At 39.5% G+C, this 72,089-nt stretch overlaps 11 non-coding genes across 11 annotated transcripts in view; all 11 read left to right on the forward strand.

Annotated features, from left to right (window-relative positions):
• Positions 1-2,867: 2,867 nt before the first annotated feature.
• Positions 2,868-2,939, forward strand: trnal-caa (transfer RNA leucine (anticodon CAA)). Its single transcript has one exon. It is a non-coding gene; the product is annotated as a tRNA-Leu (tRNA).
• A 4,291-nt stretch (positions 2,940-7,230) lies between these two features.
• Positions 7,231-7,303, forward strand: trnar-ccu (transfer RNA arginine (anticodon CCU)). The gene has a single exon. It is a non-coding gene; the product is annotated as a tRNA-Arg (tRNA).
• Positions 7,304-19,178: 11,875 nt separating this feature from the next.
• trnar-ccu (transfer RNA arginine (anticodon CCU)) lies at positions 19,179-19,251 on the forward strand. Its single transcript has one exon. It is a non-coding gene; the product is annotated as a tRNA-Arg (tRNA).
• Positions 19,252-21,969: 2,718 nt separating this feature from the next.
• trnal-caa (transfer RNA leucine (anticodon CAA)) lies at positions 21,970-22,041 on the forward strand. The gene has a single exon. It is a non-coding gene; the product is annotated as a tRNA-Leu (tRNA).
• Positions 22,042-32,058: 10,017 nt separating this feature from the next.
• On the forward strand, positions 32,059-32,131 carry trnar-ccu (transfer RNA arginine (anticodon CCU)). The gene has a single exon. It is a non-coding gene; the product is annotated as a tRNA-Arg (tRNA).
• A 4,793-nt stretch (positions 32,132-36,924) lies between these two features.
• On the forward strand, positions 36,925-36,996 carry trnal-caa (transfer RNA leucine (anticodon CAA)). The gene has a single exon. It is a non-coding gene; the product is annotated as a tRNA-Leu (tRNA).
• A 4,291-nt stretch (positions 36,997-41,287) lies between these two features.
• trnar-ccu (transfer RNA arginine (anticodon CCU)) lies at positions 41,288-41,360 on the forward strand. The gene has a single exon. It is a non-coding gene; the product is annotated as a tRNA-Arg (tRNA).
• A 4,793-nt stretch (positions 41,361-46,153) lies between these two features.
• On the forward strand, positions 46,154-46,225 carry trnal-caa (transfer RNA leucine (anticodon CAA)). The gene has a single exon. It is a non-coding gene; the product is annotated as a tRNA-Leu (tRNA).
• A 15,099-nt stretch (positions 46,226-61,324) lies between these two features.
• trnal-caa (transfer RNA leucine (anticodon CAA)) lies at positions 61,325-61,396 on the forward strand. The gene has a single exon. It is a non-coding gene; the product is annotated as a tRNA-Leu (tRNA).
• A 9,444-nt stretch (positions 61,397-70,840) lies between these two features.
• On the forward strand, positions 70,841-70,913 carry trnar-ccu (transfer RNA arginine (anticodon CCU)). Its single transcript has one exon. It is a non-coding gene; the product is annotated as a tRNA-Arg (tRNA).
• A 1,161-nt stretch (positions 70,914-72,074) lies between these two features.
• Positions 72,075-72,089, forward strand: part of trnar-ccu (transfer RNA arginine (anticodon CCU)) — a 73-nt gene continuing 58 nt past the window's right edge. Inside the window, exon 1 of the tRNA in view lies at positions 72,075-72,089. This exon is cut by the window's right edge and continues 58 nt beyond it. This is a non-coding gene — a tRNA (tRNA-Arg).

The raw sequence follows: 72,089 nt of genomic DNA on the forward strand, positions 1-72,089 counted from the left end.
ATTTAGAAGTAGGAAATTGTAGGACATCCAGTTCTTTATGTCTTTTAGACATGCTTCAAATTTGACTAATTGGTTAGTATCTTCTGGTTTCACAGATAAATAGAGCTGGGTATCATCTGCATATCAGTGGAAGTTTATGGAATGTTTCCTAATGATTTTGCCTAAAGGTGACATGTAGAGATTAAAAAGTATTGGTCCTAACACAGAGCCCTGTGGAACTCCATAGCTGACTTTGGTGCATAAAGAAGAGTCATCATTAACATGAACAAGTTGGAATCTGTCTGACAGATAAGATTTAAACCAATGTAATGTGGTTCCTTTAATCCCAAATCCATGTTCTAGTCTCTGTAATAAAATGTTGTGGTCAATGATGTCAAATGCGGCACTAAGGTCTAGTAAGACGAGTACAGACACAAGTCCATTATCTGAAGCCAGGAGAAGATCATTGGAGACTTTTACCAGTGCTGTTTCTGTACTGTGATGAGCTCTAAATCCTGACTGAAAGTCTTCATACAAATTATTCCTGTAAAGGTGATCACATAATTGTTTTGCAACTACTTTTTCAAGGATTTTAGAAATAAACGGGAGATTTGATATTGGTCTATAGTTGGCTAAATCCCCTGGATCAAGACAAGGTTTTTTAAGTAATGGTTTGATTACAGCAACTTTATAGGCCTTTGGTACATAGCCAGTTTCTAAAGATAGGTTAATCAAATCTAATATGAAAGTGTCTATTAAAGGTAGAACATCTTTAAGCAATTTGGTTGGAACAGGGTCTAAAAGACATGTTGTTAGTTTTGAGGAGGCGGTAGTTGAACTTAGCTCAGTGAGATCTATGGGTGAAAAGCAGTCTAAGATGGATTGGGGCCTTATTGAGGATTCTATAGCTGTTGTACATGAAGATCTAGCCGTAATATTTGTAGGGAGGATCTGGTGAATCTTTTCCCTAATGGCTACAATTTTACTAGTAAAGAAAGTCATAAAGTCATTGCTGCTCAAAGTTAAGGGAATACTAGGCTCAACAGAACTATGGCTCTTAGTCAGCCTGGCTACAGTGCTGAACAGAAACCGGGGGTTGTTCTTGTTTTCCTCTATTAATGCGGAATAATATGCTGTTCTGGCATCACGGAGAGCTTTTTTGTATGTTTTTAAACTGTTTTTCCAGGCTAACCGGGATTCTTCTAAATTAGTGGAACGCCACTTCCTCTCTAACTTTCGTGTTGCCTGCTTTAAGCTGTGCATTTGTGAATTGTACCATGGAGGTCGGCTCCTCTGATTCACTGCCTTCTATTTCAAAGGGGCAACTGTATCTAGTATCCTACGCAGTGAGGCGGCAGAATCGTCAACTAAATAATCAATTTGCACAGGAGTAAGATGGCTACTCACCATAGTATTGACACATGGTGGTGAAAAAGATGAAGAAATAATTTCTTTAAATGTATTCACAGCATTTTCAGATAAACATCTGCTGTAGTGGAATTTTTTCCTAACTGCTGTATAGTCCGTTATTGTAAATTCAAATGTTATTAGAAAATGGTCAGACAGAAGAGAATTATGAGGAAATACTATTAAATTATCAGTTTCAATGCCATATGTAAGGACAAGGTCTAACGTGTGACTAAAACAATGAGTGGGTTTATTTACATTTTGGGAAAAACCAATTGAATCTAATAATGAATTAAACGCAGTGCTCAGACAGTTACTGTCAGCATCTACATGAATGTTAAAGTCACCCACTATAATGACTTTATCTGTACTAAGCACTAAATCAGATAGAAAATCAGAAAATTCAATCAAAAACTCTGAATAAGGGACTGGAGGACGGTACACGATAACCAATAATAGTGGTTTTTGAGTTTTCCAGTTTGGGTGTGAAAGGCTAAGAGTAAGACTCTCAAATGAGGTATAACTATGTTTAGGTCTAGGAATTATTGATAAGCTAGAGTGAAATATTGCTGCTACTCCTCCACCTCGGCCTGTGCATCTAGGAACATGATAATTAATATGACTTTGGGGGGTTGACTCATTTAAACTGACATATTCTTCCTGCTGCAACCATGTTTCAGTGAGACAAAATAAACCAATTTGATGATCATTTATCAAGTCATTTACTAACAAAGATTTAGAAGAGAGAGATCTGATGTTTAATAATCCACATTTAAAAGTTTTGGGTTTTGGTTCAGTATGAGCAGTTGTATTACCCAAAGGGTTCGAGTCCCATCTGGGGTGGTTGACAGCAGAGTGGCGCAGCTGAAGCGTGCTGGGCCCATAACCCAGAGGTCAATAGATTGAAACCATCCTTTGCTAACTGTGTTTTGTAAGCTGACTTAGGGCCTTTACAACCTTTAAGTAAAGTGATCCAGATACAGAAAGTACATATTCACCTACTGTAATATTCCAGATGCATATCAGCTTGGGAATGCAATTTTTGTATATTTCACATTCTTTTCTCTGCTCTTTCAAATGCTTTCCTCCATCTTACTATACTAACTGCTTTTATTGTCATTATTGTGTTACCCAAAGGGTTCGAGTCCAATCTGGCGTGGTTGAAAGCAGAGTGGCGCAGCGGAAGCGTGCTGGGCCCATAACCCAGAGGTCGATGGATCGAAACCATCCTCTGCTAACTGTGTTTTGTAAGCTGACTTAGGGCCTTTACAACCTTTTAGTAAAGTGAACCAGATACAGAAAATACATATTCGCCTACTGTACAATTCCAGATGCATATCAGCTTGGGAATGCAATTTTTGTATATTTCACATTCTTTTCTCTGCTCTTTCAAATGCTTTCCTCCATCTTACTATACTAACTGCTTTTATTGTCATTATTGTGTTACCCAAAGGGTTCGACTCCAATCTGGTGTGGTTGAAAGCAGAGTGGCGCAGCGGAAGCGTGCTGGGCCCAAAACCCAGAGGTCGATGGATCGAAACCATCCTCTGCTAACTGTGTTTTGTAAGCTGACTTAGGGCCTTTACAACCTCTTAGTAAAGTGAACCAGATACAGAAAGTACATATTCACCTACTGTACAATTCCAGATGCATATCCGCTTGGGAATGCAATTATTGTATATTTCACATTCTTTTCTCTGCTCTTTCAAATGCTTTCCTCCATCTTACTATACTAACTGCTTTTATTGTCATTATTGTGCTACCCAAAGGGTTCGAGTCCAATCTGGGGTACAATGCCAGTTTCATATCAGCATGGCAATCTAGTTTCTACGTGTTTCACATCTTTTTCTTTGCACTTTTAAAAATTTCCCTTCTACTCACTATATCTACTGCATTTGGGGCCATTATTGTGTTACCCAAAGCCAACATGGCATGTCTCACATTATGCTCTGTCTAGGAAGCAACTGTTTGGTGGAAGAACTGATGAGTAAAGGTGTTTGAGATGCCCCAGTGGCCTAATGGATAAGGCACTGGCGTTGAGTGAGGATTTTTAACTATAAGCTTTATCAAAAAGGAAAGTTTTAAGCCTAGTCTTAAAAGTAGAGAGGGTGTCTGCTCCCCGAATTTGGATTGGAAGCTGGTTCCACAGGAGAGGAGCTTGATAGCTAAAGGCTCTGCCTCCCATTCTACTTTTGCAAACTCTGGGAACCACAAGTAGGCCAGTATTTTGGGATCGAAGTGGTCTAATTGGGCGATACAGGACTATGAGATCTATTAAATATGATGGAGCTTGACCATTAAGAGCTTTGTATGTAAGGAGGAGGGTTTTGAACTCTATTCTAGATTTTATGGGAAGCCAATGAAGAGAAGCTAGTGAAGGTGAAATATGATCTCTCTTTCCTAATCCAGTCAGCACTCTTGCTGCAGCATTTTGGATTAATTGAAGGCTTTTTAGAGAGTTATTAGGACACCCCAGAAGTAGGGAATTACAGTAGTCCAACCTAGAAGTAACAAATGCATGGACAAGTTTTTCGGCATCACTTTGAGACAGGATGCTTCTAATTTTAGCAATGTTCCGTAGGTGGAAGAAGGCTGTTCTAGACATTTGTCTTTTATGTGACGTAAACGCCAAATCTTGGTCAAAGATAACTCCTAGGTTCCTCACCGTAGTACTAGAGGCCAAAGTTATGTCATCTAGAGTAACTATATTGTTAGACAGCATATTTCTCATGTTTTTAGGCCCAAAGAGGATGATTTCAGTTTTGTCTGAATTTAGAAGTAGGAAATTGTAGGACATCCAGTTCTTTATGTCTTTTAGACATGCTTCAAATTTGACTAATTGGTTAGTATCTTCTGGTTTCACAGATAAATAGAGCTGGGTATCATCTGCATATCAGTGGAAGTTTATGGAATGTTTCCTAATGATTTTGCCTAAAGGTGACATGTAGAGATTAAAAAGTATTGGTCCTAACACAGAGCCCTGTGGAACTCCATAGCTGACTTTGGTGCATAAAGAAGAGTCATCATTAACATGAACAAGTTGGAATCTGTCTGACAGATAAGATTTAAACCAATGTAATGTGGTTCCTTTAATCCCAAATCCATGTTCTAGTCTCTGTAATAAAATGTTGTGGTCAATGGTGTCAAATGCGGCACTAAGGTCTAGTAAGACGAGTACAGACACAAGTCCATTATCTGAAGCCAGGAGAAGATCATTGGAGACTTTTACCAGTGCTGTTTCTGTACTGTGATGAGCTCTAAATCCTGACTGAAAGTCTTCATACAAATTATTCCTGTAAAGGTGATCACATAATTGTTTTGCAACTACTTTTTCAAGGATTTTAGAAATAAACGGGAGATTTGATATTGGTCTATAGTTGGCTAAATCCCCTGGATCAAGACAAGGTTTTTTAAGTAATGGTTTGATTACAGCAACTTTATAGGCCTTTGGTACATAGCCAGTTTCTAAAGATAGGTTAATCAAATCTAATATGAAAGTGTCTATTAAAGGTAGAACATCTTTAAGCAATTTGGTTGGAACAGGGTCTAAAAGACATGTTGTTAGTTTTGAGGAGGCGGTAGTTGAACTTAGCTCAGTGAGATCTATGGGTGAAAAGCAGTCTAAGATGGATTGGGGCCTTATTGAGGATTCTATAGCTGTTGTACATGAAGATCTAGCCGTAATATTTGTAGGGAGGATCTGGTGAATCTTTTCCCTAATGGCTACAATTTTACTAGTAAAGAAAGTCATAAAGTCATTGCTGCTCAAAGTTAAGGGAATACTAGGCTCAACAGAACTATGGCTCTTAGTCAGCCTGGCTACAGTGCTGAACAGAAACCGGGGGTTGTTCTTGTTTTCCTCTATTAATGCGGAATAATATGCTGTTCTGGCATCACGGAGAGCTTTTTTGTATGTTTTTAAACTGTTTTTCCAGGCTAACCGGGATTCTTCTAAATTAGTGGAACGCCACTTCCTCTCTAACTTTCGTGTTGCCTGCTTTAAGCTGTGCATTTGTGAATTGTACCATGGAGGTCGGCTCCTCTGATTCACTGCCTTCTATTTCAAAGGGGCAACTGTATCTAGTATCCTACGCAGTGAGGCGGCAGAATCGTCAACTAAATAATCAATTTGCACAGGAGTAAGATGGCTACTCACCATAGTATTGACACATGGTGGTGAAAAAGATGAAGAAATAATTTCTTTAAATGTATTCACAGCATTTTCAGATAAACAACTGCTGTAGTGGAATTTTTTCCTAACTGCTGTATAGTCCGTTATTGTAAATTCAAATGTTATTAGAAAATGGTCAGACAGAAGAGAATTATGAGGAAATACTATTAAATTATCAGTTTCAATGCCATATGTAAGGACAAGGTCTAACGTGTGACTAAAACAATGAGTGGGTTTATTTACATTTTGGGAAAAACCAATTGAATCTAATAATGAATTAAACGCAGTGCTCAGACAGTTACTGTCAGCATCTACATGAATGTTAAAGTCACCCACTATAATGACTTTATCTGTACTAAGCACTAAATCAGATAGAAAATCAGAAAATTCAATCAAAAACTCTGAATAAGGGACTGGAGGACGGTACACGATATCCAATAATAGTGGTTTTTGAGTTTTCCAGTTTGGGTGTGAAAGGCTAAGAGTAAGACTCTCAAATGAGGTATAACTATGTTTAGGTCTAGGAATTATTGATAAGCTAGAGTGAAATATTGCTGCTACTCCTCCACCTCGGCCTGTGCATCTAGGAACATGATAATTAATATGACTTTGGGGGGTTGACTCATTTAAACTGACATATTCTTCCTGCTGCAACCACGTTTCAGTGAGACAAAATAAACCAATTTGATGATCATTTATCAAGTCATTTACTAACAAAGATTTAGAAGAGAGAGATCTGATATTTAATAATCCACATTTGAAAGTTTTGGGTTTTGGTTCAGTATGAGCAGTTGTATTACCCAAAGGGTTCGAGTCCAATCTGGTTTGGTTCAAAGCAGAGTGGCGCAGCGGAAGCGTGCTGGGCCCATAACCCAGAGGTCGATGGATCGAAACCATCCTCTGCTAACTGTGTTTTGTAAGCTGACTTAGGGCCTTTACAACCTTTTAGTAAAGTGAACCAGATACAGAAAGTACATATTCACCTACTGTACAATTCCAGATGCATATGAGCTTGGGAATGCAATTTTTGTATATTTCACATTCTTTTCTCTGCTCTTTCAAATGCTTTCCTCCATCTTACTATACTAACTGCTTTTATTGTCATTATTGTGTTACCCAAAGGGTTCGAGTCCCATCTGGAGTGGTTGACAGCAGAGTGGCGCAGCGGAAGCGTGCTGGGCCCATAACCCAAAGGTCGACGGTTCGAAACTATCCTCTGCTAACTGTGTTTTGTAAGCTGACTTAGGGCTTTTACAACATTTTAGTAAAGTGAACCAGATACAGAAAGTACATATTCACCTACTGTACAATTCCAGATGCATATCAGCTTGGGAATGCAATTATTGTATATTTCACATTCTTTTCTCTGCTCTTTCAAATGCTTTCCTCCATCTTACTATACTAACTGCTTTTATTGTCATTATTGTGTTACCCAAAGGGTTCGAGTCCAATCTGGGGTACAATGCCAGTTTCATATCAGCATTGGAAACTAGTTTCTATGTGTTTCACATCTTTTTCTTTGCACTTTTAAAAATTTCCCTTCTACTCACAATATCTACTGCATTTGGGGCCATTATTGTGTTACCCAAAGCCAACATGGCATGTCTCACATTATGCTCTGTATAGGAAGCAACTGTTTGGTGGAAGAACTGATGAGTAAAGGTGTTTGAGATGCCCCAGTGGCCTAATGGATAAGGCACTGGCCTCCTAAGCCAGTGATTGTGGGTTCAAATCCCATCTGGGGTGGTTGACAGCAGAGTGGCGCAGCGGAAGCGTGCTGGGCCCATAACCCAGAGGTCGATGGATCGAAACCATCCTCTGCTACCTGTGTTTTGTAAGCTGACTTAGGGCCTTTACAACTTTTTAGTAAAGTGAACCAGATACAGAAAGTACATATTCACCTACTGTACAATTCCAGATGCATATCAGCTTGGGAATGCAATTTTTGTATATTTCACATTCTTTTCTTTGCTCTTTCAAATGCTTTCCTCCATCTTACTATACTAACTGCTTTTATTGTCATTATTGTATTACCCAAAGGGTTCGAGTGAAATCTGGTGTGGTTCAAAGCAGAGTGGCGCAGCGTAAGCGTGCTGGGCCCATAACCCAGAGGGCGATGAATCGAAACCATCCTCTGCTAACTGTGTTTTGTAAGGGTATTTAAGGCCTTTACAATGTCTTAGTAAAATGAACCAGATACAGACAGTACATATTCATCTACTGTACAATTCCAGATGCATATCAGCTTGGGAATGCAATTTTTGTATATTTCACATTCTTTTCTCTGCTCTTTCAAATGCTTTCCTCCATCTTACTATACTAACTGCTTTTATTGTCATTATTGTGTTACCCAAAGGGTTCGAGTACCATCTGGGGTGGTTGACAGCAGAGTGGCGCAGCGGAAGCGTGCTGGGCCCATAACCCAGAGGTCGATGGATCGAAACCATCCTCTGCTAACTGTGTTTTGTAAGCTGACTTAGGGCCTTTACAACCTCTTAGTAAAGTGAACCAGATACAGAAAGTACATATTCACCTACTATACAATTCCAGATGCATATCAGCTTGGGAATGCAATTATTGTATATTTCACATTCTTTTCTCTGCTCTTTCAAATGCTTTCCTCCATCTTACTATACTAACTGCTTTTATTGTCATTATTGTGCTACCCAAAGGGTTCGAGTCCAATCTGGGGTACAATGCCAGTTTCATATCAGCATGGCAATCTAGTTTCTACGTGTTTCACATCTTTTTCTTTGCACTTTTAAAAATTTCCCTTCTACTCACTATATCTACTGCATTTGGGGCCATTATTGTGTTACCCAAAGCCAACATGGCATGTCTCACATTATGCTCTGTCTAGGAAGCAACTGTTTGGTGGAAGAACTGATGAGTAAAGGTGTTTGAGATGCCCCAGTGGCCTAATGGATAAGGCACTGGCGTTGAGTGAGGATTTTTAACTATAAGCTTTATCAAAAAGGAAAGTTTTAAGCCTAGTCTTAAAAGTAGAGAGGGTGTCTGCTCCACGAATTTGGATTGGAAGCTGGTTCCACAGGAGAGGAGCTTGATAGCTAAAGGCTCTGCCTCCCATTCTACTTTTGCAAACTCTGGGAACCACAAGTAGGCCAGTATTTTGGGATCGAAGTGGTCTAATTGGGCGATACAGGACTATGAGATCTTTTAAATATGATGGAGCTTGACCATTAAGAGCTTTGTATGTAAGGAGGAGGGTTTTGAACTCTATTCTAGATTTTATGGGAAGCCAATGAAGAGAAGCTAGTGAAGGTGAAATATGATCTCTCTTTCCTAATCCAGTCAGCACTCTTGCTGCAGCATTTTGGATTAATTGAAGGCTTTTTAGAGAGTTATTAGGACACCCCAGAAGTAGGGAATTACAGTAGTCCAACCTAGAAGTAACAAATGCATGGACCAGTTTTTCGGCATCACTTTGAGACAGGATGCTTCTAATTTTAGCAATGTTCCGTAGGTGGAAGAAGGCTGTTCTAGACATTTGTCTTTTATGTGACGTAAACGCCAAATCTTGGTCAAAGATAACTCCAAGGTTCCTCACCGTAGTACTAGAGGCCAAAGTTATGTCATCTAGAGTAACTATATTGTTAGACAGCATATTTCTCATGTTTTTAGGCCCAAAGAGGATGATTTCAGTTTTGTCTGAATTTAGAAGTAGGAAATTGTAGGACATCCAGTTCTTTATGTCTTTTAGACATGCTTCAAATTTGACTAATTGGTTAGTATCTTCTGGTTTCACAGATAAATAGAGCTGGGTATCATCTGCATATCAGTGGAAGTTTATGGAATGTTTCCTAATGATTTTGCCTAAAGGTGACATGTAGAGATTAAAAAGTATTGGTCCTAACACAGAGCCCTGTGGAACTCCATAGCTGACTTTGGTGCATAAAGAAGAGTCATCATTAACATGAACAAGTTGGAATCTGTCTGACAGATAAGATTTAAACCAATGTAATGTGGTTCCTTTAATCCCAAATCCATGTTCTAGTCTCTGTAATAAAATGTTGTGGTCAATGATGTCAAATGCGGCACTAAGGTCTAGTAAGACGAGTACAGACACAAGTCCATTATCTGAAGCCAGGAGAAGATCATTGGAGACTTTTACCAGTGCTGTTTCTGTACTGTGATGAGCTCTAAATCCTGACTGAAAGTCTTCATACAAATTATTCCTGTAAAGGTGATCACATAATTGTTTTGCAACTACTTTTTCAAGGATTTTAGAAATAAACGGGAGATTTGATATTGGTCTATAGTTGGCTAAATCCCCTGGATCAAGACAAGGTTTTTTAAGTAATGGTTTGATTACAGCAACTTTATAGGCCTTTGGTACATAGCCAGTTTCTAAAGATAGGTTAATCAAATCTAATATGAAAGTGTCTATTAAAGGTAGAACATCTTTAAGCAATTTGGTTGGAACAGGGTCTAAAAGACATGTTGTTAGTTTTGAGGAGGCGGTAGTTGAACTTAGCTCAGTGAGATCTATGGGTGAAAAGCAGTCTAAGATGGATTGGGGCCTTATTGAGGATTCTATAGCTGTTGTACATGAAGATCTAGCCGTAATATTTGTAGGGAGGATCTGGTGAATCTTTTCCCTAATGGCTACAATTTTACTAGTAAAGAAAGTCATAAAGTCATTGCTGCTCAAAGTTAAGGGAATACTAGGCTCAACAGAACTATGGCTCTTAGTCAGCCTGGCTACAGTGCTGAACAGAAACCGGGGGTTGTTCTTGTTTTCCTCTATTAATGCGGAATAATATGCTGTTCTGGCATCACGGAGAGCTTTTTTGTATGTTTTTAAACTGTTTTTCCAGGCTAACCGGGATTCTTCTAAATTAGTGGAACGCCACTTCCTCTCTAACTTTCGTGTTGCCTGCTTTAAGCTGTGCATTTGTGAATTGTACCATGGAGGTCGGCTCCTCTGATTCACTGCCTTCTATTTCAAAGGGGCAACTGTATCTAGTATCCTACGCAGTGAGGCGGCAGAATCGTCAACTAAATAATCAATTTGCACAGGAGTAAGATGGCTACTCACCATAGTATTGACACATGGTGGTGAAAAAGATGAAGAAATAATTTCTTTAAATGTATTCACAGCATTTTCAGATAAACATCTGCTGTAGTGGAATTTTTTCCTAACTGCTGTATAGTCCGTTATTGTAAATTCAAATGTTATTAGAAAATGGTCAGACAGAAGAGAATTATGAGGAAATACTATTAAATTATCAGTTTCAATGCCATATGTAAGGACAAGGTCTAACGTGTGACTAAAACAATGAGTGGGTTTATTTACATTTTGGGAAAAACCAATTGAATCTAATAATGAATTAAACGCAGTGCTCAGACAGTTACTGTCAGCATCTACATGAATGTTAAAGTCACCCACTATAATGACTTTATCTGTACTAAGCACTAAATCAGATAGAAAATCAGAAAATTCAATCAAAAACTCTGAATAAGGGACTGGAGGACGGTACACGATAACCAATAATAGTGGTTTTTGAGTTTTCCAGTTTGGGTGTGAAAGGCTAAGAGTAAGACTCTCAAATGAGGTATAACTATGTTTAGGTCTAGGAATTATTGATAAGCTAGAGTGAAATATTGCTGCTACTCCTCCACCTCGGCCTGTGCATCTAGGAACATGATAATTAATATGACTTTGGGGGGTTGACTCATTTAAACTGACATATTCTTCCTGCTGCAACCATGTTTCAGTGAGACAAAATAAACCAATTTGATGATCATTTATCAAGTCATTTACTAACAAAGATTTAGAAGAGAGACATCTGATGTTTAATAATCCACATTTAAAAGTTTTGGGTTTTGGTTCAGTATGAGCAGTTGTATTACCCAAAGGGTTCGAGTCCCATCTGGGGTGGTTGACAGCAGAGTGGCGCAGCTGAAGCGTGCTGGGCCCATAACCCAGAGGTCAATAGATTGAAACCATCCTTTGCTAACTGTGTTTTGTAAGCTGACTTAGGGCCTTTACAACCTTTAAGTAAAGTGATCCAGATACAGAAAGTACATATTCACCTACTGTAATATTCCAGATGCATATCAGCTTGGGAATGCAATTTTTGTATATTTCACATTCTTTTCTCTGCTCTTTCAAATGCTTTCCTCCATCTTACTATACTAACTGCTTTTATTGTCATTATTGTGTTACCCAAAGGGTTCGAGTCCAATCTGGCGTGGTTGAAAGCAGAGTGGCGCAGCGGAAGCGTGCTGGGCCCATAACCCAGAGGTCGATGGATCGAAACCATCCTCTGCTAACTGTGTTTTGTAAGCTGACTTAGGGCCTTTACAACCTTTTAGTAAAGTGAACCAGATACAGAAAATACATATTCGCCTACTGTACAATTCCAGATGCATATCAGCTTGGGAATGCAATTTTTGTATATTTCACATTCTTTTCTCTGCTCTTTCAAATGCTTTCCTCCATCTTACTATACTAACTGCTTTTATTGTCATTATTGTGTTACCCAAAGGGTTCGACTCCAATCTGGTGTGGTTGAAAGCAGAGTGGCGCAGCGGAAGCGTGCTGGGCCCAAAACCCAGAGGTCGATGGGTCGAAACCATCCTCTGCTAACTGTGTTTTGTAAGCTGACTTAGGGCCTTTACAACCTCTTAGTAAAGTGAACCAGATACAGAAAGTACATATTCACCTACTGTACAATTCCAGATGCATATCCGCTTGGGAATGCAATTATTGTATATTTCACATTCTTTTCTCTGCTCTTTCAAATGCTTTCCTCCATCTTACTATACTAACTGCTTTTATTGTCATTATTGTGCTACCCAAAGGGTTCGAGTCCAATCTGGGGTACAATGCCAGTTTCATATCAGCATGGCAATCTAGTTTCTACGTGTTTCACATCTTTTTCTTTGCACTTTTAAAAATTTCCCTTCTACTCACTATATCTACTGCATTTGGGGCCATTATTGTGTTACCCAAAGCCAACATGGCATGTCTCACATTATGCTCTGTCTAGGAAGCAACTGTTTGGTGGAAGAACTGATGAGTAAAGGTGTTTGAGATGCCCCAGTGGCCTAATGGATAAGGCACTGGCGTTGAGTGAGGATTTTTAACTATAAGCTTTATCAAAAAGGAAAGTTTTAAGCCTAGTCTTAAAAGTAGAGAGGGTGTCTGCTCCCCGAATTTGGATTGGAAGCTGGTTCAACAGGAGAGGAGCTTGATAGCTAAAGGCTCTGCCTCCCATTCTACTTTTGCAAACTCTGGGAACCACAAGTAGGCCAGTATTTTGGGATCGAAGTGGTCTAATTGGGCGATACAGGACTATGAGATCTATTAAATATGATGGAGCTTGACCATTAAGAGCTTTGTATGTAAGGAGGAGGGTTTTGAACTCTATTCTAGATTTTATGGGAAGCCAATGAAGAGAAGCTAGTGAAGGTGAAATATGATCTCTCTTTCCTAATCCAGTCAGCACTCTTGCTGCAGCATTTTGGATTAATTGAAGGCTTTTTAGAGAGTTATTAGGACACCCCAGAAGTAGGGAATTACAGTAGTCCAACCTAGAAGTAACAAATGCATGGACAAGTTTTTCGGCATCACTTTGAGACAGGATGCTTCTAATTTTAGCAATGTTCCGTAGGTGGAAGAAGGCTGTTCTAGACATTTGTCTTTTATGTGACGTAAACGCCAAATCTTGGTCAAAGATAACTCCAAGGTTCCTCACCGTAGTACTAGAGGCCAAAGTTATGTCATCTAGAGTAACTATATTGTTAGACAGCATATTTCTCATGTTTTTAGGCCCAAAGAGGATGATTTCAGTTTTGTCTGAATTTAGAAGTAGGAAATTGTAGGACATCCAGTTCTTTATGTCTTTTAGACATGCTTCAAATTTGACTAATTGGTTAGTATCTTCTGGTTTCACAGATAAATAGAGCTGGGTATCATCTGCATATCAGTGGAAGTTTATGGAATGTTTCCTAATGATTTTGCCTAAAGGTGACATGTAGAGATTAAAAAGTATTGGTCCTAACACAGAGCCCTGTGGAACTCCATAGCTGACTTTGGTGCATAAAGAAGAGTCATCATTAACATGAACAAGTTGGAATCTGTCTGACAGATAAGATTTAAACCAATGTAATGTGGTTCCTTTAATCCCAAATCCATGTTCTAGTCTCTGTAATAAAATGTTGTGGTCAATGGTGTCAAATGCGGCACTAAGGTCTAGTAAGACGAGTACAGACACAAGTCCATTATCTGAAGCCAGGAGAAGATCATTGGAGACTTTTACCAGTGCTGTTTCTGTACTGTGATGAGCTCTAAATCCTGACTGAAAGTCTTCATACAAATTATTCCTGTAAAGGTGATCACATAATTGTTTTGCAACTACTTTTTCAAGGATTTTAGAAATAAACGGGAGATTTGATATTGGTCTATAGTTGGCTAAATCCCCTGGATCAAGACAAGGTTTTTTAAGTAATGGTTTGATTACAGCAACTTTATAGGCCTTTGGTACATAGCCAGTTTCTAAAGATAGGTTAATCAAATCTAATATGAAAGTGTCTATTAAAGGTAGAACATCTTTTGGTTGGAACAGGGTCTAAAAGACATGTTGTTAGTTTTGAGGAGGCGGTAGTTGAACTTAGCTCAGTGAGATCTATGGGTGAAAAGCAGTCTAAGATGGATTGGGGCCTTATTGAGGATTCTATAGCTGTTGTACATGAAGAGCTAGCCGTAATATTTGTAGGGAGGATCTGGTGAATCTTTTCCCTAATGGCTACAATTTTACTAGTAAAGAAAGTCATAAAGTCATTGCTGCTCAAAGTTAAGGGAATACTAGGCTCAACAGAACTATGGCTCTTAGTCAGCCTGGCTACAGTGCTGAACAGAAACCGGGGGTTGTTCTTGTTTTCCTCTATTAATGCGGAATAATATGCTGTTCTGGCATCACGGAGAGCTTTTTTGTATGTTTTTAAACTGTTTTTCCAGGCTAACCGGGATTCTTCTAAATTAGTGGAACACCACTTCCTCTCTAGCTTTCGTGTTGCCTGCTTTAAGCTGTGCATTTGTGAATTGTACCATGGAGGTCGGCTCCTCTGATTCACTGCCTTCTATTTCAAAGGGGCAACTGTATCTAGTATCCTACGCAGTGAGGCGGCAGAATCGTCAACTAAATAATCAATTTGCACAGGAGTAAGATGGCTACTCACCATAGTATTGACACATGGTGGTGAAAAAGATGAAGAAATAATTTCTTTAAATGTATTCACAGCATTTTCAGATAAACATCTGCTGTAGTGGAATTTTTTCCTAACTGCTGTATAGTCCGTTATTGTAAATTCAAATGTTATTAGAAAATGGTCAGACAGAAGAGAATTATGAGGAAATACTATTAAATTATCAGTTTCAATGCCATATGTAAGGACAAGGTCTAACGTGTGACTAAAACAATGAGTGGGTTTATTTACATTTTGGGAAAAACCAATTGAATCTAATAATGAATTAAACGCAGTGCTCAGACAGTTACTGTCAGCATCTACATGAATGTTAAAGTCACCCACTATAATGACTTTATCTGTACTAAGCACTAAATCAGATAGAAAATCAGAAAATTCAATCAAAAACTCTGAATAAGGGACTGGAGGACGGTACACGATAACAAATAATAGTGGTTTTTGAGTTTTCCAGTTTGGGTGTGAAAGGCTAAGAGTAAGACTCTCAAATGAGGTATAACTATGTTTAGGTCTAGGAATTATTGATAAGCTAGAGTGAAATATTGCTGCTACTCCTCCACCTCGGCCTGTGCATCTAGGAACATGATAATTAATATGACTTTGGGGGGTTGACTCATTTAAACTGACATATTCTTCCTGCTGCAACCACGTTTCAGTGAGACAAAATAAACCAATTTGATGATCATTTATCAAGTCATTTACTAACAAAGATTTAGAAGAGAGAGATCTGATGTTTAATAATCCACATTTAAAAGTTTTGGGTTTTGGTACAGTATGAGCAGTTGTATTACCCAAAGGGTTCGAGTCCAATCTGGTGTGGTTCAAAGCAGAGTGGCGCAGCGGAAGCGTGCTGGGCCCATAACCCAGAGGTCGATGGATCGAAACCATCCTCTGCTAACTGTGTTTTGTAAGCTGACTTAGGGCCTTTACAACCTTTTAGTAAAGTGAACCAGATACAGAAAGTACATATTCACCTACTGTACAATTCCAGATGCATATGAGCTTGGGAATGCAATTTATGTATATTTCACATTCTTTTCTCTGCTCTTTCAAATGCTTTCCTCCATCTTACTATACTAACTGCTTTTATTGTCATTATTGTGTTACCCAAAGGGTTCGAGTCCAATCTGGGGTACAATGCCAGTTTCATATCAGCATGGCATTCTAGTTTCTACGTGTTTCACATCTTTTTCTTTGCACTTTTAAAAATTTCCCTTCTACTCACTATATCTACTGCATTTGGGGCCATTATTGTGTTACCCAAAGCCAACATGGCATGGCTCACATTATGCTCTGTATAGGAAGCAACTGTTTGGTGGAAGAACTGATGAGTAAAGGTGTTTGAGATGCCCCAGTGGCCTATTGGATAAGGCACTGGCCTCCTAAGCCAGGGATTGTGGGTTCAAGTCCTATCTGGGGTGGTTGACAGCAGAGTGGTACAGCGGAAGCGTGCTGGACCCATAACCCAGAGGTCGATGGATCGAAACCATCCTCTGCTAACTGTGTTTTGTAAGCTGACTTAGGGCCTTTACAACCTTTTAGTAAACTGAACCAGATACAGAAAGTAAATATTCACCTCCTGTACAATTCCAGATGCATATCAGCTTGGGAATGCAATTTTTGTATATTTCAAATTCCTTTCTCTGCTCTTTTAAATGGTTTCCTCCATCTTACTATACTAACTGCTTTTATTGTCATTATTGTGTTACCCAAAGGGTTCGAGTCCAATCTGGGGTACAATGCCAGTTTCATATCAGCATTGGAAACTAGTTTCTATGTGTTTCACATCTTTTTCTTTGCACTTTTAAAAATTTCCCTTCTACTCACTATATCTACTACATTTGGGGCCATTATTGTGTTACCCAAAGGGTTCGAGTCCAATCTGGTGTACAATGCCAGTTTCATCTCAGCATGGCAATCTAGTTTCTACGTATTTCACATCTTTTCCCTTCTACTCACTATATCTACTGCATTTGGGGCCATTACTGTGTTACCCAAAGCCAACATGGCATGTCTCACATTATGCTCTGTATAGGAAGCAACTGTTAGTTGGAAGAACTGAGGAGTAAAGGTGTTTGTGATGCCCCAGTGGCCTAATGGATAATGCACTGGCCTCCTAAGCCAGGGATTGTGGGTTCGAGTCCCATCTGGGGTGGTTGACAGCAGAGTGGCGCAGCAAAAGCGTGCTGGGCCCATAACCCAGAGGTCAATAGATTGAAACCATCCTTTGCTAACTGTGTTTTGTAAGCTGACTTAGGGCCTTTACAACCTTTAAGTAAAGTGATCCAGATACAGAAAGTACATATTCACCTACTGTAATATTCCAGATGCATATCAGCTTGGGAATGCAATTTTTGTATATTTCACATTCTTTTCTCTGCTCTTTCAAATGCTTTCCTCCATCTTACTATACTAACTGCTTTTATTGTCATTATTGTGTTACCCAAAGGGTTCGAGTCCAATCTGGCGTGGTTGAAAGCAGAGTGGCGCAGCGGAAGCGTGCTGGGCCCATAACCCAGAGGTCAATAGATTGAAACTATCCTTTGCTAACTGTGTTTTGTAAGCTGACTTAGGGCCTTTACAACCTTTAAGTAAAGTGATCCAGATACAGAAAGTACATATTCACCTACTGTAATATTCCAGATGCATATCAGCTTGGGAATGCAATTTTTGTATATTTCACATTCTTTTCTCTGCTCTTTCAAATGCTTTCCTCCATCTTACTATACTAACTGCTTTTATTGTCATTATTGTGTTACCCAAAGGGTTCGAGTCCAATCTGGGGTACAATGCCAGTTTCATATCAGCATGGCAATCTAGTTTCTACGTGTTTCACATCTTTTTCTTTGCACTTTTAAAAATATCCCTTCCACTGTTATGCTGATGATACCCAGCTATATTTATATATGGAACCAGATGAAAATAATCAGTTAATAAAGCTTCAAGCATGCCTACAAGACATAAAGGCCTGGATGTCCCACAATTTTTTACTTTTAAACTCAGACAAAACTGAATTCATAGTATTTGGGCCCAAAAATCTCAGAGATATGATGTCCAACCATATTGTTACACTAGATGGCATAAGCCTGGCCTCCAGTACTACTGCAAGGAACCTTGGAGTTATGTTTGATCAGGATCTGTCCTTTAACTCACATATAAAACAAATCTCTAGAACAGCCTTCTTCCACCTACGGAACATTGCCAAAATTAGGAGCATCCTGTCTCAAAGTGATGCCGAAAAACTGGTCCATGCATTTGTTACCTCTAGGTTTGACTACTGTAATTCCCTACTTTCAGGATGCCCCAGTAACTCCCTAAAGAGCCTGCAATTAATCCAAAATGCTGCAGCAAGAGTGCTGACTGGAACTAGCAAGAGAGATCATATTTCACCTTCACTAGCTTCTCTCCATTGGCTTCCAATTAAATGTAGAATAGAATTTGAAACCCTGCTTCTTACATATAAAGCTCTGAATGGTCAGGCTCCATCATATTTAGAAGACCTCATAGCACCATATCATCCCAGTAGACCACTTTGCTCTCAGAATGCAGGCCTACTTGTGGTTCCCAGAATTTCCAAAAGTAGAATGGGAGGTAGAGCCTTTAGCTATCAAGCTCCTCTCTTGTGAAACCAGCTCCCAGTTCAGATTCGGGAAGCAGACAGCCTCTCTACTTTTAAGTCTAGGCTTAAAACCTTCCTTTTTAATAAAGCATATAGTTATTTATAGTTATGCTGCCATAGGCTTAGACTGCTGGGGGACCCACCCCCCAATGCACTGAGCTCCTTTCCTCCTCTTGACCATCTCTCCTCTCCTCTCATCCCGCAATTGTCACCACTGTATGTCATTAACTCTGTGTGTTCTCTCCCGTAGTTGTCTTTGTCATCCTCTGTCCCCTTCTCTCTGTCCCTTTCTGCAGGTGTCCCCCGGCTTTGAAGCTGTGTGTCTTCCAGCGTGAAGCTACTGGTCCTACCAATCTGCCCAATGTTTTGTTGTTGCTTTTTGTTGCTCTGTTCTTTTCCCTCTCCCCTTTCCACTCACCCCAACCGGTCGAGGCAAATGGCCGTCCACCCTGAGCCTGGTTCTGCTGGAGGTTTCTTCCGTTAAAGGGAGTTTTTCCTCTCCACTGTTGCCTATGGCTTGCTCCAGGGGGAATTGTTGGGTTCTCTTTATATATCTTTATAATCTTGACTTTATTCTGTAAAGTGCCCTGAGATGACTTTGTTGTGAATTGGCACTATATAAATAAAGTTGAATTGAATTGAACTCACTATATCTACTGCATATGGGGCCATTATTGTGTTACCCAAAGCCAACATGGCATGTCTCACATTATGCTCTGTATAGGAAGCAACTGTTTGGTGGAAGAACTGATGAGTAAAGGTGATTGAGATGCCCCAGTGGCCTAATGGATAAGGCACTGGCCTCCTAAGCCAGGGATTGTGGGTTCAAGTCCCATCTGGGGTGGTTGACAGCAGAGTGGCGCAGCGGAAGCGTGCTGGGCCCATAACCCAGAGGTCGATGGATCGAAACCATCCTCTGCTAACTGTGTTTTGTAAGCTGACTTAGGGCCTTTACAACCTCTTAGTAAAGTGAACCAGATACAGAAAGTACATATTCACCTACTATACAATTCCAGATGCATATCAGCTTGGGAATGCAATTATTGTATATTTCACATTCTTTTCTCTGCTCTTTCAAATGCTTTCCTCCATCTTACTATACTAACTGCTTTTATTGTCATTATTGTGCTACCCAAAGGGTTCGAGTCCAATCTGGGGTACAATGCCAGTTTCATATCAGCATGGCAATCTAGTTTCTACGTGTTTCACATCTTTTTCTTTGCACTTTTAAAAATTTCCCTTCTACTCACTATATCTACTGCATTTGGGGGCATTATTGTGTTACCCAAAGCCAACATGGCATGTCTCACATTATGCTCTGTCTAGGAAGCAACTGTTTGGTGGAAGAACTGATGAGTAAAGGTGTTTGAGAGGCCCCAGTGGCCTAATGGATAAGGCACTGGCCTCTTAAGCCAGGGATTGTCGGTTCAAGTCCCATCTGGGGTGGTTGACAGCAGAGTGGCGCAGCGGAAGCGTGCTGGGCCCATAACCCAGAGGTCGATGGATCGAAACCATCCTCTGCTAACTGTGTTTTGTAAGCTGACTTAGGGCCTTTACAACCTCTTAGTAAAGTGAACCAGATACAGAAAGTACATATTCACCTACTATACAATTCCAGATGCATATCAGCTTGGGAATGCAATTATTGTATATTTCACATTCTTTTCTCTGCTCTTTCAAATGCTTTCCTCCATCTTACTATACTAACTGCTTTTATTGTCATTATTGTGCTACCCAAAGGGTTCGAGTCCAATCTGGGGTACAATGCCAGTTTCATATCAGCATGGCAATCTAGTTTCTACGTATTTCACATCTTTTCCCTTCTACTCACTATATCTACTGCATTTGGGGCCATTACTGTGTTACCCAAAGCCAACATGGCATGTCTCACATTATGCTCTGTCTAGGAAGCAACTGTTTGGTGGAAGAACTGATGAGTAAAGGTGTTTGAGAGGCCCCAGTGGCCTAATGGATAAGGCACTGGCCTCTTAAGCCAGGGATTGTCGGTTCAAGTCCCATCTGGGGTGGTTGACAGCAGAGTGGCGCAGCGGAAGCGTGCTGGGCCCATAACCCAGAGGTCGATGGATCGAAACCATCCTCTGCTAACTGTGTTTTGTAAGCTGACTTAGGGCCTTTGCAACTTTTTAGTAAAGTGAACCAGATACAGAATGTACATATTCACCTACTGTACAATTCCAGATGCATATCAGCTTGGGAATGCAATTTTTGTATATTTCACATTCTTTTCTCTGCTCTTTCAAATGCTTTCCTCAATCTTACTATACTAACTGCTTTTATTGTCATTATTGTGTTACCCAAAGGGTTCGAGTCCAATCTGGTTTGGTTGAAAGCAGAGTGGCGCAGCAGAAGTGTGCTGGGCCCATAACCCAGAGGTCGATGGATCGAATCCATCCTCTGCTAACTGTGTTTTGTAAAGTGATTTAGAGCCTTTACAATGTCTTAGTAAAATGAACCAGATACAGACAGTACATATTCATCTACTGTACAATTCCAGATGCATATCAGCTTGGGAATGCAATTTTTGTATATTTCAAATTCCTTTCTCTGCTCTTTCAAATGCTTTCGTCCATCTTACTATACTAACTGCTTTTATTGTCATTATTGTGTTACCCAAAGGGTTCGAGTCCAATCTGGTGTACAATGCCAGTTTCATCTCAGCATGGCAATCTAGTTTCTACGTATTTCACATCTTTTCCCTTCTACTCACTATATCTACTGCATTTGGGGCCATTACTGTGTTACCCAAAGCCAACATGGCATGTCTCACATTATGCTCTATATAGGAAGCAACTGTTAGTTGGAAGAACTGAGGAGTAAAGGTGTTTGTGATGCCCCAGTGGCCTAATGGATAATGCACTGGCCTCCTAAACCAGGGATTGTGGGTTCGAGTCCCATCTGGGGTGGTTGACAGCAGAGTGGCGCAGCAGAAGCGTGCTGGGCCCATAACCCAGAGGTCAATAGATTGAAACCATCCTTTGCTAACTGTGTTTTGTAAGCTGACTTAGGGCCTTTACAACCTTTAAGTAAAGTGATCCAGATACAGAAAGTACATATTCACCTACTGTAATATTCCAGATGCATATCAGCTTGGGAATGCAATTTTTGTATATTTCACATTCTTTTCTCTGCTCTTTCAAATGCTTTCCTCCATCTTACTATACTAACTGCTTTTATTGTCATTATTGTGTTACCCAAAGGGTTCGAGTCCAATCTGGCGTGGTTGAAAGCAGAGTGGCGCAGCGGAAGCGTGCTGGGCCCATAACCCAGAGGTCGATGGATCGAAACCATCCTCTGCTAACTGTGTTTTGTAAGCTGACTTAGGGCCTTTACAACCTTTTAGTAAAGTGAACCAGATACAGAAAATACATATTCGCCTACTGTACAATTCCAGATGCATATCAGCTTGGGAATGCAATTTTTGTATATTTCACATTCTTTTCTCTGCTCTTTCAAATGCTTTCCTCCATCTTACTATACTAACTGCTTTTATTGTCATTATTGTGTTACCCAAAGGGTTCGACTCCAATCTGGTGTGGTTGAAAGCAGAGTGGCGCAGCGGAAGCGTGCTGGGCCCAAAACCCAGAGGTCGATGGATCGAAACCATCCTCTGCTAACTGTGTTTTGTAAGCTGACTTAGGGCCTTTACAACCTCTTAGTAAAGTGAACCAGATACAGAAAGTACATATTCACCTACTGTACAATTCCAGATGCATATCCGCTTGGGAATGCAATTATTGTATATTTCACATTCTTTTCTCTGCTCTTTCAAATGCTTTCCTCCATCTTACTATACTAACTGCTTTTATTGTCATTATTGTGCTACCCAAAGGGTTCGAGTCCAATCTGGGGTACAATGCCAGTTTCATATCAGCATGGCAATCTAGTTTCTACGTGTTTCACATCTTTTTCTTTGCACTTTTAAAAATTTCCCTTCTACTCACTATATCTACTGCATTTGGGGCCATTATTGTGTTACCCAAAGCCAACATGGCATGTCTCACATTATGCTCTGTCTAGGAAGCAACTGTTTGGTGGAAGAACTGATGAGTAAAGGTGTTTGAGATGCCCCAGTGGCCTAATGGATAAGGCACTGGCGTTGAGTGAGGATTTTTAACTATAAGCTTTATCAAAAAGGAAAGTTTTAAGCCTAGTCTTAAAAGTAGAGAGGGTGTCTGCTCCCCGAATTTGGATTGGAAGCTGGTTCCACAGGAGAGGAGCTTGATAGCTAAAGGCTCTGCCTCCCATTCTACTTTTGCAAACTCTGGGAACCACAAGTAGGCCAGTATTTTGGGATCGAAGTGGTCTAATTGGGCGATACAGGACTATGAGATCTTTTAAATATGATGGAGCTTGACCATTAAGAGCTTTGTATGTAAGGAGGAGGGTTTTGAACTCTATTCTAGATTTTATGGGAAGCCAATGAAGAGAAGCTAGTGAAGGTGAAATATGATCTCTCTTTCCTAATCCAGTCAGCACTCTTGCTGCAGCATTTTGGATTAATTGAAGGCTTTTTAGAGAGTTATTAGGACACCCCAGAAGTAGGGAATTACAGTAGTCCAACCTAGAAGTAACAAATGCATGGACCAGTTTTTCGGCATCACTTTGAGACAGGATGCTTCTAATTTTAGCAATGTTCCGTAGGTGGAAGAAGGCTGTTCTAGACATTTATCTTTTATGTGACGTAAACGCCAAATCTTGGTCAAAGATAACTCCAAGGTTCCTCACCGTAGTACTAGAGGCCAAAGTTATGTCATCTAGAGTAACTATATTGTTAGACAGCATATTTCTCATGTTTTTAGGCCCAAAGAGGATGATTTCAGTTTTGTCTGAATTTAGAAGTAGGAAATTGTAGGACATCCAGTTCTTTATGTCTTTTAGACATGCTTCAAATTTGACTAATTGGTTAGTATCTTCTGGTTTCACAGATAAATAGAGCTGGGTATCATCTGCATATCAGTGGAAGTTTATGGAATGTTTCCTAATGATTTTGCCTAAAGGTGACATGTAGAGATTAAAAAGTATTGGTCCTAACACAGAGCCCTGTGGAACTCCATAGCTGACTTTGGTGCATAAAGAAGAGTCATCATTAACATGAACAAGTTGGAATCTGTCTGACAGATAAGATTTAAACCAATGTAATGTGGTTCCTTTAATCCCAAATCCATGTTCTAGTCTCTGTAATAAAATGTTGTGGTCAATGGTGTCAAATGCGGCACTAAGGTCTAGTAAGACGAGTACAGACACAAGTCCATTATCTGAAGCCAGGAGAAGATCATTGGAGACTTTTACCAGTGCTGTTTCTGTACTGTGATGAGCTCTAAATCCTGACTGAAAGTCTTCATACAAATTATTCCTGTAAAGGTGATCACATAATTGTTTTGCAACTACTTTTTCAAGGATTTTAGAAATAAACGGGAGATTTGATATTGGTTTATAGTTGGCTAAATCCCCTGGATCAAGACAAGGTTTTTTAAGTAATGGTTTGATTACAGCAACTTTATAGGCCTTTGGTACATAGCCAGTTTCTAAAGATAGGTTAATCAAATCTAATATGAAAGTGTCTATTAAAGGTAGAACATCTTTAAGCAATTTGGTTGGAACAGGGTCTAAAAGACATGTTGTTAGTTTTGAGGAGGCGGTAGTTGAACTTAGCTCAGTGAGATCTATGGGTGAAAAGCAGTCTAAGATGGATTGGGGCCTTATTGAGGATTCTATAGCTGTTGTACATGAAGATCTAGCCGTAATATTTGTAGGGAGGATCTGGTGAATCTTTTCCCTAATGGCTACAATTTTACTAGTAAAGAAAGTCATAAAGTCATTGCTGCTCAAAGTTAAGGGAATACTAGGCTCAACAGAACTATGGCTCTTAGTCAGCCTGGCTACAGTGCTGAACAGAAACCGGGGGTTGTTCTTGTTTTCCTCTATTAATGCGGAATAATATGCTGTTCTGGCATCACGGAGAGCTTTTTTGTATGTTTTTAAACTGTTTTTCCAGGCTAACCGGGATTCTTCTAAATTAGTGGAACGCCACTTCCTCTCTAACTTTCGTGTTGCCTGCTTTAAGCTGTGCATTTGTGAATTGTACCATGGAGGTCGGCTCCTCTGATTCACTGCCTTCTATTTCAAAGGGGCAACTGTATCTAGTATCCTACGCAGTGAGGCGGCAGAATCGTCAACTAAATAATCAATTTGCACAGGAGTAAGATGGCTACTCACCATAGTATTGACACATGGTGGTGAAAAAGATGAAGAAATAATTTCTTTAAATGTATTCACAGCATTTTCAGATAAACATCTGCTGTAGTGGAATTTTTTCCTAACTGCTGTATAGTCCGTTATTGTAAATTCAAATGTTATTAGAAAATGGTCAGACAGAAGAGAATTATGAGGAAATACTATTAAATTATCAGTTTCAATGCCATATGTAAGGACAAGGTCTAACGTGTGACTAAAACAATGAGTGGGTTTATTTACATTTTGGGAAAAACCAATTGAATCTAATAATGAATTAAACGCAGTGCTCAGACAGTTACTGTCAGCATCTACATGAATGTTAAAGTCACCCACTATAATGACTTTATCTGTACTAAGCACTAAATCAGATAGAAAATCAGAAAATTCAATCAAAAACTCTGAATAAGGGACTGGAGGACGGTACACGATAACAAATAATAGTGGTTTTTGAGTTTTCCAGTTTGGGTGTGAAAGGCTAAGAGTAAGACTCTCAAATGAGGTATAACTATGTTTAGGTCTAGGAATTATTGATAAGCTAGAGTGAAATATTGCTGCTACTCCTCCACCTCGGCCTGTGCATCTAGGAACATGATAATTAATATGACTTTGGGGGGTTGACTCATTTAAACTGACATATTCTTCCTGCTGCAACCACGTTTCAGTGAGACAAAATAAACCAATTTGATTATCATTTATCAAGTCATTTACTAACAAAGATTTAGAAGAGAGAGATCTGATGTTTAATAATCCACATTTAAAAGTTTTGGGTTTTGGTTCATTATGAGCAGTTGTATTACCCAAAGGGTTCGAGTCCAATCTGGTGTGGTTCAAAGCAGAGTGGCGCAGCGGAAGCGTGCTGGGCCCATAACCCAGAGGTCGATGGATCGAAACCATCCTCTGCTAACTGTGTTTTGTAAGCTGACTTAGGGCCTTTACAACCTTTTAGTAAAGTGAACCAGATACAGAAAGTACATATTCACCTACTGTACAATTCCAGATGCATATGAGCTTGGGAATGCAATTTTTGTATATTTCACATTCTTTTCTCTGCTCTTTCAAATGCTTTCCTCCATCTTACTATACTAACTGCTTTTATTGTCATTATTGTGTTACCCAAAGGGTTCGAGTCCAATCTGGGGTACAATGCCAGTTTCATATCAGCATTGGAAACTAGTTTCTATGTGTTTCACATCTTTTTCTTTGCACTTTTAAAAATTTCCCTTCTACTCACTATATCTACTGCATTTGGGGCCATTATTGTGTTACCCAAAGGGTTCGAGTCCAATCTGGTGTACAATGCCAGTTTCATCTCAGCATGGCAATCTAGTTTCTACGTATTTCACATCTTTTCCCTTCTACTCACTATATCTACTGCATTTGGGGCCATTACTGTGTTACCCAAAGCCAACATGGCATGTCTCACATTATGCTCTGTATAGGAAGCAACTGTTAGTTGGAAGAACTGAGGAGTAAAGGTGTTTGTGATGCCCCAGTGGCCTAATGGATAATGCACTGGCCTCCTAAGCCAGGGATTGTGGGTTCGAGTCCCATCTGGGGTGGTTGACAGCAGAGTGGTACAGCGGAAGCGTGCTGGACCCATAACCCAGAGGTCGATGGATTGAAACCATCCTTTGCTAACTGTGTTTTGTAAGCTGACTTAGGGCCTTTACAACCTTTAAGTAAAGTGATCCAGATACAGAAAGTACATATTCACCTACTGTAATATTCCAGATGCATATCAGCTTGGGAATGCAATTTTAGTATATTTCACATTCTTTTCTCTGCTCTTTCAAATGCTTTCCTCCATCTTACTATACTAACTGCTTTTATTGTCATTATTGTGTTACCCAAAGGGTTCGAGTCCAATCTGGCGTGGTTGAAAGCAGAGTGGCGCAGCGGAAGCGTGCTGGGCCCATAACCCAGAGGTCAATAGATTGAAACCATCCTTTGCTAACTGTGTTTTGTAAGCTGACTTAGGGCCTTTACAACCTTTAAGTAAAGTGATCCAGATACAGAAAGTACATATTCACCTACTGTAATATTCCAGATGCATATCAGCTTGGGAATGCAATTTTTGTATATTTCACATTCTTTTCTCTGCTCTTTCAAATGTGGCCTAATGGATAAGGCACTGGCCTCCTAAGCCAGGGATTGTCGGTTCAATTCCCATCTGGGGTGGTTGACAGCAGAGTGGCGCAGCGGAAGTGTGCTGGGCCCATAACCCAGAGGTCGATGGATTGAAACCATCCTCTGCTAACTGTGTTTTGTAAGCTGACTTACAACTGTTAGTTGGAAGAACTGAGGAGTAAAGGTGTTTGTGATGCCCCAGTGGCCTAATGGATAATGCACTGGCCTCCTAAGCCAGGGATTGTGGGTTCGAGTCCCATCTGGGGTGGTTGACAGCAGAGTGGCGCAGCAGAAGCGTGCTGGGCCCATAACCCAGAGGTCAATAGATTGAAACCATCCTTTGCTAACTGTGTTTTGTAAGCTGACTTAGGGCCTTTACAACCTTTAAGTAAAGTGATCCAGATACAGAAAGTACATATTCACCTACTGTAATATTCCAGATGCATATCAGCTTGGGAATGCAATTTTTGTATATTTCACATTCTTTTCTCTGCTCTTTCAAATGCTTTCCTCCATCTTACTATACTAACTGCTTTTATTGTCATTATTGTGTTACCCAAAGGGTTCGAGTCCAATCTGGCGTGGTTGAAAGCAGAGTGGCGCAGCGGAAGCGTGCTGGGCCCATAACCCAGAGGTCGATGGATCGAAACCATCCTCTGCTAACTGTGTTTTGTAAGCTGACTTAGGGCCTTTACAACCTTTTAGTAAAGTGAACCAGATACAGAAAATACATATTCGCCTACTGTACAATTCCAGATGCATATCAGCTTGGGAATGCAATTTTTGTATATTTCACATTCTTTTCTCTGCTCTTTCAAATGCTTTCCTCCATCTTACTATACTAACTGCTTTTATTGTCATTATTGTGTTACCCAAAGGGTTCGACTCCAATCTGGTGTGGTTGAAAGCAGAGTGGCGCAGCGGAAGCGTGCTGGGCCCATAACCCAGAGGTCGATGGATCGAAACCATCCTCTGCTAACTGTGTTTTGTAAGCTGACTTAGGGCCTTTACAACCTCTTAGTAAAGTGAACCAGATACAGAAAGTACATATTCACCTACTGTACAATTCCAGATGCATATCCGCTTGGGAATGCAATTATTGTATATTTCACATTCTTTTCTCTGCTCTTTCAAATGCTTTCCTCCATCTTACTATACTAACTGCTTTTATTGTCATTATTGTGCTACCCAAAGGGTTCGAGTCCAATCTGGGGTACAATGCCAGTTTCATATCAGCATGGCAATCTAGTTTCTACGTGTTTCACATCTTTTTCTTTGCACTTTTAAAAATTTCCCTTCTACTCACTATATCTACTGCATTTGGGGCCATTATTGTGTTACCCAAAGCCAACATGGCATGTCTCACATTATGCTCTGTCTAGGAAGCAACTGTTTGGTGGAAGAACTGATGAGTAAAGGTGTTTGAGATGCCCCAGTGGCCTAATGGATAAGGCACTGGCGTTGAGTGAGGATTTTTAACTATAAGCTTTATCAAAAAGGAAAGTTTTAAGCCTAGTCTTAAAAGTAGAGAGGGTGTCTGCTCCCCGAATTTGGATTGGAAGCTGGTTCCACAGGAGAGGAGCTTGATAGCTAAAGGCTCTGCCTCCCATTCTACTTTTGCAAACTCTGGGAACCACAAGTAGGCCAGTATTTTGGGATCGAAGTGGTCTAATTGGGCGATACAGGACTATGAGATCTATTAAATATGATGGAGCTTGACCATTAAGAGCTTTGTATGTAAGGAGGAGGGTTTTGAACTCTATTCTAGATTTTATGGGAAGCCAATGAAGAGAAGCTAGTGAAGGTGAAATATGATCTCTCTTTCCTAATCCAGTCAGCACTCTTGCTGCAGCATTTTGGATTAATTGAAGGCTTTTTAGAGAGTTATTAGGACACCCCAGAAGTAGGGAATTACAGTAGTCCAACCTAGAAGTAACAAATGCATGGACAAGTTTTTCGGCATCACTTTGAGACAGGATGCTTCTAATTTTAGCAATGTTCCGTAGGTGGAAGAAGGCTGTTCTAGACATTTGTCTTTTATGTGACGTAAACGCCAAATCTTGGTCAAAGATAACTCCTAGGTTCCTCACCGTAGTACTAGAGGCCAAAGTTATGTCATCTAGAGTAACTATATTGTTAGACAGCATATTTCTCATGTTTTTAGGCCCAAAGAGGATGATTTCAGTTTTGTCTGAATTTAGAAGTAGGAAATTGTAGGACATCCAGTTCTTTATGTCTTTTAGACATGCTTCAAATTTGACTAATTGGTTAGTATCTTCTGGTTTCACAGATAAATAGAGCTGGGTATCATCTGCATATCAGTGGAAGTTTATGGAATGTTTCCTAATGATTTTGCCTAAAGGTGACATGTAGAGATTAAAAAGTATTGGTCCTAACACAGAGCCCTGTGGAACTCCATAGCTGACTTTGGTGCATAAAGAAGAGTCATCATTAACATGAACAAGTTGGAATCTGTCTGACAGATAAGATTTAAACCAATGTAATGTGGTTCCTTTAATCCCAAATCCATGTTCTAGTCTCTGTAATAAAATGTTGTGGTCAATGGTGTCAAATGCGGCACTAAGGTCTAGTAAGACGAGTACAGACACAAGTCCATTATCTGAAGCCAGGAGAAGATCATTGGAGACTTTTACCAGTGCTGTTTCTGTACTGTGATGAGCTCTAAATCCTGACTGAAAGTCTTCATACAAATTATTCCTGTAAAGGTGATCACATAATTGTTTTGCAACTACTTTTTCAAGGATTTTAGAAATAAACGGGAGATTTGATATTGGTCTATAGTTGGCTAAATCCCCTGGATCAAGACAAGGTTTTTTAAGTAATGGTTTGATTACAGCAACTTTATAGGCCTTTGGTACATAGCCAGTTTCTAAAGATAGGTTAATCAAATCTAATATGAAAGTGTCTATTAAAGGTAGAACATCTTTAAGCAATTTGGTTGGAACAGGGTCTAAAAGACATGTTGTTAGTTTTGAGGAGGCGGTAGTTGAACTTAGCTCAGTGAGATCTATGGGTGAAAAGCAGTCTAAGATGGATTGGGGCCTTATTGAGGATTCTATAGCTGTTGTACATGAAGATCTAGCCGTAATATTTGTAGGGAGGATCTGGTGAATCTTTTCCCTAATGGCTACAATTTTACTAGTAAAGAAAGTCATAAAGTCATTGCTGCTCAAAGTTAAGGGAATACTAGGCTCAACAGAACTATGGCTCTTAGTCAGCCTGGCTACAGTGCTGAACAGAAACCGGGGGTTGTTCTTGTTTTCCTCTATTAATGCGGAATAATATGCTGTTCTGGCATCACGGAGAGCTTTTTTGTATGTTTTTAAACTGTTTTTCCAGGCTAACCGGGATTCTTCTAAATTAGTGGAACGCCACTTCCTCTCTAACTTTCGTGTTGCCTGCTTTAAGCTGTGCATTTGTGAATTGTACCATGGAGGTCGGCTCCTCTGATTCACTGCCTTCTATTTCAAAGGGGCAACTGTATCTAGTATCCTACGCAGTGAGGCGGCAGAATCGTCAACTAAATAATCAATTTGCACAGGAGTAAGATGGCTACTCACCATAGTATTGACACATGGTGGTGAAAAAGATGAAGAAATAATTTCTTTAAATGTATTCACAGCATTTTCAGATAAACAACTGCTGTAGTGGAATTTTTTCCTAACTGCTGTATAGTCCGTTATTGTAAATTCAAATGTTATTAGAAAATGGTCAGACAGAAGAGAATTATGAGGAAATACTATTAAATTATCAGTTTCAATGCCATATGTAAGGACAAGGTCTAACGTGTGACTAAAACAATGAGTGGGTTTATTTACATTTTGGGAAAAACCAATTGAATCTAATAATGAATTAAACGCAGTGCTCAGACAGTTACTGTCAGCATCTACATGAATGTTAAAGTCACCCACTATAATGACTTTATCTGTACTAAGCACTAAATCAGATAGAAAATCAGAAAATTCAATCAAAAACTCTGAATAAGGGACTGGAGGACGGTACACGATATCCAATAATAGTGGTTTTTGAGTTTTCCAGTTTGGGTGTGAAAGGCTAAGAGTAAGACTCTCAAATGAGGTATAACTATGTTTAGGTCTAGGAATTATTGATAAGCTAGAGTGAAATATTGCTGCTACTCCTCCACCTCGGCCTGTGCATCTAGGAACATGATAATTAATATGACTTTGGGGGGTTGACTCATTTAAACTGACATATTCTTCCTGCTGCAACCACGTTTCAGTGAGACAAAATAAACCAATTTGATGATCATTTATCAAGTCATTTACTAACAAAGATTTAGAAGAGAGAGATCTGATATTTAATAATCCACATTTGAAAGTTTTGGGTTTTGGTTCAGTATGAGCAGTTGTATTACCCAAAGGGTTCGAGTCCAATCTGGTTTGGTTCAAAGCAGAGTGGCGCAGCGGAAGCGTGCTGGGCCCATAACCCAGAGGTCGATGGATCGAAACCATCCTCTGCTAACTGTGTTTTGTAAGCTGACTTAGGGCCTTTACAACCTTTTAGTAAAGTGAACCAGATACAGAAAGTACATATTCACCTACTGTACAATTCCAGATGCATATGAGCTTGGGAATGCAATTTTTGTATATTTCACATTCTTTTCTCTGCTCTTTCAAATGCTTTCCTCCATCTTACTATACTAACTGCTTTTATTGTCATTATTGTGTTACCCAAAGGGTTCGAGTCCCATCTGGAGTGGTTGACAGCAGAGTGGCGCAGCGGAAGCGTGCTGGGCCCATAACCCAAAGGTCGACGGTTCGAAACTATCCTCTGCTAACTGTGTTTTGTAAGCTGACTTAGGGCTTTTACAACATTTTAGTAAAGTGAACCAGATACAGAAAGTACATATTCACCTACTGTACAATTCCAGATGCATATCAGCTTGGGAATGCAATTATTGTATATTTCACATTCTTTTCTCTGCTCTTTCAAATGCTTTCCTCCATCTTACTATACTAACTGCTTTTATTGTCATTATTGTGTTACCCAAAGGGTTCGAGTCCAATCTGGGGTACAATGCCAGTTTCATATCAGCATTGGAAACTAGTTTCTATGTGTTTCACATCTTTTTCTTTGCACTTTTAAAAATTTCCCTTCTACTCACAATATCTACTGCATTTGGGGCCATTATTGTGTTACCCAAAGCCAACATGGCATGTCTCACATTATGCTCTGTATAGGAAGCAACTGTTTGGTGGAAGAACTGATGAGTAAAGGTGTTTGAGATGCCCCAGTGGCCTAATGGATAAGGCACTGGCCTCCTAAGCCAGTGATTGTGGGTTCAAATCCCATCTGGGGTGGTTGACAGCAGAGTGGCGCAGCGGAAGCGTGCTGGGCCCATAACCCAGAGGTCGATGGATCAAAACCATCCTCTGCTACCTGTGTTTTGTAAGCTGACTTAGGGCCTTATAACTTTTTAGTAAAGTGAACCAGATACAGAAAGTACATATTCACCTACTGTACAATTCCAGATGCATATCAGCTTGGGAATGCAATTTTTGTATATTTCACATTCTTTTCTTTGCTCTTTCAAATGCTTTCCTCCATCTTACTATACTAACTGCTTTTATTGTCATTATTGTATTACCCAAAGGGTTCGAGTGAAATCTGGTGTGGTTCAAAGCAGAGTGGCGCAGCGTAAGCGTGCTGGGCCCATAACCCAGAGGGCGATGAATCGAAACCATCCTCTGCTAACTGTGTTTTGTAAGGGTATTTAAGGCCTTTACAATGTCTTAGTAAAATGAACCAGATACAGACAGTACATATTCATCTACTGTACAATTCCAGATGCATATCAGCTTGGGAATGCAATTTTTGTATATTTCACATTCTTTTCTCTGCTCTTTCAAATGCTTTCCTCCATCTTACTATACTAACTGCTTTTATTGTCATTATTGTGTTAACCAAAGGGTTCGAGTACCATCTGGGGTGGTTGACAGCAGAGTGGCGCAGCGGAAGCGTGCTGGGCCCATAACCCAGAGGTCGATGGATCGAAACCATCCTCTGCTAACTGTGTTTTGTAAGCTGACTTAGGGCCTTTACAACCTCTTAGTAAAGTGAACCAGATACAGAAAGTACATATTCACCTACTATACAATTCCAGATGCATATCAGCTTGGGAATGCAATTATTGTATATTTCACATTCTTTTCTCTGCTCTTTCAAATGTTTTCTTCCATCTTACTATACTAACTGCTTTTATTGTCATTATTGTGCTACCCAAAGGGTTCGAGTCCAATCTGGGGTACAATGCCAGTTTCATATCAGCATGGCAATCTAGTTTCTACGTGTTTCACATCTTTTTCTTTGCACTTTTAAAAATTTCCCTTCTACTCACTATATCTACTGCATTTGGGGCCTTTATTGTGTTACCCAAAGCCAACATGGCATGTCTCACATTATGCTCTGTCTAGGAAGCAACTGTTTGGTGGAAGAACTGATGAGTAAAGGTGTTTGAGATGCCCCAGTGGCCTAATGGATAAGGCACTGGCGTTGAGTGAGGATTTTTAACTATAAGCTTTATCAAAAAGGAAAGTTTTAAGCCTAGTCTTAAAAGTAGAGAGGGTGTCTGCTCCACGAATTTGGATTGGAAGCTGGTTCCACAGGAGAGGAGCTTGATAGCTAAAGGCTCTGCCTCCCATTCTACTTTTGCAAACTCTGGGAACCACAAGTAGGCCAGTATTTTGGGATCGAAGTGGTCTAATTGGGCGATACAGGACTATGAGATCTTTTAAATATGATGGAGCTTGACCATTAAGAGCTTTGTATGTAAGGAGGAGGGTTTTGAACTCTATTCTAGATTTTATGGGAAGCCAATGAAGAGAAGCTAGTGAAGGTGAAATATGATCTCTCTTTCCTAATCCAGTCAGCACTCTTGCTGCAGCATTTTGGATTAATTGAAGGCTTTTTAGAGAGTTATTAGGACACCCCAGAAGTAGGGAATTACAGTAGTCCAACCTAGAAGTAACAAATGCATGGACCAGTTTTTCGGCATCACTTTGAGACAGGATGCTTCTAATTTTAGCAATGTTCCGTAGGTGGAAGAAGGCTGTTCTAGACATTTGTCTTTTATGTGACGTAAACGCCAAATCTTGGTCAAAGATAACTCCAAGGTTCCTCACCGTAGTACTAGAGGCCAAAGTTATGTCATCTAGAGTAACTATATTGTTAGACAGCATATTTCTCATGTTTTTAGGCCCAAAGAGGATGATTTCAGTTTTGTCTGAATTTAGAAGTAGGAAATTGTAGGACATCCAGTTCTTTATGTCTTTTAGACATGCTTCAAATTTGACTAATTGGTTAGTATCTTCTGGTTTCACAGATAAATAGAGCTGGGTATCATCTGCATATCAGTGGAAGTTTATGGAATGTTTCCTAATGATTTTGCCTAAAGGTGACATGTAGAGATTAAAAAGTATTGGTCCTAACACAGAGCCCTGTGGAACTCCATAGCTGACTTTGGTGCATAAAGAAGAGTCATCATTAACATGAACAAGTTGGAATCTGTCTGACAGATAAGATTTAAACCAATGTAATGTGGTTCCTTTAATCCCAAATCCATGTTCTAGTCTCTGTAATAAAATGTTGTGGTCAATGATGTCAAATGCGGCACTAAGGTCTAGTAAGACGAGTACAGACACAAGTCCATTATCTGAAGCCAGGAGAAGATCATTGGAGACTTTTACCAGTGCTGTTTCTGTACTGTGATGAGCTCTAAATCCTGACTGAAAGTCTTCATACAAATTATTCCTGTAAAGGTGATCACATAATTGTTTTGCAACTACTTTTTCAAGGATTTTAGAAATAAACGGGAGATTTGATATTGGTCTATAGTTGGCTAAATCCCCTGGATCAAGACAAGGTTTTTTAAGTAATGGTTTGATTACAGCAACTTTATAGGCCTTTGGTACATAGCCAGTTTCTAAAGATAGGTTAATCAAATCTAATATGAAAGTGTCTATTAAAGGTAGAACATCTTTAAGCAATTTGGTTGGAACAGGGTCTAAAAGACATGTTGTTAGTTTTGAGGAGGCGGTAGTTGAACTTAGCTCAGTGAGATCTATGGGTGAAAAGCAGTCTAAGATGGATTGGGGCCTTATTGAGGATTCTATAGCTGTTGTACATGAAGATCTAGCCGTAATATTTGTAGGGAGGATCTGGTGAATCTTTTCCCTAATGGCTACAATTTTACTAGTAAAGAAAGTCATAAAGTCATTGCTGCTCAAAGTTAAGGGAATACTAGGCTCAACAGAACTATGGCTCTTAGTCAGCCTGGCTACAGTGCTGAACAGAAACCGGGGGTTGTTCTTGTTTTCCTCTATTAATGCGGAATAATATGCTGTTCTGGCATCACGGAGAGCTTTTTTGTATGTTTTTAAACTGTTTTTCCAGGCTAACCGGGATTCTTCTAAATTAGTGGAACGCCACTTCCTCTCTAACTTTCGTGTTGCCTGCTTTAAGCTGTGCATTTGTGAATTGTACCATGGAGGTCGGCTCCTCTGATTCACTGCCTTCTATTTCAAAGGGGCAACTGTATCTAGTATCCTACGCAGTGAGGCGGCAGAATCGTCAACTAAATAATCAATTTGCACAGGAGTAAGATGGCTACTCACCATAGTATTGACACATGGTGGTGAAAAAGATGAAGAAATAATTTCTTTAAATGTATTCACAGCATTTTCAGATAAACATCTGCTGTAGTGGAATTTTTTCCTAACTGCTGTATAGTCCGTTATTGTAAATTCAAATGTTATTAGAAAATGGTCAGACAGAAGAGAATTATGAGGAAATACTATTAAATTATCAGTTTCAATGCCATATGTAAGGACAAGGTCTAACGTGTGACTAAAACAATGAGTGGGTTTATTTACATTTTGGGAAAAACCAATTGAATCTAATAATGAATTAAACGCAGTGCTCAGACAGTTACTGTCAGCATCTACATGAATGTTAAAGTCACCCACTATAATGACTTTATCTGTACTAAGCACTAAATCAGATAGAAAATCAGAAAATTCAATCAAAAACTCTGAATAAGGGACTGGAGGACGGTACACGATAACCAATAATAGTGGTTTTTGAGTTTTCCAGTTTGGGTGTGAAAGGCTAAGAGTAAGACTCTCAAATGAGGTATAACTATGTTTAGGTCTAGGAATTATTGATAAGCTAGAGTGAAATATTGCTGCTACTCCTCCACCTCGGCCTGTGCATCTAGGAACATGATAATTAATATGACTTTGGGGGGTTGACTCATTTAAACTGACATATTCTTCCTGCTGCAACCATGTTTCAGTGAGACAAAATAAACCAATTTGATGATCATTTATCAAGTCATTTACTGACAAAGATTTAGAAGAGAGAGATCTGATGTTTAATAATCCACATTTAAAAGTTTTGGGTTTTGGTTCAGTATGAGCAGTTGTATTACCCAAAGGGTTCGAGTCCCATCTGGGGTGGTTGACAGCAGAGTGGCGCAGCTGAAGCGTGCTGGGCCCATAACCCAGAGGTCAATAGATTGAAACCATCCTTTGCTAACTGTGTTTTGTAAGCTGACTTAGGGCCTTTACAACCTTTAAGTAAAGTGATCCAGATACAGAAAGTACATATTCACCTACTGTAATATTCCAGATGCATATCAGCTTGGGAATGCAATTTTTGTATATTTCACATTCTTTTCTCTGCTCTTTCAAATGCTTTCCTCCATCTTACTATACTAACTGCTTTTATTGTCATTATTGTGTTACCCAAAGGGTTCGAGTCCAATCTGGCGTGGTTGAAAGCAGAGTGGCGCAGCGGAAGCGTGCTGGGCCCATAACCCAGAGGTCGATGGATCGAAACCATCCTCTGCTAACTGTGTTTTGTAAGCTGACTTAGGGCCTTTACAACCTTTTAGTAAAGTGAACCAGATACAGAAAATACATATTCGCCTACTGTACAATTCCAGATGCATATCAGCTTGGGAATGCAATTTTTGTATATTTCACATTCTTTTCTCTGCTCTTTCAAATGCTTTCCTCCATCTTACTATACTAACTGCTTTTATTGTCATTATTGTGTTACCCAAAGGGTTCGACTCCAATCTGGTGTGGTTGAAAGCAGAGTGGCGCAGCGGAAGCGTGCTGGGCCCAAAACCCAGAGGTCGATGGATCGAAACCATCCTCTGCTAACTGTGTTTTGTAAGCTGACTTAGGGCCTTTACAACCTCTTAGTAAAGTGAACCAGATACAGAAAGTACATATTCACCTACTGTACAATTCCAGATGCATATCCGCTTGGGAATGCAATTATTGTATATTTCACATTCTTTTCTCTGCTCTTTCAAATGCTTTCCTCCATCTTACTATACTAACTGCTTTTATTGTCATTATTGTGCTACCCAAAGGGTTCGAGTCCAATCTGGGGTACAATGCCAGTTTCATATCAGCATGGCAATCTAGTTTCTACGTGTTTCACATCTTTTTCTTTGCACTTTTAAAAATTTCCCTTCTACTCACTATATCTACTGCATTTGGGGCCATTATTGTGTTACCCAAAGCCAACATGGCATGTCTCACATTATGCTCTGTCTAGGAAGCAACTGTTTGGTGGAAGAACTGATGAGTAAAGGTGTTTGAGATGCCCCAGTGGCCTAATGGATAAGGCACTGGCGTTGAGTGAGGATTTTTAACTATAAGCTTTATCAAAAAGGAAAGTTTTAAGCCTAGTCTTAAAAGTAGAGAGGGTGTCTGCTCCCCGAATTTGGATTGGAAGCTGGTTCCACAGGAGAGGAGCTTGATAGCTAAAGGCTCTGCCTCCCATTCTACTTTTGCAAACTCTGGGAACCACAAGTAGGCCAGTATTTTGGGATCGAAGTGGTCTAATTGGGCGATACAGGACTATGAGATCTATTAAATATGATGGAGCTTGACCATTAAGAGCTTTGTATGTAAGGAGGAGGGTTTTGAACTCTATTCTAGATTTTATGGGAAGCCAATGAAGAGAAGCTAGTGAAGGTGAAATATGATCTCTCTTTCCTAATCCAGTCAGCACTCTTGCTGCAGCATTTTGGATTAATTGAAGGCTTTTTAGAGAGTTATTAGGACACCCCAGAAGTAGGGAATTACAGTAGTCCAACCTAGAAGTAACAAATGCATGGACAAGTTTTTCGGCATCACTTTGAGACAGGATGCTTCTAATTTTAGCAATGTTCCGTAGGTGGAAGAAGGCTGTTCTAGACATTTGTCTTTTATGTGACGTAAACGCCAAATCTTGGTCAAAGATAACTCCTAGGTTCCTCACCGTAGTACTAGAGGCCAAAGTTATGTCATCTAGAGTAACTATATTGTTAGACAGCATATTTCTCATGTTTTTAGGCCCAAAGAGGATGATTTCAGTTTTGTCTGAATTTAGAAGTAGGAAATTGTAGGACATCCAGTTCTTTATGTCTTTTAGACATGCTTCAAATTTGACTAATTGGTTAGTATCTTCTGGTTTCACAGATAAATAGAGCTGGGTATCATCTGCATATCAGTGGAAGTTTATGGAATGTTTCCTAATGATTTTGCCTAAAGGTGACATGTAGAGATTAAAAAGTATTGGTCCTAACACAGAGCCCTGTGGAACTCCATAGCTGACTTTGGTGCATAAAGAAGAGTCATCATTAACATGAACAAGTTGGAATCTGTCTGACAGATAAGATTTAAACCAATGTAATGTGGTTCCTTTAATCCCAAATCCATGTTCTAGTCTCTGTAATAAAATGTTGTGGTCAATGGTGTCAAATGCGGCACTAAGGTCTAGTAAGACGAGTACAGACACAAGTCCATTATCTGAAGCCAGGAGAAGATCATTGGAGACTTTTACCAGTGCTGTTTCTGTACTGTGATGAGCTCTAAATCCTGACTGAAAGTCTTCATACAAATTATTCCTGTAAAGGTGATCACATAATTGTTTTGCAACTACTTTTTCAAGGATTTTAGAAATAAACGGGAGATTTGATATTGGTCTATAGTTGGCTAAATCCCCTGGATCAAGACAAGGTTTTTTAAGTAATGGTTTGATTACAGCAACTTTATAGGCCTTTGGTACATAGCCAGTTTCTAAAGATAGGTTAATCAAATCTAATATGAAAGTGTCTATTAAAGGTAGAACATCTTTAAGCAATTTGGTTGGAACAGGGTCTAAAAGACATGTTGTTAGTTTTGAGGAGGCGGTAGTTGAACTTAGCTCAGTGAGATCTATGGGTGAAAAGCAGTCTAAGATGGATTGGGGCCTTATTGAGGATTCTATAGCTGTTGTACATGAAGATCTAGCCGTAATATTTGTAGGGAGGATCTGGTGAATCTTTTCCCTAATGGCTACAATTTTACTAGTAAAGAAAGTCATAAAGTCATTGCTGCTCAAAGTTAAGGGAATACTAGGCTCAACAGAACTATGGCTCTTAGTCAGCCTGGCTACAGTGCTGAACAGAAACCGGGGGTTGTTCTTGTTTTCCTCTATTAATGCGGAATAATATGCTGTTCTGGCATCACGGAGAGCTTTTTTGTATGTTTTTAAACTGTTTTTCCAGGCTAACCGGGATTCTTCTAAATTAGTGGAACGCCACTTCCTCTCTAACTTTCGTGTTGCCTGCTTTAAGCTGTGCATTTGTGAATTGTACCATGGAGGTCGGCTCCTCTGATTCACTGCCTTCTATTTCAAAGGGGCAACTGTATCTAGTATCCTACGCAGTGAGGCGGCAGAATCGTCAACTAAATAATCAATTTGCACAGGAGTAAGATGGCTACTCACCATAGTATTGACACATGGTGGTGAAAAAGATGAAGAAATAATTTCTTTAAATGTATTCACAGCATTTTCAGATAAACAACTGCTGTAGTGGAATTTTTTCCTAACTGCTGTATAGTCCGTTATTGTAAATTCAAATGTTATTAGAAAATGGTCAGACAGAAGAGAATTATGAGGAAATACTATTAAATTATCAGTTTCAATGCCATATGTAAGGACAAGGTCTAACGTGTGACTAAAACAATGAGTGGGTTTATTTACATTTTGGGAAAAACCAATTGAATCTAATAATGAATTAAACGCAGTGCTCAGACAGTTACTGTCAGCATCTACATGAATGTTAAAGTCACCCACTATAATGACTTTATCTGTACTAAGCACTAAATCAGATAGAAAATCAGAAAATTCAATCAAAAACTCTGAATAAGGGACTGGAGGACGGTACACGATATCCAATAATAGTGGTTTTTGAGTTTTCCAGTTTGGGTGTGAAAGGCTAAGAGTAAGACTCTCAAATGAGGTATAACTATGTTTAGGTCTAGGAATTATTGATAAGCTAGAGTGAAATATTGCTGCTACTCCTCCACCTCGGCCTGTGCATCTAGGAACATGATAATTAATATGACTTTGGGGGGTTGACTCATTTAAACTGACATATTCTTCCTGCTGCAACCACGTTTCAGTGAGACAAAATAAACCAATTTGATGATCATTTATCAAGTCATTTACTAACAAAGATTTAGAAGAGAGAGATCTGATATTTAATAATCCACATTTGAAAGTTTTGGGTTTTGGTTCAGTATGAGCAGTTGTATTACCCAAAGGGTTCGAGTCCAATCTGGTTTGGTTCAAAGCAGAGTGGCGCAGCGGAAGCGTGCTGGGCCCATAACCCAGAGGTCGATGGATCGAAACCATCCTCTGCTAACTGTGTTTTGTAAGCTGACTTAGGGCCTTTACAACCTTTTAGTAAAGTGAACCAGATACAGAAAGTACATATTCACCTACTGTACAATTCCAGATGCATATGAGCTTGGGAATGCAATTTTTGTATATTTCACATTCTTTTCTCTGCTCTTTCAAATGCTTTCCTCCATCTTACTATACTAACTGCTTTTATTGTCATTATTGTGTTACCCAAAGGGTTCGAGTCCCATCTGGAGTGGTTGACAGCAGAGTGGCGCAGCGGAAGCGTGCTGGGCCCATAACCCAAAGGTCGACGGTTCGAAACTATCCTCTGCTAACTGTGTTTTGTAAGCTGACTTAGGGCTTTTACAACATTTTAGTAAAGTGAACCAGATACAGAAAGTACATATTCACCTACTGTACAATTCCAGATGCATATCAGCTTGGGAATGCAATTATTGTATATTTCACATTCTTTTCTCTGCTCTTTCAAATGCTTTCCTCCATCTTACTATACTAACTGCTTTTATTGTCATTATTGTGTTACCCAAAGGGTTCGAGTCCAATCTGGGGTACAATGCCAGTTTCATATCAGCATTGGAAACTAGTTTCTATGTGTTTCACATCTTTTTCTTTGCACTTTTAAAAATTTCCCTTCTACTCACAATATCTACTGCATTTGGGGCCATTATTGTGTTACCCAAAGCCAACATGGCATGTCTCACATTATGCTCTGTATAGGAAGCAACTGTTTGGTGGAAGAACTGATGAGTAAAGGTGTTTGAGATGCCCCAGTGGCCTAATGGATAAGGCACTGGCCTCCTAAGCCAGTGATTGTGGGTTCAAATCCCATCTGGGGTGGTTGACAGCAGAGTGGCGCAGCGGAAGCGTGCTGGGCCCATAACCCAGAGGTCGATGGATCAAAACCATCCTCTGCTACCTGTGTTTTGTAAGCTGACTTAGGGCCTTATAACTTTTTAGTAAAGTGAACCAGATACAGAAAGTACATATTCACCTACTGTACAATTCCAGATGCATATCAGCTTGGGAATGCAATTTTTGTATATTTCACATTCTTTTCTTTGCTCTTTCAAATGCTTTCCTCCATCTTACTATACTAACTGCTTTTATTGTCATTATTGTATTACCCAAAGGGTTCGAGTGAAATCTGGTGTGGTTCAAAGCAGAGTGGCGCAGCGTAAGCGTGCTGGGCCCATAACCCAGAGGGCGATGAATCGAAACCATCCTCTGCTAACTGTGTTTTGTAAGGGTATTTAAGGCCTTTACAATGTCTTAGTAAAATGAACCAGATACAGACAGTACATATTCATCTACTGTACAATTCCAGATGCATATCAGCTTGGGAATGCAATTTTTGTATATTTCACATTCTTTTCTCTGCTCTTTCAAATGCTTTCCTCCATCTTACTATACTAACTGCTTTTATTGTCATTATTGTGTTAACCAAAGGGTTCGAGTACCATCTGGGGTGGTTGACAGCAGAGTGGCGCAGCGGAAGCGTGCTGGGCCCATAACCCAGAGGTCGATGGATCGAAACCATCCTCTGCTAACTGTGTTTTGTAAGCTGACTTAGGGCCTTTACAACCTCTTAGTAAAGTGAACCAGATACAGAAAGTACATATTCACCTACTATACAATTCCAGATGCATATCAGCTTGGGAATGCAATTATTGTATATTTCACATTCTTTTCTCTGCTCTTTCAAATGCTTTCCTCCATCTTACTATACTAACTGCTTTTATTGTCATTATTGTGCTACCCAAAGGGTTCGAGTCCAATCTGGGGTACAATGCCAGTTTCATATCAGCATGGCAATCTAGTTTCTACGTGTTTCACATCTTTTTCTTTGCACTTTTAAAAATTTCCCTTCTACTCACTATATCTACTGCATTTGGGGCCTTTATTGTGTTACCCAAAGCCAACATGGCATGTCTCACATTATGCTCTGTCTAGGAAGCAACTGTTTGGTGGAAGAACTGATGAGTAAAGGTGTTTGAGATGCCCCAGTGGCCTAATGGATAAGGCACTGGCGTTGAGTGAGGATTTTTAACTATAAGCTTTATCAAAAAGGAAAGTTTTAAGCCTAGTCTTAAAAGTAGAGAGGGTGTCTGCTCCACGAATTTGGATTGGAAGCTGGTTCCACAGGAGAGGAGCTTGATAGCTAAAGGCTCTGCCTCCCATTCTACTTTTGCAAACTCTGGGAACCACAAGTAGGCCAGTATTTTGGGATCGAAGTGGTCTAATTGGGCGATACAGGACTATGAGATCTTTTAAATATGATGGAGCTTGACCATTAAGAGCTTTGTATGTAAGGAGGAGGGTTTTGAACTCTATTCTAGATTTTATGGGAAGCCAATGAAGAGAAGCTAGTGAAGGTGAAATATGATCTCTCTTTCCTAATCCAGTCAGCACTCTTGCTGCAGCATTTTGGATTAATTGAAGGCTTTTTAGAGAGTTATTAGGACACCCCAGAAGTAGGGAATTACAGTAGTCCAACCTAGAAGTAACAAATGCATGGACCAGTTTTTCGGCATCACTTTGAGACAGGATGCTTCTAATTTTAGCAATGTTCCGTAGGTGGAAGAAGGCTGTTCTAGACATTTGTCTTTTATGTGACGTAAACGCCAAATCTTGGTCAAAGATAACTCCAAGGTTCCTCACCGTAGTACTAGAGGCCAAAGTTATGTCATCTAGAGTAACTATATTGTTAGACAGCATATTTCTCATGTTTTTAGGCCCAAAGAGGATGATTTCAGTTTTGTCTGAATTTAGAAGTAGGAAATTGTAGGACATCCAGTTCTTTATGTCTTTTAGACATGCTTCAAATTTGACTAATTGGTTAGTATCTTCTGGTTTCACAGATAAATAGAGCTGGGTATCATCTGCATATCAGTGGAAGTTTATGGAATGTTTCCTAATGATTTTGCCTAAAGGTGACATGTAGAGATTAAAAAGTATTGGTCCTAACACAGAGCCCTGTGGAACTCCATAGCTGACTTTGGTGCATAAAGAAGAGTCATCATTAACATGAACAAGTTGGAATCTGTCTGACAGATAAGATTTAAACCAATGTAATGTGGTTCCTTTAATCCCAAATCCATGTTCTAGTCTCTGTAATAAAATGTTGTGGTCAATGATGTCAAATGCGGCACTAAGGTCTAGTAAGACGAGTACAGACACAAGTCCATTATCTGAAGCCAGGAGAAGATCATTGGAGACTTTTACCAGTGCTGTTTCTGTACTGTGATGAGCTCTAAATCCTGACTGAAAGTCTTCATACAAATTATTCCTGTAAAGGTGATCACATAATTGTTTTGCAACTACTTTTTCAAGGATTTTAGAAATAAACGGGAGATTTGATATTGGTCTATAGTTGGCTAAATCCCCTGGATCAAGACAAGGTTTTTTAAGTAATGGTTTGATTACAGCAACTTTATAGGCCTTTGGTACATAGCCAGTTTCTAAAGATAGGTTAATCAAATCTAATATGAAAGTGTCTATTAAAGGTAGAACATCTTTAAGCAATTTGGTTGGAACAGGGTCTAAAAGACATGTTGTTAGTTTTGAGGAGGCGGTAGTTGAACTTAGCTCAGTGAGATCTATGGGTGAAAAGCAGTCTAAGATGGATTGGGGCCTTATTGAGGATTCTATAGCTGTTGTACATGAAGATCTAGCCGTAATATTTGTAGGGAGGATCTGGTGAATCTTTTCCCTAATGGCTACAATTTTACTAGTAAAGAAAGTCATAAAGTCATTGCTGCTCAAAGTTAAGGGAATACTAGGCTCAACAGAACTATGGCTCTTAGTCAGCCTGGCTACAGTGCTGAACAGAAACCGGGGGTTGTTCTTGTTTTCCTCTATTAATGCGGAATAATATGCTGTTCTGGCATCACGGAGAGCTTTTTTGTATGTTTTTAAACTGTTTTTCCAGGCTAACCGGGATTCTTCTAAATTAGTGGAACGCCACTTCCTCTCTAACTTTCGTGTTGCCTGCTTTAAGCTGTGCATTTGTGAATTGTACCATGGAGGTCGGCTCCTCTGATTCACTGCCTTCTATTTCAAAGGGGCAACTGTATCTAGTATCCTACGCAGTGAGGCGGCAGAATCGTCAACTAAATAATCAATTTGCACAGGAGTAAGATGGCTACTCACCATAGTATTGACACATGGTGGTGAAAAAGATGAAGAAATAATTTCTTTAAATGTATTCACAGCATTTTCAGATAAACATCTGCTGTAGTGGAATTTTTTCCTAACTGCTGTATAGTCCGTTATTGTAAATTCAAATGTTATTAGAAAATGGTCAGACAGAAGAGAATTATGAGGAAATACTATTAAATTATCAGTTTCAATGCCATATGTAAGGACAAGGTCTAACGTGTGACTAAAACAATGAGTGGGTTTATTTACATTTTGGGAAAAACCAATTGAATCTAATAATGAATTAAACGCAGTGCTCAGACAGTTACTGTCAGCATCTACATGAATGTTAAAGTCACCCACTATAATGACTTTATCTGTACTAAGCACTAAATCAGATAGAAAATCAGAAAATTCAATCAAAAACTCTGAATAAGGGACTGGAGGACGGTACACGATAACCAATAATAGTGGTTTTTGAGTTTTCCAGTTTGGGTGTGAAAGGCTAAGAGTAAGACTCTCAAATGAGGTATAACTATGTTTAGGTCTAGGAATTATTGATAAGCTAGAGTGAAATATTGCTGCTACTCCTCCACCTCGGCCTGTGCATCTAGGAACATGATAATTAATATGACTTTGGGGGGTTGACTCATTTAAACTGACATATTCTTCCTGCTGCAACCATGTTTCAGTGAGACAAAATAAACCAATTTGATGATCATTTATCAAGTCATTTACTGACAAAGATTTAGAAGAGAGAGATCTGATGTTTAATAATCCACATTTAAAAGTTTTGGGTTTTGGTTCAGTATGAGCAGTTGTATTACCCAAAGGGTTCGAGTCCCATCTGGGGTGGTTGACAGCAGAGTGGCGCAGCTGAAGCGTGCTGGGCCCATAACCCAGAGGTCAATAGATTGAAACCATCCTTTGCTAACTGTGTTTTGTAAGCTGACTTAGGGCCTTTACAACCTTTAAGTAAAGTGATCCAGATACAGAAAGTACATATTCACCTACTGTAATATTCCAGATGCATATCAGCTTGGGAATGCAATTTTTGTATATTTCACATTCTTTTCTCTGCTCTTTCAAATGCTTTCCTCCATCTTACTATACTAACTGCTTTTATTGTCATTATTGTGTTACCCAAAGGGTTCGAGTCCAATCTGGCGTGGTTGAAAGCAGAGTGGCGCAGCGGAAGCGTGCTGGGCCCATAACCCAGAGGTCGATGGATCGAAACCATCCTCTGCTAACTGTGTTTTGTAAGCTGACTTAGGGCCTTTACAACCTTTTAGTAAAGTGAACCAGATACAGAAAATACATATTCGCCTACTGTACAATTCCAGATGCATATCAGCTTGGGAATGCAATTTTTGTATATTTCACATTCTTTTCTCTGCTCTTTCAAATGCTTTCCTCCATCTTACTATACTAACTGCTTTTATTGTCATTATTGTGTTACCCAAAGGGTTCGACTCCAATCTGGTGTGGTTGAAAGCAGAGTGGCGCAGCGGAAGCGTGCTGGGCCCAAAACCCAGAGGTCGATGGATCGAAACCATCCTCTGCTAACTGTGTTTTGTAAGCTGACTTAGGGCCTTTACAACCTCTTAGTAAAGTGAACCAGATACAGAAAGTACATATTCACCTACTGTACAATTCCAGATGCATATCCGCTTGGGAATGCAATTATTGTATATTTCACATTCTTTTCTCTGCTCTTTCAAATGCTTTCCTCCATCTTACTATACTAACTGCTTTTATTGTCATTATTGTGCTACCCAAAGGGTTCGAGTCCAATCTGGGGTACAATGCCAGTTTCATATCAGCATGGCAATCTAGTTTCTACGTGTTTCACATCTTTTTCTTTGCACTTTTAAAAATTTCCCTTCTACTCACTATATCTACTGCATTTGGGGCCATTATTGTGTTACCCAAAGCCAACATGGCATGTCTCACATTATGCTCTGTCTAGGAAGCAACTGTTTGGTGGAAGAACTGATGAGTAAAGGTGTTTGAGATGCCCCAGTGGCCTAATGGATAAGGCACTGGCGTTGAGTGAGGATTTTTAACTATAAGCTTTATCAAAAAGGAAAGTTTTAAGCCTAGTCTTAAAAGTAGAGAGGGTGTCTGCTCCCCGAATTTGGATTGGAAGCTGGTTCCACAGGAGAGGAGCTTGATAGCTAAAGGCTCTGCCTCCCATTCTACTTTTGCAAACTCTGGGAACCACAAGTAGGCCAGTATTTTGGGATCGAAGTGGTCTAATTGGGCGATACAGGACTATGAGATCTATTAAATATGATGGAGCTTGACCATTAAGAGCTTTGTATGTAAGGAGGAGGGTTTTGAACTCTATTCTAGATTTTATGGGAAGCCAATGAAGAGAAGCTAGTGAAGGTGAAATATGATCTCTCTTTCCTAATCCAGTCAGCACTCTTGCTGCAGCATTTTGGATTAATTGAAGGCTTTTTAGAGAGTTATTAGGACACCCCAGAAGTAGGGAATTACAGTAGTCCAACCTAGAAGTAACAAATGCATGGACAAGTTTTTCGGCATCACTTTGAGACAGGATGCTTCTAATTTTAGCAATGTTCCGTAGGTGGAAGAAGGCTGTTCTAGACATTTGTCTTTTATGTGACGTAAACGCCAAATCTTGGTCAAAGATAACTCCTAGGTTCCTCACCGTAGTACTAGAGGCCAAAGTTATGTCATCTAGAGTAACTATATTGTTAGACAGCATATTTCTCATGTTTTTAGGCCCAAAGAGGATGATTTCAGTTTTGTCTGAATTTAGAAGTAGGAAATTGTAGGACATCCAGTTCTTTATGTCTTTTAGACATGCTTCAAATTTGACTAATTGGTTAGTATCTTCTGGTTTCACAGATAAATAGAGCTGGGTATCATCTGCATATCAGTGGAAGTTTATGGAATGTTTCCTAATGATTTTGCCTAAAGGTGACATGTAGAGATTAAAAAGTATTGGTCCTAACACAGAGCCCTGTGGAACTCCATAGCTGACTTTGGTGCATAAAGAAGAGTCATCATTAACATGAACAAGTTGGAATCTGTCTGACAGATAAGATTTAAACCAATGTAATGTGGTTCCTTTAATCCCAAATCCATGTTCTAGTCTCTGTAATAAAATGTTGTGGTCAATGGTGTCAAATGCGGCACTAAGGTCTAGTAAGACGAGTACAGACACAAGTCCATTATCTGAAGCCAGGAGAAGATCATTGGAGACTTTTACCAGTGCTGTTTCTGTACTGTGATGAGCTCTAAATCCTGACTGAAAGTCTTCATACAAATTATTCCTGTAAAGGTGATCACATAATTGTTTTGCAACTACTTTTTCAAGGATTTTAGAAATAAACGGGAGATTTGATATTGGTCTATAGTTGGCTAAATCCCCTGGATCAAGACAAGGTTTTTTAAGTAATGGTTTGATTACAGCAACTTTATAGGCCTTTGGTACATAGCCAGTTTCTAAAGATAGGTTAATCAAATCTAATATGAAAGTGTCTATTAAAGGTAGAACATCTTTAAGCAATTTGGTTGGAACAGGGTCTAAAAGACATGTTGTTAGTTTTGAGGAGGCGGTAGTTGAACTTAGCTCAGTGAGATCTATGGGTGAAAAGCAGTCTAAGATGGATTGGGGCCTTATTGAGGATTCTATAGCTGTTGTACATGAAGATCTAGCCGTAATATTTGTAGGGAGGATCTGGTGAATCTTTTCCCTAATGGCTACAATTTTACTAGTAAAGAAAGTCATAAAGTCATTGCTGCTCAAAGTTAAGGGAATACTAGGCTCAACAGAACTATGGCTCTTAGTCAGCCTGGCTACAGTGCTGAACAGAAACCGGGGGTTGTTCTTGTTTTCCTCTATTAATGCGGAATAATATGCTGTTCTGGCATCACGGAGAGCTTTTTTGTATGTTTTTAAACTGTTTTTCCAGGCTAACCGGGATTCTTCTAAATTAGTGGAACGCCACTTCCTCTCTAACTTTCGTGTTGCCTGCTTTAAGCTGTGCATTTGTGAATTGTACCATGGAGGTCGGCTCCTCTGATTCACTGCCTTCTATTTCAAAGGGGCAACTGTATCTAGTATCCTACGGAGTGAGGCGGCAGAATCGTCAACTAAATAATCAATTTGCACAGGAGTAAGATGGCTACTCACCATAGTATTGACACATGGTGGTGAAAAAGATGAAGAAATAATTTCTTTAAATGTATTCACAGCATTTTCAGATAAACAACTGCTGTAGTGGAATTTTTTCCTAACTGCTGTATAGTCCGTTATTGTAAATTCAAATGTTATTAGAAAATGGTCAGACAGAAGAGAATTATGAGGAAATACTATTAAATTATCAGTTTCAATGCCATATGTAAGGACAAGGTCTAACGTGTGACTAAAACAATGAGTGGGTTTATTTACATTTTGGGAAAAACCAATTGAATCTAATAATGAATTAAACGCAGTGCTCAGACAGTTACTGTCAGCATCTACATGAATGTTAAAGTCACCCACTATAATGACTTTATCTGTACTAAGCACTAAATCAGATAGAAAATCAGAAAATTCAATCAAAAACTCTGAATAAGGGACTGGAGGACGGTACACGATATCCAATAATAGTGGTTTTTGAGTTTTCCAGTTTGGGTGTGAAAGGCTAAGAGTAAGACTCTCAAATGAGGTATAACTATGTTTAGGTCTAGGAATTATTGATAAGCTAGAGTGAAATATTGCTGCTACTCCTCCACCTCGGCCTGTGCATCTAGGAACATGATAATTAATATGACTTTGGGGGGTTGACTCATTTAAACTGACATATTCTTCCTGCTGCAACCACGTTTCAGTGAGACAAAATAAACCAATTTGATGATCATTTATCAAGTCATTTACTAAAAAAGATTTAGAAGAGAGAGATCTGATATTTAATAATCCACATTTGAAAGTTTTGGGTTTTGGTTCAGTATGAGCAGTTGTATTACCCAAAGGGTTCGAGTCCAATCTGGTGTGTTTCAAAGCAGAGTGGCGCAGCGGAAGCGTGCTGGGCCCATAACCCAGAAGTCGATGGATCGAAACCATCCTCTGCTAACTGTGTTTTGTAAGCTGACTTAGGGCCTTTACAACCTTTTAGTAAAGTGAACCAGATACAGAAAGTACTTATTCACCTACTGTACAATTCCAGATGCATATGAGCTTGGGAATGCAATTTTTGTATATTTCACATTCTTTTCTCTGCTCTTTCAAATGCTTTCCTCCATCTTACTATACTAACTGCTTTTATTGTCATTATTGTGTTACCCAAAGGGTTCGAGTCCCATCTGGAGTGGTTGACAGCAGAGTGGCGCAGCGGAAGCGTGCTGGGCCCATAACCCAAAGGTCGACGGTTCGAAACTATCCTCTGCTAACTGTGTTTTGTAAGCTGACTTAGGGCCTTTACAACCTTTTAGTAAAGTGAACCAGATACAGAAAGTACATATTCACCTACTGTACAATTCCAGATGCATATCAGCTTGGGAATGCAATTATTGTATATTTCACATTCTTTTCTCTGCTCTTTCAAATGCTTTCCTCCATCTTACTATACTAACTGCTTTTATTGTCATTATTGTGTTACCCAAAGGGTTCGAGTACCATCTGGGGTGGTTGACAGCAGAGTGGCGCAGCGGAAGGGTACTGGGCCCATAACCCAGAGGTCGATGGATCGAAACCATCCTCTGCTAACTGTGTTTTGTAAGCTGACTTAGGGCCTTTACAACCTCTTAGTAAAGTGAACCAGATACAGAAAGTACATATTCACCTACTATACAATTCCAGATGCATATCAGCTTGGGAATGCAATTATTGTATATTTCACATTCTTTTCTCTGCTCTTTCAAATGCTTTCCTCCATCTTACTATACTAACTGCTTTTATTGTCATTATTGTGTTACCCAAAGGGTTCGAGTCCAATCTGGGGTACAATGCCAGTTTCATATCAGCATGGCATTCTAGTTTCTACGTGTTTCACATCTTTTTCTTTGCACTTTTAAAAATTTCCCTTCTACTCACTATATCTACTGCATTTGGGGCCATTATTGTGTTACCCAAAGCCAACATGGCATGGCTCACATTATGCTCTGTATAGGAAGCAACTGTTTGGTGGAAGAACTGATGAGTAAATGTGTTTGAGATGCCCCAGTGGCCTATTGGATAAGGCACTGGCCTCCTAAGCCAGGGATTGTGGGTTCAAGTCCTATCTGGGGTGGTTGACAGCAGAGTGGTACAGCGGAAGCGTGCTGGACCCATAACCCAGAGGTCGATGGATCGAAACCATCCTCTGCTAACTGTGTTTTGTAAGCTGACTTAGGGCCTTTACAACCTTTTAGTAAAGTGAACCAGATACAGAAAGTACATATTCACCTACTGTACAATTCCAGATGCATATCAGCTTGGGAATGCAATTATTGTATATTTCACATTCTTTTCTCTGCTCTTTCAAATGCTTTCCTCCATCTTACTATACTAACTGCTTTTATTGTCATTATTGTGCTACCCAAAGGGTTCGAGTCCAATCTGGGGTACAATGCCAGTTTCATATCAGCATGGCAATCTAGTTTCTACGTGTTTCACATCTTTTTCTTTGCACTTTTAAAAATTTCCCTTCTACTCACTATATCTACTGCATTTGGGGCCATTATTGTGTTACCCAAAGCCAACATGGCATGTCTCACATTATGCTCTGTCTAGGAAGCAACTGTTTGGTGGAAGAACTGATGAGTAAAGGTGTTTGAGATGCCCCAGTGGCCTAATGGATAAGGCACTGGCGTTGAGTGAGGAATTTTAACTATAAGCTTTATCAAAAAGGAAAGTTTTAAGCCTAGTCTTAAAAGTAGAGAGGGTGTCTGCTCCCCGAATTTGGATTGGAAGCTGGTTCCACAGGAGAGGAGCTTGATAGCTAAAGGCTCTGCCTCCCATTCTACTTTTGCAAACTCTGGGAACCACAAGTAGGCCAGTATTTTGGGATCGAAGTGGTCTAATTGGGCGATACAGGACTATGAGATCTTTTAAATATGATGGAGCTTGACCATTAAGAGCTTTGTATGTAAGGAGGAGGGTTTTGAACTCTATTCTAGATTTTATGGGAAGCCAATGAAGAGAAGCTAGTGAAGGTGAAATATGATCTCTCTTTCCTAATCCAGTCAGCACTCTTGCTGCAGCATTTTGGATTAATTGAAGGCTTTTTAGAGAGTTATTAGGACACCCCAGAAGTAGGGAATTACAGTAGTCCAACCTAGAAGTAACAAATGCATGGACCAGTTTTTCGGCATCACTTTGAGACAGGATGCTTCTAATTTTAGCAATGTTCCGTAGGTGGAAGAAGGCTGTTCTAGACATTTGTCTTTTATGTGACGTAAACGCCAAATCTTGGTCAAAGATAACTCCAAGGTTCCTCACCGTAGTACTAGAGGCCAAAGTTATGTCATCTAGAGTAACTATATTGTTAGACAGCATATTTCTCATGTTTTTAGGCCCAAAGAGGATGATTTCAGTTTTGTCTGAATTTAGAAGTAGGAAATTGTAGGACATCCAGTTCTTTATGTCTTTTAGACATGCTTCAAATTTGACTAATTGGTTAGTATCTTCTGGTTTCACAGATAAATAGAGCTGGGTATCATCTGCATATCAGTGGAAGTTTATGGAATGTTTCCTAATGATTTTGCCTAAAGGTGACATGTAGAGATTAAAAAGTATTGGTCCTAACACAGAGCCCTGTGGAACTCCATAGCTGACTTTGGTGCATAAAGAAGAGTCATCATTAACATGAACAAGTTGGAATCTGTCTGACAGATAAGATTTAAACCAATGTAATGTGGTTCCTTTAATCCCAAATCCATGTTCTAGTCTCTGTAATAAAATGTTGTGGTCAATGGTGTCAAATGCGGCACTAAGGTCTAGTAAGACGAGTACAGACACAAGTCCATTATCTGAAGCCAGGAGAAGATCATTGGAGACTTTTACCAGTGCTGTTTCTGTACTGTGATGAGCTCTAAATCCTGACTGAAAGTCTTCATACAAATTATTCCTGTAAAGGTGATCACATAATTGTTTTGCAACTACTTTTTCAAGGATTTTAGAAATAAACGGGAGATTTGATATTGGTCTATAGTTGGCTAAATCCCCTGGATCAAGACAAGGTTTTTTAAGTAATGGTTTGATTACAGCAACTTTATAGGCCTTTGGTACATAGCCAGTTTCTAAAGATAGGTTAATCAAATCTAATATGAAAGTGTCTATTAAAGGTAGAACATCTTTAAGCAATTTGGTTGGAACAGGGTCTAAAAGACATGTTGTTAGTTTTGAGGAGGCGGTAGTTGAACTTAGCTCAGTGAGATCTATGGGTGAAAAGCAGTCTAAGATGGATTGGGGCCTTATTGAGGATTCTATAGCTGTTGTACATGAAGATCTAGCCGTAATATTTGTAGGGAGGATCTGGTGAATCTTTTCCCTAATGGCTACAATTTTACTAGTAAAGAAAGTCATAAAGTCATTGCTGCTCAAAGTTAAGGGAATACTAGGCTCAACAGAACTATGGCTCTTAGTCAGCCTGGCTACAGTGCTGAACAGAAACCGGGGGTTGTTCTTGTTTTCCTCTATTAATGCGGAATAATATGCTGTTCTGGCATCACGGAGAGCTTTTTTGTATGTTTTTAAACTGTTTTTCCAGGCTAACCGGGATTCTTCTAAATTAGTGGAACGCCACTTCCTCTCTAACTTTCGTGTTGCCTGCTTTAAGCTGTGCATTTGTGAATTGTACCATGGAGGTCGGCTCCTCTGATTCACTGCCTTCTATTTCAAAGGGGCAACTGTATCTAGTATCCTACGCAGTGAGGCGGCAGAATCGTCAACTAAATAATCAATTTGCACAGGAGTAAGATGGCTACTCACCATAGTATTGACACATGGTGGTGAAAAAGATGAAGAAATAATTTCTTTAAATGTATTCACAGCATTTTCAGATAAACAACTGCTGTAGTGGAATTTTTTCCTAACTGCTGTATAGTCCGTTATTGTAAATTCAAATGTTATTAGAAAATGGTCAGACAGAAGAGAATTATGAGGAAATACTATTAAATTATCAGTTTCAATGCCATATGTAAGGACAAGGTCTAACGTGTGACTAAAACAATGAGTGGGTTTATTTACATTTTGGGAAAAACCAATTGAATCTAATAATGAATTAAACGCAGTGCTCAGACAGTTACTGTCAGCATCTACATGAATGTTAAAGTCACCCACTATAATGACTTTATCTGTACTAAGCACTAAATCAGATAGAAAATCAGAAAATTCAATCAAAAACTCTGAATAAGGGACTGGAGGACGGTACACGATAACCAATAATAGTGGTTTTTGAGTTTTCCAGTTTGGGTGTGAAAGGCTAAGAGTAAGACTCTCAAATGAGGTATAACTATGTTTAGGTCTAGGAATTATTGATAAGCTAGAGTGAAATATTGCTGCTACTCCTCCACCTCGGCCTGTGCATCTAGGAACATGATAATTAATATGACTTTGGGGGGTTGACTCATTTAAACTGACATATTCTTCCTGCTGCAACCACGTTTCAGTGAGACAAAATAAACCAATTTGATGATCATTTATCAAGTCATTTACTAAAAAAGATTTAGAAGAGAGAGATCTGATATTTAATAATCCACATTTGAAAGTTTTGGGTTTTGGTTCAGTATGAGCAGTTGTATTACCCAAAGGGTTCGAGTCCAATCTGGTGTGTTTCAAAGCAGAGTGGCGCAGCGGAAGCGTGCTGGGCCCATAACCCAGAAGTCGATGGATCGAAACCATCCTCTGCTAACTGTGTTTTGTAAGCTGACTTAGGGCCTTTACAACCTTTTAGTAAAGTGAACCAGATACAGAAAGTACTTATTCACCTACTGTACAATTCCAGATGCATATGAGCTTGGGAATGCAATTTTTGTATATTTCACATTCTTTTCTCTGCTCTTTCAAATGCTTTCCTCCATCTTACTATACTAACTGCTTTTATTGTCATTATTGTGTTACCCAAAGGGTTCGAGTCCCATCTGGAGTGGTTGACAGCAGAGTGGCGCAGCGGAAGCGTGCTGGGCCCATAACCCAAAGGTCGACGGTTCGAAACTATCCTCTGCTAACTGTGTTTTGTAAGCTGACTTAGGGCCTTTACAACCTTTTAGTAAAGTGAACCAGATACAGAAAGTACATATTCACCTACTGTACAATTCCAGATGCATATCAGCTTGGGAATGCAATTTTTGTATATTTCACATTCTTTTCTCTGCTCTTTCAAATGCTTTCCTCCATCTTACTATACTAACTGCTTTTATTGTCATTATTGTGTTACCCAAAGGGTTCGAGTACCATCTGGGGTGGTTGACAGCAGAGTGGCGCAGCGGAAGGGTACTGGGCCCATAACCCAGAGGTCGATGGATCGAAACCATCCTCTGCTAACTGTGTTTTGTAAGCTGACTTAGGGCCTTTACAACCTCTTAGTAAAGTGAACCAGATACAGAAAGTACATATTCACCTACTATACAATTCCAGATGCATATCAGCTTGGGAATGCAATTATTGTATATTTCACATTCTTTTCTCTGCTCTTTCAAATGCTTTCCTCCATCTTACTATACTAACTGCTTTTATTGTCATTATTGTGTTACCCAAAGGGTTCGAGTCCAATCTGGGGTACAATGCCAGTTTCATATCAGCATGGCATTCTAGTTTCTACGTGTTTCACATCTTTTTCTTTGCACTTTTAAAAATTTCCCTTCTACTCACTATATCTACTGCATTTGGGGCCATTATTGTGTTACCCAAAGCCAACATGGCATGGCTCACATTATGCTCTGTATAGGAAGCAACTGTTTGGTGGAAGAACTGATGAGTAAATGTGTTTGAGATGCCCCAGTGGCCTATTGGATAAGGCACTGGCCTCCTAAGCCAGGGATTGTGGGTTCAAGTCCTATCTGGGGTGGTTGACAGCAGAGTGGTACAGCGGAAGCGTGCTGGACCCATAACCCAGAGGTCGATGGATCGAAACCATCCTCTGCTAACTGTGTTTTGTAAGCTGACTTAGGGCCTTTACAACCTTTTAGTAAAGTGAACCAGATACAGAAAGTACATATTCACCTACTGTACAATTCCAGATGCATATCAGCTTGGGAATGCAATTATTGTATATTTCACATTCTTTTCTCTGCTCTTTCAAATGCTTTCCTCCATCTTACTATACTAACTGCTTTTATTGTCATTATTGTGCTACCCAAAGGGTTCGAGTCCAATCTGGGGTACAATGCCAGTTTCATATCAGCATGGCAATCTAGTTTCTACGTGTTTCACATCTTTTTCTTTGCACTTTTAAAAATTTCCCTTCTACTCACTATATCTACTGCATTTGGGGCCATTATTGTGTTACCCAAAGCCAACATGGCATGTCTCACATTATGCTCTGTCTAGGAAGCAACTGTTTGGTGGAAGAACTGATGAGTAAAGGTGTTTGAGATGCCCCAGTGGCCTAATGGATAAGGCACTGGCGTTGAGTGAGGATTTTTAACTATAAGCTTTATCAAAAAGGAAAGTTTTAAGCCTAGTCTTAAAAGTAGAGAGGGTGTCTGCTCCCCGAATTTGGATTGGAAGCTGGTTCCACAGGAGAGGAGCTTGATAGCTAAAGGCTCTGCCTCCCATTCTACTTTTGCAAACTCTGGGAACCACAAGTAGGCCAGTATTTTGGGATCGAAGTGGTCTAATTGGGCGATACAGGACTATGAGATCTTTTAAATATGATGGAGCTTGACCATTAAGAGCTTTGTATGTAAGGAGGAGGGTTTTGAACTCTATTCTAGATTTTATGGGAAGCCAATGAAGAGAAGCTAGTGAAGGTGAAATATGATCTCTCTTTCCTAATCCAGTCAGCACTCTTGCTGCAGCATTTTGGATTAATTGAAGGCTTTTTAGAGAGTTATTAGGACACCCCAGAAGTAGGGAATTACAGTAGTCCAACCTAGAAGTAACAAATGCATGGACCAGTTTTTCGGCATCACTTTGAGACAGGATGCTTCTAATTTTAGCAATGTTCCGTAGGTGGAAGAAGGCTGTTCTAGACATTTGTCTTTTATGTGACGTAAACGCCAAATCTTGGTCAAAGATAACTCCAAGGTTCCTCACCGTAGTACTAGAGGCCAAAGTTATGTCATCTAGAGTAACTATATTGTTAGACAGCATATTTCTCATGTTTTTAGGCCCAAAGAGGATGATTTCAGTTTTGTCTGAATTTAGAAGTAGGAAATTGTAGGACATCCAGTTCTTTATGTCTTTTAGACATGCTTCAAATTTGACTAATTGGTTAGTATCTTCTGGTTTCACAGATAAATAGAGCTGGGTATCATCTGCATATCAGTGGAAGTTTATGGAATGTTTCCTAATGATTTTGCCTAAAGGTGACATGTAGAGATTAAAAAGTATTGGTCCTAACACAGAGCCCTGTGGAACTCCATAGCTGACTTTGGTGCATAAAGAAGAGTCATCATTAACATGAACAAGTTGGAATCTGTCTGACAGATAAGATTTAAACCAATGTAATGTGGTTCCTTTAATCCCAAATCCATGTTCTAGTCTCTGTAATAAAATGTTGTGGTCAATGGTGTCAAATGCGGCACTAAGGTCTAGTAAGACGAGTACAGACACAAGTCCATTATCTGAAGCCAGGAGAAGATCATTGGAGACTTTTACCAGTGCTGTTTCTGTACTGTGATGAGCTCTAAATCCTGACTGAAAGTCTTCATACAAATTATTCCTGTAAAGGTGATCACATAATTGTTTTGCAACTACTTTTTCAAGGATTTTAGAAATAAACGGGAGATTTGATATTGGTCTATAGTTGGCTAAATCCCCTGGATCAAGACAAGGTTTTTTAAGTAATGGTTTGATTACAGCAACTTTATAGGCCTTTGGTACATAGCCAGTTTCTAAAGATAGGTTAATCAAATCTAATATGAAAGTGTCTATTAAAGGTAGAACATCTTTAAGCAATTTGGTTGGAACAGGGTCTAAAAGACATGTTGTTAGTTTTGAGGAGGCGGTAGTTGAACTTAGCTCAGTGAGATCTATGGGTGAAAAGCAGTCTAAGATGGATTGGGGCCTTATTGAGGATTCTATAGCTGTTGTACATGAAGATCTAGCCGTAATATTTGTAGGGAGGATCTGGTGAATCTTTTCCCTAATGGCTACAATTTTACTAGTAAAGAAAGTCATAAAGTCATTGCTGCTCAAAGTTAAGGGAATACTAGGCTCAACAGAACTATGGCTCTTAGTCAGCCTGGCTACAGTGCTGAACAGAAACCGGGGGTTGTTCTTGTTTTCCTCTATTAATGCGGAATAATATGCTGTTCTGGCATCACGGAGAGCTTTTTTGTATGTTTTTAAACTGTTTTTCCAGGCTAACCGGGATTCTTCTAAATTAGTGGAACGCCACTTCCTCTCTAACTTTCGTGTTGCCTGCTTTAAGCTGTGCATTTGTGAATTGTACCATGGAGGTCGGCTCCTCTGATTCACTGCCTTCTATTTCAAAGGGGCAACTGTATCTAGTATCCTACGCAGTGAGGCGGCAGAATCGTCAACTAAATAATCAATTTGCACAGGAGTAAGATGGCTACTCACCATAGTATTGACACATGGTGGTGAAAAAGATGAAGAAATAATTTCTTTAAATGTATTCACAGCATTTTCAGATAAACATCTGCTGTAGTGGAATTTTTTCCTAACTGCTGTATAGTCCGTTATTGTAAATTCAAATGTTATTAGAAAATGGTCAGACAGAAGAGAATTATGAGGAAATACTATTAAATTATCAGTTTCAATGCCATATGTAAGGACAAGGTCTAACGTGTGACTAAAACAATGAGTGGGTTTATTTACATTTTGGGAAAAACCAATTGAATCTAATAATGAATTAAACGCAGTGCTCAGACAGTTACTGTCAGCATCTACATGAATGTTAAAGTCACCCACTATAATGACTTTATCTGTACTAAGCACTAAATCAGATAGAAAATCAGAAAATTCAATCAAAAACTCTGAATAAGGGACTGGAGGACGGTACACGATAACCAATAATAGTGGTTTTTGAGTTTTCCAGTTTGGGTGTGAAAGGCTAAGAGTAAGACTCTCAAATGAGGTATAACTATGTTTAGGTCTAGGAATTATTGATAAGCTAGAGTGAAATATTGCTGCTACTCCTCCACCTCGGCCTGTGCATCTAGGAACATGATAATTAATATGACTTTGGGGGGTTGACTCATTTAAACTGACATATTCTTCCTGCTACAACCACGTTTCAGTGAGACAAAATAAACCAATTTGATGATCATTTATCAAGTCATTTACTAACAAAGATTTAGAAGAGAGAGATCTGATGTTTAATAATCCACATTTAAAAGTTTTGGGTTTTGGTTCAGTATGAGAAGTTGTATTACCCAAAGGGTTCGAGTCCAATCTGGTGTGGTTCAAAGCAGAGTGGCGCAGCGGAAGCGTGCTGGGCCCATAACCCAGAGGTCGATGGATCGAAACCATCCTCTGCTAACTGTGTTTTGTAAGCTGACTTAGGGCCTTTACAACCTTTTAGTAAAGTGAACCAGATACAGAAAGTACATATTCACCTACTGTACAATTCCAGATGCATATCAGCTTGGGAATGCAATTTATGTATATTTCACATTCTTTTCTCTGCTCTTTCAAATGCTTTCCTCCATCTTACTATACTAACTGCTTTTATTGTCATTATTGTGTTACCCAAAGGGTTCGAGTCCCATCTGGGGTGGTTGACAGCAGAGTGGCTCAGCGGAAGCGTGCTGGGCCCATAACCCAAAGGTCGATGGTTCGAAACTATCCTCTGCTAACTGTGTTTTGTAAGCTGACTTAGGGCCTTTACAACCTTTTAGTAAAGTGAACCAGATACAGAAAGTACATATTCACCTACTGTAATATTCCAGATGCATATCAGCTTGGGAATGCAATTTTTGTATATTTCACATTCTTTTCTCTGCTCTTTCAAATGCTTTCCTCCATCTTACTATACTAACTGCTTTTATTGTCATTATTGTGTTACCCAAAGGGTTCGAGTCCAATCTGGGGTACAATGCCAGTTTCATATCAGCATGGCATTCTAGTTTCTACGTGTTTCACATCTTTTTCTTTGCACTTTTAAAAATTTCCCTTCTACTCACTATATCTACTGCATTTGGGGCCATTATTGTGTTACCCAAAGCCAACATGGCATGGCTCACATTATGCTCTGTATAGGAAGCAACTGTTTGGTGGAAGAACTGATGAGTAAAGGTGTTTGAGATGCCCCAGTGGCCTATTGGATAAGGCACTGGCCTCCTAAGCCAGGGATTGTGGGTTCAAGTCCTATCTGGGGTGGTTGACAGCAGAGTGGTACAGCGGAAGCGTGCTGGACCCATAACCCAGAGGTCGATGGATCGAAACCATCCTCTGCTAACTGTGTTTTGTAAGCTGACTTAGGGCCTTTACAAACTTTTAGTAAACTGAACCAGATACAGAAAGTAAATATTCATCTACTGTACAATTCCAGATGCATATCAGCTTGGGAATGCAATTTTTGTATATTTCAAATTCCTTTCTCTGCTCTTTCAAATGCTTTCGTCCATCTTACTATACTAACTGCTTTTATTGTCATTATTGTGTTACCCAAAGGGTTCGAGTCCAATCTGGTGTACAATGCCAGTTTCATCTCAGCATGGCAATCTAGTTTCTACGTATTTCACATCTTTTCCCTTCTACTCACTATATCTACTGCATTTGCGGCCATTACTGTGTTACCCAAAGCCAACATGGCATGTCTCACATTATGCTCTATATAGGAAGCAACTGTTAGTTGGAAGAACTGAGGAGTAAAGGTGTTTGTGATGCCCCAGTGGCCTAATGGATAATGCACTGGCCTCCTAAGCCAGGGATTGTGGGTTCGAGTCCCATCTGGGGTGGTTGACAGCAGAGTGGCGCAGCAGAAGCGTGCTGGGCCCATAACCCAGAGGTCAATAGATTGAAACCATCCTTTGCTAACTGTGTTTTGTAAGCTGACTTAGGGCCTTTACAACCTTTAAGTAAAGTGATCCAGATACAGAAAGTACATATTCACCTACTGTAATATTCCAGATGCATATCAGCTTGGGAATGCAATTTTTGTATATTTCACATTCTTTTCTCTGCTCTTTCAAATGCTTTCCTCCATCTTACTATACTAACTGCTTTTATTGTCATTATTGTGTTACCCAAAGGGTTCGAGTCCAATCTGCCGTGGTTGAAAGCAGAGTGGCGCAGCGGAAGCGTGCTGGGCCCATAACCCAGAGGTCGATGGATCGAAACCATCCTCTGCTAACTGTGTTTTGTAAGCTGACTTAGGGCCTTTACAACCTTTTAGTAAAGTGAACCAGATACAGAAAATACATATTCGCCTACTGTACAATTCCAGATGCATATCAGCTTGGGAATGCAATTTTTGTATATTTCACATTCTTTTCTCTGCTCTTTCAAATGCTTTCCTCCATCTTACTATACTAACTGCTTTTATTGTCATTATTGTGTTACCCAAAGGGTTCGACTCCAATCTGGTGTGGTTGAAAGCAGAGTGGCGCAGCGGAAGCGTGCTGGGCCCAAAACCCAGAGGTCGATGGATCGAAACCATCCTCTGCTAACTGTGTTTTGTAAGCTGACTTAGGGCCTTTACAACCTCTTAGTAAAGTGAACCAGATACAGAAAGTACATATTCACCTACTGTACAATTCCAGATGCATATCCGCTTGGGAATGCAATTATTGTATATTTCACATTCTTTTCTCTGCTCTTTCAAATGCTTTCCTCCATCTTACTATACTAACTGCTTTTATTGTCATTATTGTGCTACCCAAAGGGTTCGAGTCCAATCTGGGGTACAATGCCAGTTTCATATCAGCATGGCAATCTAGTTTCTACGTGTTTCACATCTTTTTCTTTGCACTTTTAAAAATTTCCCTTCTACTCACTATATCTACTGCATTTGGGGCCATTATTGTGTTACCCAAAGCCAACATGGCATGTCTCACATTATGCTCTGTCTAGGAAGCAACTGTTTGGTGGAAGAACTGATGAGTAAAGGTGTTTGAGATGCCCCAGTGGCCTAATGGATAAGGCACTGGCGTTGAGTGAGGATTTTTAACTATAAGCTTTATCAAAAAGGAAAGTTTTAAGCCTAGTCTTAAAAGTAGAGAGGGTGTCTGCTCCCCGAATTTGGATTGGAAGCTGGTTCCACAGGAGAGGAGCTTGATAGCTAAAGGCTCTGCCTCCCATTCTACTTTTGCAAACTCTGGGAACCACAAGTAGGCCAGTATTTTGGGATCGAAGTGGTCTAATTGGGCGATACAGGACTATGAGATCTATTAAATATGATGGAGCTTGACCATTAAGAGCTTTGTATGTAAGGAGGAGGGTTTTGAACTCTATTCTAGATTTTATGGGAAGCCAATGAAGAGAAGCTAGTGAAGGTGAAATATGATCTCTCTTTCCTAATCCAGTCAGCACTCTTGCTGCAGCATTTTGGATTAATTGAAGGCTTTTTAGAGAGTTATTAGGACACCCCAGAAGTAGGGAATTACAGTAGTCCAACCTAGAAGTAACAAATGCATGGACAAGTTTTTCGGCATCACTTTGAGACAGGATGCTTCTAATTTTAGCAATGTTCCGTAGGTGGAAGAAGGCTGTTCTAGACATTTGTCTTTTATGTGACGTAAATGCCAAATCTTGGTCAAAGATAACTCCTAGGTTCCTCACCGTAGTACTAGAGGCCAAAGTTATGTCATCTAGAGTAACTATATTGTTAGACAGCATATTTCTCATGTTTTTAGGCCCAAAGAGGATGATTTCAGTTTTGTCTGAATTTAGAAGTAGGAAATTGTAGGACATCCAGTTCTTTATGTCTTTTAGACATGCTTCAAATTTGACTAATTGGTTAGTATCTTCTGGTTTCACAGATAAATAGAGCTGGGTATCATCTGCATATCAGTGGAAGTTTATGGAATGTTTCCTAATGATTTTGCCTAAAGGTGACATGTAGAGATTAAAAAGTATTGGTCCTAACACAGAGCCCTGTGGAACTCCATAGCTGACTTTGGTGCATAAAGAAGAGTCATCATTAACATGAACAAGTTGGAATCTGTCTGACAGATAAGATTTAAACCAATGTAATGTGGTTCCTTTAATCCCAAATCCATGTTCTAGTCTCTGTAATAAAATGTTGTGGTCAATGGTGTCAAATGCGGCACTAAGGTCTAGTAAGACGAGTACAGACACAAGTCCATTATCTGAAGCCAGGAGAAGATCATTGGAGACTTTTACCAGTGCTGTTTCTGTACTGTGATGAGCTCTAAATCCTGACTGAAAGTCTTCATACAAATTATTCCTGTAAAGGTGATCACATAATTGTTTTGCAACTACTTTTTCAAGGATTTTAGAAATAAACGGGAGATTTGATATTGGTTTATAGTTGGCTAAATCCCCTGGATCAAGACAAGGTTTTTTAAGTAATGGTTTGATTACAGCAACTTTATAGGCCTTTGGTACATAGCCAGTTTCTAAAGATAGGTTAATCAAATCTAATATGAAAGTGTCTATTAAAGGTAGAACATCTTTAAGCAATTTGGTTGGAACAGGGTCTAAAAGACATGTTGTTAGTTTTGAGGAGGCGGTAGTTGAACTTAGCTCAGTGAGATCTATGGGTGAAAAGCAGTCTAAGATGGATTGGGGCCTTATTGAGGATTCTATAGCTGTTGTACATGAAGATCTAGCCGTAATATTTGTAGGGAGGATCTGGTGAATCTTTTCCCTAATGGCTACAATTTTACTAGTAAAGAAAGTCATAAAGTCATTGCTGCTCAAAGTTAAGGGAATACTAGGCTCAACAGAACTATGGCTCTTAGTCAGCCTGGCTACAGTGCTGAACAGAAACCGGGGGTTGTTCTTGTTTTCCTCTATTAATGCGGAATAATATGCTGTTCTGGCATCACGGAGAGCTTTTTTGTATGTTTTTAAACTGTTTATCCAGGCTAACCGGGATTCTTCTAAATTAGTGGAACGCCACTTCCTCTCTAACTTTCGTGTTGCCTGCTTTAAGCTGTGCATTTGTGAATTGTACCATGGAGGTCGGCTCCTCTGATTCACTGCCTTCTATTTCAAAGGGGCAACTGTATCTAGTATCCTACGCAGTGAGGCGGCAGAATCGTCAACTAAATAATCAATTTGCACAGGAGTAAGATGGCTACTCACCATAGTATTGACACATGGTGGTGAAAAAGATGAAGAAATAATTTCTTTAAATGTATTCACAGCATTTTCAGATAAACATCTGCTGTAGTGGAATTTTTTCCTAACTGCTGTATAGTCCGTTATTGTAAATTCAAATGTTATTAGAAAATGGTCAGACAGAAGAGAATTATGAGGAAATACTATTAAATTATCAGTTTCAATGCCATATGTAAGGACAAGGTCTAACGTGTGACTAAAACAATGAGTGGGTTTATTTACATTTTGGGAAAAACCAATTGAATCTAATAATGAATTAAACGCAGTGCTCAGACAGTTACTGTCAGCATCTACATGAATGTTAAAGTCACCCACTATAATGACTTTATCTGTACTAAGCACTAAATCAGATAGAAAATCAGAAAATTCAATCAAAAACTCTGAATAAGGGACTGGAGGACGGTACACGATAACAAATAATAGTGGTTTTTGAGTTTTCCAGTTTGGGTGTGAAAGGCTAAGAGTAAGACTCTCAAATGAGGTATAACTATGTTTAGGTCTAGGAATTATTGATAAGCTAGAGTGAAATATTGCTGCTACTCCTCCACCTCGGCCTGTGCATCTAGGAACATGATAATTAATATGACTTTGGGGGGTTGACTCATTTAAACTGACATATTCTTCCTGCTGCAACCACGTTTCAGTGAGACAAAATAAACCAATTTGATGATCATTTATCAAGTCATTTACTAACAAAGATTTAGAAGAGAGAGATCTGATGTTTAATAATCCACATTTAAAAGTTTTGGGTTTTGGTTCAGTATGAGCAGTTGTATTACCCAAAGGGTTCGAGTCCAATCTGGTGTGGTTCAAAGCAGAGTGGCGCAGCGGAAGCGTGCTGGGCCCATAACCCAGAGGTCGATGGATCGAAACCATCCTCTGCTAACTGTGTTTTGTAAGCTGACTTAGGGCCTTTACAACCTTTTAGTATAGTGAACCAGATACAGAAAGTACATATTCACCTACTGTACAATTCCAGATTCATATGAGCTTGGGAATGCAATTTTTGTATATTTCACATTCTTTTCTCTGCTCTTTCAAATGCTTTCCTCCATCTTACTATACTAACTGCTTTTATTGTCATTATTGTGTTACCCAAAGGGTTCGAGTCCCATCTGGGGTGGTTGACAGCAGAGTGGCTCAGCGGAAGCGTGCTGGGCCCATAACCCAAAGGTCGATGGTTCGAAACTATCCTCTGCTAACTGTGTTTTGTAAGCTGACTTAGGGCCTTTACAACCTTTTAGTAAAGTGAACCAGATACAGAAAGTACATATTCACCTACTGTACAATTCCAGATGCATATCAGCTTGGGAATGCAATTATTGTATATTTCACATTCTTTTCTCTGCTCTTTCAAATGCTTTCCTCCATCTTACTATACTAACTGCTTTTATTGTCATTATTGTGTTACCCAAAGGGTTCGAGTCCAATCTGGGGTACAATGCCAGTTTCATATCAGCATGGCATTCTAGTTTCTACGTGTTTCACATCTTTTTCTTTGCACTTTTAAAAATTTCCCTTCTACTCACTATATCTACTGCATTTGGGGCCATTATTGTGTTACCCAAAGCCAACATGGCATGGCTCACATTATGCTCTGTATAGGAAGCAACTGTTTGGTGGAAGAACTGATGAGTAAAGGTGTTTGAGATGCCCCAGTGGCCTATTGGATAAGGCACTGGCCTCCTAAGCCAGGGATTGTGGGTTCAAGTCCTATCTGGGGTGGTTGACAGCAGAGTGGTACAGCGGAAGCGTGCTGGACCCATAACCCAGAGGTCGATGGATCGAAACCATCCTCTGCTAACTGTGTTTTGTAAGCTGACTTAGGGCCTTTACAACCTTTTAGTAAACTGAACCAGATACAGAAAGTAAATATTCACCTCCTGTACAATTCCAGATGCATATCAGCTTGGGAATGCAATTTTTGTATATTTCAAATTCCTTTCTCTGCTCTTTTAAATGGTTTCCTCCATCTTACTATACTAACTGCTTTTATTGTCATTATTGTGTTACCCAAAGGGTTCGAGTCCAATCTGGGGTACAATGCCAGTTTCATATCAGCATTGGAAACTAGTTTCTATGTGTTTCACATCTTTTTCTTTGCACTTTTAAAAATTTCCCTTCTACTCACTATATCTACTGCATTTGGGGCCATTATTGTGTTACCCAAAGGGTTCGAGTCCAATCTGGTGTACAATGCCAGTTTCATCTCAGCATGGCAATCTAGTTTCTACGTATTTCACATCTTTTCCCTTCTACTCACTATATCTACTGCATTTGGGGCCATTACTGTGTTACCCAAAGCCAACATGGCATGTCTCACATTATGCTCTGTATAGGAAGCAACTGTTAGTTGGAAGAACTGAGGAGTAAAGGTGTTTGTGATGCCCCAGTGGCCTAATGGATAATGCACTGGCCTCCTAAGCCAGGGATTGTGGGTTCGAGTCCCATCTGGGGTGGTTGACAGCAGAGTGGCGCAGCAGAAGCGTGCTGGGTCAATAGATTGAAACCATCCTTTGCTAACTGTGTTTTGTAAGCTGACTTTACAACCTTTAAGTAAAGTGATCCAGATACAGAAAGTACATATTCACCTACTGTAATATTCCAGATGCATATCAGCTTGGGAATGCAATTTTTGTATATTTCACATTCTTTTCTCTGCTCTTTCAAATGCTTTCCTCCATCTTACTATACTAACTGCTTTTATTGTCATTATTGTGTTACCCAAAGGGTTCGAGTCCAATCTGGCGTGGTTGAAAGCAGAGTGGCGCAGCGGAAGCGTGCTGGGCCCATAACCCAGAGGTCGATGGATCGAAACCATCCTCTGCTAACTGTGTTTTGTAAGCTGACTTAGGGCCTTTACAACCTTTTAGTAAAGTGAACCAGATACAGAAAATACATATTCGCCTACTGTACAATTCCAGATGCATATCAGCTTGGGAATGCAATTTTTGTATATTTCACATTCTTTTCTCTGCTCTTTCAAATGCTTTCCTCCATCTTACTATACTAACTGCTTTTATTGTCATTATTGTGCTACCCAAAGGGTTCGAGTCCAATCTGGGGTACAATGCCAGTTTCATATCAGCATGGCAATCTAGTTTCTACGTGTTTCACATCTTTTTCTTTGCACTTTTAAAAATTTCCCTTCTACTCACTATATCTACTGCATTTGGGGCCATTATTGTGTTACCCAAAGCCAACATGGCATGTCTCACATTATGCTCTGTCTAGGAAGCAACTGTTTGGTGGAAGAACTGATGAGTAAAGGTGTTTGAGATGCCCCAGTGGCCTAATGGATAAGGCACTGGCGTTGAGTGAGGATTTTTAACTATAAGCTTTATCAAAAAGGAAAGTTTTAAGCCTAGTCTTAAAAGTAGAGAGGGTGTCTGCTCCAGGAATTTGGATTGGAAGCTGGTTCCACAGGAGAGGAGCTTGATAGCTAAAGGCTCTGCCTCCCATTCTACTTTTGCAAACTCTGGGAACCATAAGTAGGCCAGTATTTTGGGATCGAAGTGGTCTAATTGGGCGATACAGGACTATGAGATCTTTTAAATATGATGGAGCTTGACCATTAAGAGCTTTGTATGTAAGGAGGAGGGTTTTGAACTCTATTCTAGATTTTATGGGAAGCCAATGAAGAGAAGCTAGTGAAGGTGAAATATGATCTCTCTTTCCTAATCCAGTCAGCACTCTTGCTGCAGCATTTTGGATTAATTGAAGGCTTTTTAGAGAGTTATTAGGACACCCCAGAAGTAGGGAATTACAGTAGTCCAACCTAGAAGTAACAAATGCATGGACCAGTTTTTCGGCATCACTTTGAAACAGGATGCTTCTAATTTTAGCAATGTTCCGTAGGTGGAAGAAGGCTGTTCTAGACATTTGTCTTTTATGTGACGTAAACGCCAAATCTTGGTCAAAGATAACTCCAAGGTTCCTCACCGTAGTACTAGAGGCCAAAGTTATGTCATCTAGAGTAACTATATTGTTAGACAGCATATTTCTCATGTTTTTAGGCCCAAAGAGGATGATTTCAGTTTTGTCTGAATTTAGAAGTAGGAAATTGTAGGACATCCAGTTCTTTATGTCTTTTAGACATGCTTCAAATTTGACTAATTGGTTAGTATCTTCTGGTTTCACAGATAAATAGAGCTGGGTATCATCTGCATATCAGTGGAAGTTTATGGAATGTTTCCTAATGATTTTGCCTAAAGGTGACATGTAGAGATTAAAAAGTATTGGTCCTAACACAGAGCCCTGTGGAACTCCATAGCTGACTTTGGTGCATAAAGAAGAGTCATCATTAACATGAACAAGTTGGAATCTGTCTGACAGATAAGATTTAAACCAATGTAATGTGGTTCCTTTAATCCCAAATCCATGTTCTAGTCTCTGTAATAAAATGTTGTGGTCAATGGTGTCAAATGCGGCACTAAGGTCTAGTAAGACGAGTACAGACACAAGTCCATTATCTGAAGCCAGGAGAAGATCATTGGAGACTTTTACCAGTGCTGTTTCTGTACTGTGATGAGCTCTAAATCCTGACTGAAAGTCTTCATACAAATTATTCCTGTAAAGGTGATCACATAATTGTTTTGCAACTACTTTTTCAAGGATTTTAGAAATAAACGGGAGATTTGATATTGGTCTATAGTTGGCTAAATCCCCTGGATCAAGACAAGGTTTTTTAAGTAATGGTTTGATTACAGCAACTTTATAGGCCTTTGGTACATAGCCAGTTTCTAAAGATAGGTTAATCAAATCTAATATGAAAGTGTCTATTAAAGGTAGAACATCTTTAAGCAATTTGGTTGGAACAGGGTCTAAAAGACATGTTGTTAGTTTTGAGGAGGCGGTAGTTGAACTTAGCTCAGTGAGATCTATGGGTGAAAAGCAGTCTAAGATGGATTGGGGCCTTATTGAGGATTCTATAGCTGTTGTACATGAAGATCTAGCCGTAATATTTGTAGGGAGGATCTGGTGAATCTTTTCCCTAATGGCTACAATTTTACTAGTAAAGAAAGTCATAAAGTCATTGCTGCTCAAAGTTAAGGGAATACAAGGCTCAACAGAACTATGGCTCTTAGTCAGCCTGGCTACAGTGCTGAACAGAAACCGGGGGTTGTTCTTGTTTTCCTCTATTAATGCGGAATAATATGCTGTTCTGGCATCACGGAGAGCTTTTTTGTATGTTTTTAAACTGTTTTTCCAGGCTAACCGGGATTCTTCTAAATTAGTGGAACGCCACTTCCTCTCTAACTTTCGTGTTGCCTGCTTTAAGCTGTGCATTTGTGAATTGTACCATGGAGGTCGGCTCCTCTGATTCACTGCCTTCTATTTCAAAGGGGCAACTGTATCTAGTATCCTACGCAGTGAGGCGGCAGAATCGTCAACTAAATAATCAATTTGCACAGGAGTAAGATGGCTACTCACCATAGTATTGACACATGGTGGTGAAAAAGATGAAGAAATAATTTCTTTAAATGTATTCACAGCATTTTCAGATAAACAACTGCTGTAGTGGAATTTTTTCCTAACTGCTGTATAGTCCGATATTGTAAATTCAAATGTTATTAGAAAATGGTCAGACAGAAGAGAATTATGAGGAAATACTATTAAATTATCAGTTTCAATGCCATATGTAAGGACAAGGTCTAACGTGTGACTAAAACAATGAGTGGGTTTATTTACATTTTGGGAAAAACCAATTGAATCTAATAATGAATTAAACGCAGTGCTCAGACAGTTACTGTCAGCATCTACATGAATGTTAAAGTCACCCACTATAATGACTTTATCTGTACTAAGCACTAAATCAGATAGAAAATCAGAAAATTCAATCAAAAACTCTGAATAAGGGACTGGAGGACGGTACACGATAACAAATAATAGTGGTTTTTGAGTTTTCCAGTTTGGGTGTGAAAGGCTAAGAGTAAGACTCTCAAATGAGGTATAACTATGTTTAGGTCTAGGAATTATTGATAAGCTAGAGTGAAATATTGCTGCTACTCCTCCACCTCGGCCTGTGCATCTAGGAACATGATAATTAATATGACTTTGGGGGGTTGACTCATTTAAACTGACATATTCTTCCTGCTGCAACCACGTTTCAGTGAGACAAAATAAACCAATTTGATGATCATTTATCAAGTCATTTACTAACAAAGATTTAGAAGAGAGAGATCTGATATTTAATAATCCACATTTGAAAGTTTTGGGTTTTGGTTCAGTATGAGCAGTTGTATTACCCAAAGGGTTCGAGTCCAATCTGGTGTGGTTCAAAGCAGAGTGGCGCAGCGGAAGCGTGCTGGGCCCATAACCCAAAGGTCAACGGTTCGAAACTATCCTCTGCTAACTGTGTTTTGTAAGCTGACTTAGGGCCTTTACAACCTTTTAGTAAAGTGAACCAGATACAGAAAGTACATATTCACCTACTGTACAATTCCAGATGCATATCAGCTTGGGAATGCAATTATTGTATATTTCACATTCTTTTCTCTGCTCTTTCAAATGCTTTCCTCCATCTTACTATACTAACTGCTTTTATTGTCATTATTGTGTTACCCAAAGGGTTCGAGTCCAATCTGGGGTACAATGCCAGTTTCATATCAGCATTGGAAACTAGTGTCTATGTGTTTCACATCTTTTTCTTTGCACTTTTAAAAATTTCCCTTCTACTCACTATATCTACTGCATTTGGGGCCATTATTGTGTTACCCAAAGCCAACATGGCATGTCTCACATTATGCTCTGTATAGGAAGCAACTGTTTGGTGGAAGAACTGATGAGTAAAGGTGTTTGAGATGCCCCAGTGGCCTAATGGATAAGGCACTGGCCTCCTAAGCCAGTGATTGTGGGTTCAAATCCCATCTGGGGTGGTTGACAGCAGAGTGGCGCAGCGGAAGCGTGCTGGGCCCATAACCCAGAGGTCGATGGATCGAAACCATCCTCTGCTACCTGTGTTTTGTAAGCTGACTTAGGGCCTTTACAACTTTTTAGTAAAGTGAACCAGATACAGAAAGTACATATTCACCTACTGTACAATTCCAGATGCATATCAGCTTGGGAATGCAATTTTTGTATATTTCACATTCTTTTCTCTGCTCTTTCAAATGCTTTCCTCCATCTTACTATACTAACTGCTTTTATTGTCATTATTGTATTACCCAAAGGGTTCGAGTGAAATCTGGTGTGGTTCAAAGCAGAGTGGCGCAGCGGAAGCGTGCTGGGCTCATAACCCAGAGGGCGATGAATCGAAACCATCCTCTGCTAACTGTGTTTTGTAAGGGTATTTAAGGCCTTTACAATGTCTTAGTAAAATGAACCAGATACAGACAGTACATATTCATCTACTGTACAATTCCAGATGCATATCAGCTTGGGAATGCAATTTTTGTATATTTCACATTCTTTTCTCTGCTCTTTCAAATGCTTTCCTCCATCTTACTATACTAACTGCTTTTATTGTCATTATTGTGTTACCCAAAGGGTTAGAGTCCCATCTGGGGTGGTTGACAGCAGAGTGGCGCAGCGGAAGCGTGCTGGGCCCATAACCCAGAGGTCGATGGATCGAAACCATCCTCTGCTAACTGTGCTTTGTAAGCTGACTTAGGGCCTTTACAACCTTTTAGTAAAGTGAACCAGATACAGAAAGTACATATTCACCTACTATACAATTACAGATGCATATCAGCTTGGGAATGCAATTATTGTATATTTCACATTCTTTTCTCTGCTCTTTCAAATGCTTTCCTCCATCTTACTATACTAACTGCTTTTATTGTCATTATTGTGCTACCCAAAGGGTTCGAGTCCAATCTGGGGTACAATGCCAGTTTCATATCAGCATGGCAATCTAGTTTCTACGTGTTTCACATCTTTTTCTTTGCACTTTTAAAAATTTCCCTTCTACTCACTATATCTACTGCATTTGGGGCCATTATTGTGTTACCAAAAGCCAACATGGCATGTCTCACATTATGCTCTGTCTAGGAAGCAACTGTTTGGTGGAAGAACTGATGAGTAAAGGTGTTTGAGAGGCCCCAGTGGCCTAA

Source organism: Channa argus, unplaced genomic scaffold (assembly GCF_033026475.1).
Source record: "Channa argus isolate prfri unplaced genomic scaffold, Channa argus male v1.0 Contig013, whole genome shotgun sequence".
Lineage (NCBI taxonomy): Eukaryota > Metazoa > Chordata > Actinopteri > Anabantiformes > Channidae > Channa > Channa argus.